Source organism: Lycium barbarum, chromosome 2 (genome assembly GCF_019175385.1).
Source record: "Lycium barbarum isolate Lr01 chromosome 2, ASM1917538v2, whole genome shotgun sequence".
Classification (NCBI taxonomy): Eukaryota; Viridiplantae; Streptophyta; class Magnoliopsida; order Solanales; family Solanaceae; genus Lycium; species Lycium barbarum.
The window spans coordinates 145,770,356-145,831,345 of NC_083338.1; the positions used below are offsets into that span (position 1 = coordinate 145,770,356).

Genomic DNA, 60,990 nt, shown 5'->3' on the forward strand with positions numbered 1-60,990 from the left:
ACAACATTAATGGCTGAACAATCTTTCAGGTATGGTGAAATTTTTAAGACAAAAATACTAGGCTATCCTTGTGTCATGTTGGCAAGTCCAGAAGCTGCCAGATTTGTACTAGGGAACCAAGCTAACTTGTTCAAGCCAACTTATCCTAAAAGCAAAGAGAATTTGATTGGTCAATCTGCACTTTTTTTTCACCAAGGAGATTACCATATTCACCTCAGAAAACTTGTTCAAGCTTCTTTAAATCCAGAATCCATTCGTAACCAAATCCCTCATGTTGAAGAATTAGCGATTTATGCGTTGAATTCATGGGCTGGTGGACATGTTGTCAACACTTATCATGAGATGAAAAAGGTTGGTTTTGATTTGAAAGGGTTTTGTAAAAGCCAAATTTCATAAATCTGCTTATTTTAAAAAGTTGTTTTTCAAAAAGGTATTTTTAGAGAATATCAATTTGAAAAGCGGTTTGGTCAATACTAGGAAAGAAGCTGGTCAAGATTCCAAAAATACTTACGGGGAAAAAGTATTGTTGAGAAAATTATTTCTGTAATTACCAAAATCACTTATTTTTATTCTAAACGTTGACCAAAGCTTTTAGAATTTGACCAAATAGGCTATTAATTAAGTACTTCCTATGCTGACCCGGTAAAAGATTTTTTCTGACTTTTTTTTTTTGTGTGTGTTAGTATTCGTTTGAAGTAGGTATACTTGCTATATTTGGACGATTGGAAGGTCATGTGAAGGATGAATTGAAGAAGAATTATAGCATAGTTGATAAAGGTTACAATTCTTTTCCAACAAATTTGCCAGGGAGTCCTTATAGAAAGGCCCTTCGGGTAAGTGTCATTTTAGAGCCCGTTTGGATTGACTTATAAGCTGTTTTTTAGCTTTTTTGAGTGTTTGACTAGCCAGCTTAAAGTCATTTTGTGCTTAAAATAAGCTCAAAAAAATAATTTCGCTCATTTAACTTAGCTTATCTAAAGCAGCAAAGAAAAAAAGTTAGACTACCCCAATTTTTTTTTTTTTAGCTTATAAGCTGTTTGCAGCTTATAGGCATAAGCCTATCAAACAGGCTCTTAGTCATATATCACTTAGTTATTTCAAGGTGCATGAAAACTGATCGATTGTCTTTTTATTATATTATGTGTGAAGGCAAGAAAGAGACTTGGGAAGATTCTAAGTGAAATTATAACTGAAAGGAAGGAGAAGAAGCTACTAGAAAGGAAGGAGAAGAAGCTACTAGAGAAAGGGCTATTGAGTTGTTTCTTGAATTCTAAAGATGAAAAAGGAATGGTAGTAAATGAAGATCAAATTGCTGATAATATCATAGGAGTTCTATTTGCAGCACAAGATACAACAGCAAGTGTTTTGACTTGGATTCTGAAGTACCTTCATGATAATCCAAAGCTTCTTGAGAGTGTCAAGGTAAAAGATCTAGAACATTCCGTTTTTAAACCTTGTCTTATCATTTCTTAAAAAAAAAACTATTGATTTGAAGACATTGTGGTTTTATTGGCATTTAATGTTTGGCAATAATTAATGATTTTGCAGGCTGAACAGAAAGTGATCTGCAAGTCAAATGAACAAGAAAATCATGGGTTGACATGGACACAAACAAGAAATATGCCTATCACTAACAAGGTAAGTTTTAGTAAATTCAGAAGCACGGAGCTAGAATTTTGAATTTTAGAAAATGTAATTTACTGACTTTTAAATAAATTATTTACACCTCTTAAGTCGATTTAAAAAAAAATATATAGAAATACAAGATATAAGTCAACACTATTGAGTTGAGAAAAGGATAAAAATGGTCCCTTAACTATGATAGTAGGTTCAAAATAGTCCCTTAACTATGCAGTTAACGGTTTTAATCCTTTAAGTTTGTTACAAGTTAACAAAAACGGTCCCTTAACTATGAGAGTGGGTTCAAAATAGTCCCTTAACTATGCACTTAACTGTTTTGGTCCTTTAAGTTTGCCATAAGTTGACAAAATGGTCCCTTAACTATGAGAGTTGGTTAAAAATAGTCCCTTAAGTATGCACTTAACGGTTTGATAATGTCAGAAAATAATGTCTCGAAACACAAAGACCGACGGACTCTATCGATTAAAACTGAGGGAATCCATCGACTAAATAAAATACACTAGATTTTAGAAATAAATTAGAAATAGCAGAAACTAAAAAAGTTGTCACTACCAAAAACAAGCGAAAAAAATGATGGACGGAAACCGATGGATAAAATCGAGGGACACTATTTTTTTTTTTTTTAATTTTTATTGTTTTTTACGAAATCAACGGAAGTCCATCGGTTATTTTTGAGGAAAAATGCGCAGAAGTCCATCCTATAACCGACTAACGTCCGTCGGTTTTGTCCCGAGTTATTTGACCGATCTAGAGTTCTCACTAATTTTTCCCTTTTTTTCATAGTTCTCGTCAAATCTAACAAACAGAGTTCGATGAATATTTTGTCGAGACTAAAACTGTCAACCTATGACAAACTTAAACGACCAAAACCGTTAAGTGCATAGTTAAGGGACTATTTTGAACCTACTCTCATAGTTAAGGGACCATTTTTGTCCTTTTCTCCTATGGAGTTCAAGCAGAGGAATTGTAGCTTCGACCCTGTTACTAATCCAGAGACAATTACAAAGTTTTTCTTAACAAATGTTCTAGGACTATGACAATCTAATATTAACCTCTTGACAATGTATCTTGTTTAGGTTGTTTTGGAGACACTGAGACTGGCTAGCATTATATCTTTCACATTTAGAGAGGCTGTGGCTGATGTAGAATACAAAGGTAAGCCCATTGAAAAAAGACTAAATTATATATAGTGACTGCGTAAATATGTTTTTTTATTATTATTGTAGTTAAACTTATTATAGCAAGTCTCTTACAATTATAATCAAATATATCTATTACTCCATGCTTATCATAGAGATCCTTGTTGCTTGGATCCTCAATAATTGCCGATGTTAGATTCTTCAAAAATAAATAACTTTTGGAGGATCAAACACATGGCCGACAACATTTTTGAAAGATCTAAATAACATATATAGTACTTGTAATTATTTTATAAATGACATAATTACGTACATCATCAATGGATAATGTTTAAACTCATTGAAAATGTGGGATGTAGGTTACCTTATTCCAAAAGGATGGAAGGTAATGCCTCTGTTCAGGAATATTCATCACAACCCAGAGATCTTTCCTGATCCACAAAAATTTGATCCTTCAAGATTTGAGGTACAACACGATTCTTAATACGTGTACTTCTTCTTAATGATTTTATTTACCTACCCCATACTTTACTTACTAGAAGTAAAAAAAAGAAATAACTCCAAATGAAAATTGTGCATTAATTATATATATACATATTTATATTTGCAGAATGCGCCGAAACCCAATACATTTATGCCATTTGGCAGTGGAGTACACGCTTGTCCAGGGAACGAACTTGCCAAGCTGGAAATACTAATTATGACACATCATCTAGTCACTAAGTTCAGGTAGTTGTTTTCATTTTAATATAATAATCCTTCCAATAATCATATGATCATGACATGTTAAATCATGTTTTTAATGAGTTAATAATGGATAACGTGTCATCTAATCTTGTAAAGCGTCGTTTAGGACACTTATTAGTGTTTCCTCTAAAGTAACTACTGTCATTATTTGTAACAAACTTCATTGAACAGTTAAAGGTAAATAAATGAGTTACGATTTTGGACTAAGCAATTTCAGATGAACTTCAAATCGGAAGTCGTTGTAACGATAACTATGCATCATTCTCAAATAAGTTAGAATCCATTAAACCGATAAGTCGTTATATTCAATAATTTCAAAAGAAGAGGTAAGGACCAATATGTGACCACTTCTTACTCAAGGCAAACATGTAAATGTGAAATGCATGCCGACATTGTGATCTAGACATTCGCTCCAAATTATTTATCTTATTTGTAAGCTTCTAATAGTTATCACGTTATTTCGTAAATTAATCATACTATCACTATTTTCCCACTGAAAATTTTCAATGAAAAATATCCAGTGGTTATTGCCAGTTTGCCACAGATAATTTGATGGAATCAATGAGAAAAGAAAAAATAGTAGTGTTTTCATACAGAAAAATTAGGAAGTTTCTCGGCGTTTCAATAGGAACATTTTTCTCACCATGTGTTTTTTCAGTGAGCTGGTTCGGTATGAATGAGGTGGGAAAATCATTTTTTATAACACGAACTTCCCACTAATTTTCGATGGGAAAAATCTCTGTTTCTAGTAGTGTATTGATGCTAAATATAATAGACTTTAACTCAGGAAAAAGTTCTTGTGTTTAGATTCTTGCTTGATTATCATAGTTGGTGAAAGATAATGGAATTGAGAGGTAGTTGATTGACTGATATAATTTATTTGTGTTTTTTTTTTTTTTTGGTTATTTACAGGTGGGAAGTGGTAGGATCTGGTAGTGGGATTCAATATGGACCATTTCCAGTGCCAGTGGGTGGACTAGCAGCAAGATTTTGGGCAGGATCTACCACCTCAACCTAGAGGCAGGCACTGAGCAGCAAAAACAAAAAATCGCTGTTCTGATTTGCATATCTCAAATGATTTCATCAATCTTATCCAAGATTATTTGCTCATCCCCAAAAAAAAAAAAATGAAAGAGATCCTCCACATTTCACCCTACAAATTAGTTTATATTCAAGAATTTACTAAATTTGAGTACCTTTACAGCTAGAATGTTGTACAATTTCAATTTGCAAGAATTGGAATTCACAAACTGTAAAATTTGATCACTCAATTCTTTTAGTTCCTTTATTTTGGCTTATGTTTGACAAAAAGCAAATAGACTTTGCCCATGTGTTGGGATGGCAAATGAGATTTTTCTTAAGTAGTACGCCTTTTGCTTTTTGCCATGTGTCTTCTGAGTACAGATCCTTGTGTAAGGTCCTCATCAGGGAGGCTATTGAGGAGCCAAGTGTCGTAGGTTATATTGGGTGAGTTAAAACGTGGTGGGTGATCTCTCAGCTGGAAAGCACAATACCTTAAAAAAAAAAGGGGGGGGGGGGGGGGGGGACAACTTATGATTGACCTTGTAAATTGCTAAAATGTGGCTAATAGTTTTTTGTGTCCTTTGAAGAATTTAACCCTTCTGGTTCCCTGCATGTACTCTTTTATCTATCAGGAGAGACATTCTCCTGAATGGGTATGGAGTCATTTTTTTTTTTTTTCCCAATGTAGTCTTTTCCAACACGAATTCATATTAAGTCAGACCTCAATAGGAATATCAAACACCGGATGAAAAATAAAATATTGCTATCAAATGGATTCTATTAGGTCTATAGCTTTAATGATACAGACGCTACATGTGAATTTGTAGTCTGCATCTCTCAAAATTCCCCACTTAATGAAAAGAGAAGATATAACTCATGGTAAAAACTCGAATTTGTGGTTTATAAGGAAGAATGTTTAATTTAATGCTAATCAGCAGCTGCTTGAATTCATTTTGCTAAGGTCCATTTTCCTCTATCATTCTGAGCTTCCTCACAGTTCACTACTCCGGAAATTTGGCCATTTGAACTTCAGAAGAGGATTGGCTTTGAAAACTGGGCACAATGTCCCACTCCCGAACCCGTGGGTGGACTACTCAAGCTGCTCCCGTAGCTAGAGCAGGTGATGGACCGAGAATGGTTCCTTCACTCCCATTGGAACCTAAAAACTTTGATTTCTCATAAGCAGTGGCGAAGTACACTAAGCCGAGGATGTTCATCCGAACCCCCTCGGCGAAAAAAAATACTGTTTTTATAAAATTAAAATTATTTCTTATGTATATATGGTAGATGTTGAACCCTCTTAGGCTTCTTCGTATGTTTACTTTTTTATATTTTGAACCCCCTAGGTGGAAATCCTGGCTCCGTCACTGCTCATAAGGTGCTGGCAGAGTCCTAAAGCACAGCCCCACTAGGTATACTGCTATTAATTTTGAGATTCAGGAATAGCGATGCATTTGGAAGATATTGGAAAGACGTAAACCAACAAAAGCACAGGAGTGGATCAGATACAAAATCCATATATAATATAAAGCTAGGCATAGACAGAGTGATGTGGCACCTCTCTATGGTCAGCATTTGCATTTATCTTTTTTCTCCTTTTTTTGACATTTTCTCTTTTTCTTTTATTGCATTTTTTGGTTCATTTATAGCACTAATCTATGGAATAATAATGGAATAAGCTAAGCCAAAATAAACCTAATGTAAAAATATAATGCTGGCAATTAAAGCTGCAACAAATAATTTTCCTACATCTTAGCTTATGAAACGGCTGCAGCAATAATAAGGTTAGCAATTGATGCATTCAATTTAATTCATTTAACTTTGTCAATATGCGGTGTGAATTTTAAAAGGCAAGACATGGATACAAAGTTTCCTAGATTTTAACTTATGAAACGGTTGCAGCAATAATAAGGTTAGCAATTGATGCAGTCAATTTAATTCATTTAACTTTTGCCAATATGCGGTGTGAATTTTAAAAGGCAAATATGAATACTTATATATTTTGGTAGTAAACATTGTGACTAAGGGGTAAGGGGTGTCATCCGACATTGCTTGGTTGAAATTATTTACGAAATACATATGTAAATAATATGCAAATACGAAAGCAAGTATAAATTATTAAAGGTGACACTGCTTGACATTGTTCGCCTCTACCACAGCGGTTTGGAGCTCATTTTTCACTAACCAGTCGCGAGTTCGAGCCTTGTGACTGCATATTTTTTGAAACTTTGACCTCAGTTTTTTAAAAGATGGAGAGGTCCGTAGGTATTGAGCACTTGACCTCTTCCAAATAACTACCAACAAAATCATTGGGACTAAATTGTGCTGATGCTTTATTCCAAAAACGGAAAAATATGTGCTATGTATAATGAACAGGTACGACAACAACGCAACGCCTATGTTAAAATGTCGACGCCGCTTATAAAATTTCCTGCATGAAGATGTATGTATGTTCCACCAGGAAGAAAAGAGAATAAGAACATGGTCTGGAAGTTAGCATTTGGATTTGGGTTTGGAAGTAAGTACCATTTTCCCTGTAAGTACCATTTTCCCATTATTTTTAATTGGTATACCGTGGTATCCACTATCCCAAATGGTGCTATATACGGTGTAAACATAAACAAGTAACATGCTTTGGCCTTTAGCTTCTTATCATTTTTTATTCGAATATTTACAATATCATATTATGATGTTAACTTTATAAAAAGGTCGTAATACTTATTTAGTAATTTAAATTATACTTGAGTATTTTTTTTTTTTCATATCGACGCTACAAACGTTAAAGTGTATTTGCCTTTTCTTTCTATTGTTATGCTCTCATATTAGTTATTGCTCATTTATTTATTATTTCAAATTATCTGTTCCTTATTAATGCGGGTTTTCAATTTTTTCTATTCTTAAATATTCTTACTTTGTGCTTAAAGGGTCCTAATTTTTGGTAGTTTGATCTCTTTATGTTTTTTTATTTCAGGTCAGTGCTCTCGGTGAGAGATTCGAGCCTATAACTACATGATATAATTTGTTTCTATTTCCCTCTAATTTTTCTTCTTCTTTTTTACTTCTTAATTTCTCTGTTTTCCTATAAATTTATGGCTTTGACTTATCAACAATAAAGGGAAGCCTTAAAACAACGATAAAGTTATCTTCGTGTGACTTATAGATCATGGGTCCAAGCCCTGAAAGCAACCAGTACTACTTGCATTAGGATAGTATGCGGGTTGTCTATATCACACCCTTTAGGGTCCGGCCCTTCCTAGACCCGGCTCATAAGAGATGCTTTGTGCATCGATCTGCCCCTCTTTTTTAAAAAAAAAATAAAAAATTACTTATCAATAATAAATATTATGCTTTTTCCATTTAATGTTTATATATGGTAAAAGTTATCATTTTTCGGTAGAAATAATTCCTTAAGCTAAATGTATGAATAACTTGATTATCTTAGGACCTCAAATAGGAGAAAAGTCCCGATACTAATGAATTGATGATTTATGAAAAGTAAATCTCGAAGCAAAAGCTTATACTACGTTACTAAAAATACAAAATGTACTACAATAGAAAATAAAACAATAAAATAACACCTGCTACTTTAACATAAAACTATTAGATAGGTTGCTAACAAACGTTCATACAACCTTTCTATTGATATAAAATGTTAGTAGTGCTATAGAAAATGAAATAATAAAAAAAATTACTACTGCAACATGAAAATATAGGTGATACTAAATGGTTTTAATAAGGAATCTTTGTTTTTTTAGATTTGAAAATTTAAAAGGATCTTTAAAAAAAAATTGTAGTTTTGAATATCAAACCTTTCATAATTGAATAAGATTTTAGGGATTGCGCGAAGCGCGAACAAATTTACTAGTAGATACCAGTATAGTTTAAGGACTATCAATAATTTCAATATACAAGAGTACAACAACAACAAAACAACATACCCAGTGTAATCTTCCCACAAGTGGAGTCTAGAAAGGGTAGAGTGTACGCAGATCTTACCCTACCTTAGATCTAAGTAGGGTCAATATACAAGAATATGCAGTATAAATTCTTATTATAAGTAGAACAACAAATACAAAGGTATTATAATACAGATGGGTAAGTTTAAGGAAAAAGGAAATTGTTTCAATGTGTGCTGAGCACCAAGAATGATTATACAGAAGCAAGTGAAAACCAGACCAGTTCAAGCATCTGCCGGAGCTGGAGCAGTGTATTTAGAAATAGCTGCAAGTATCTTTTCTTTGTCTCTGGTTGGAAAAGCTTCCATCAGGACTCCATTTTTATAAAAGTGAAAAAGGGGTACTGTCTGCACCAAGTCAATTAAATTTGAAATATCAATTTTTTGTAGCATAACCAATTCTACATAAAAATAATAAGGACATCAACCAGATTTGAGAAGTAACAATTCTAGTTGCATCAAAGACCTCTAAATTATTTCTAAGCCATCAAAAAAATGCACCTTGATTCGCAGTCGTTCAGCAATCTCAGATTGTTCATCATATTCATCGATCACCTGTAGAGATGGGAATCATTAGTCACACTATCTTCTGCTTCATCAAGTAGGAAAAAGTTAAGAGGATATGCTTTTACTCCTACCAAATCTAGACTAGAACAGAAACGCTCCCTGCTTCAACCAAAAAAATGCAATGAATAGGCTAATATCAGCTTAAATGCATCCAAAACCACCAAGTACAAATTTAGATAACCATTTGCTTGCCAAACATCCTCGTGATATTTGATATTTAGGTGGAAGAGATAAGGTGAAGTCACCAAGCCTTTTCCTTTTTTAATTATGTCTAATGTAGTATTCTCTTCGTACCAATTTATGTGAAGGTGTTTGACTGGGTACGGAATTTGAGAAAGAAATGATGACTTTTGAAACTTGTGGTCTAAAATAAGACATGGATACTTGTGTGGCTACAAATCATCTCATTAAGGCTAAAATGGGAAGTTTGAAGTTAAATTGTTACTAAATATAGAAAGATGTCATTCTTTTTTAAACTGACTAAAAAGGAAAGAGTGTCACATAAATTGAGACAGTGGGAGTACTTACATTGTGTTTTAAAAATATAACTGGTGCTTGTTCATCACCAGCTCTCCTGCATAATTTTACAAACCCTTGCTCTATGTACTTGCAGCTCCCACAGGCGGTGCGGTAGAAGTCTACCACAACCAAAGCACCAGTCTTTTTCGCTTTTTCCAGTACTGTGGAGAATTCCTCATCAGTCTTAAATTCTCTCACACATTCAACAGGACATACCTCGTCCTCTTCATCAAGTAGTTCATCAATGTTGTCATGAACCGCGCTCTGAAGTTCTGAGCATTGACGCATTAGACTTTGAAGTGTGATATTCAGATCAGCATGTCTAAGTTTTGAACGAAGTCTTGCCTTTGAATGAGATGATTCGATGTTACTTCTACAGGAAAATGAATTAAGCAATGTATGGGCTGATTCATCACGTAGTAGATTTATGCTTCTAAAACTCAAGTTACACTGCCAATCAAGAACGCTTAGTCTTTGCATGAGTCTATATTAAGAACTGACCGACTGAAACCTGTATTTCCTCCGGATGGAAAGCTCTTAGAGATTTTTTGACAAGCAAAATTTAACATCCACACATAATAAAGCAGCAATTCCTTGTGTTTTTTCAGATCAAATTCTCATGAATTGAGATTATACTGCAGAGCCCGCTGAAATCAAAAGGCCAAACTTTAAGGAATTGAAAAAGAAAAAGAATTATTGCTGTTTAGAATAGAGGCAGCCACATATATTTCATAAATTTGAAATCTAGGTAGGACATAAACAATCAAGCAGAAGCTATATCTACAACAACAAAACTAGAGAATGCAGCACTTAATTGTATCCATCTCAGCATGAACCTGCACTTTGATATATAATCTCTCTATATGCAGATTGATTATGCCGCTTACGCAAAAGCAGAATTGAAAATTCTTGCTCCAGTGAAAAGTAAAGGCTATTACAAAGTTTGAGGTCTGAAGGAGGCAGTATGCTATAAAGGTTCTACCAACAAGCACCTATAACGCTAAGTGTAGCTCTATCTTTCTTCAGTCTGTTCGCGTTGGTTATACAAGATAAGCATTTTATGAACCAAAAACTAGTCCCTTGGCTTCGTGACTTATAGACTCAAAATTTAGCAAGCGCAGTTGGCAGAGAGTAGATAAATCTCTAAAATGCAGAACTAGATTATCCCCATTAATGCATTAACCTAAGTATCACAATCCTGAAGGTCCATTCTATAAGCCTCTTTTAAACTGGAATGTTAGCTTCCTTTGCATTTGCAATATTAATACCCACTATTAAAATGTCTATTAAAGGCAACAAGAACAAATTCCACTAAGAAAATCTAAAGTTGGAGAGCCCATTTAGCCTATAAACTCATTAGTGTTTCTCTTTCTAATCAGGCTTAATACACAGACATCCACTCAAACTTGCTAGCAAATTTCATTTAGACACTCGATCTACAACTTGTTCCAATTGAGCATAAGATGTTCCTATTAGACACTTTCGGCTCATATTTTGTGTGTTCTCAATTGCACATTACTTAGATAAGTCAACCACTTAAAATATGTCATTTTTCTTTAATTATACACATCATACTCAATTGGAACATGCTTGAGGTTTTACAACTTACTGAAACTAATTCGTATAAGTAAATGTCGTAACATATTTTAAATGGTTAACTTATCTAGATAATGGGCAATTGAGAACACGCGCACACAAAAGATTCAAAATTTGAATCGAAAGTGTTTAATAGGAAGACTTGATCGTGGGTTTAGGTGCTCGATTGAAACAAGCCGTAATTCGAGTGTCTAAATGGAATTTGCTGACGAATTTGAGGGACTGTCTATATATTAAGCCTTTAATCAATGAGGAAAAATTAGCACATAACAAGTTCAAGTAGAGATAAAGACAAAGAAAACAAATGCTCACATTCAAGTATTAGATAATGGACCCTTAATTAGATATAAGTCTTGAAACAATGACATAAGGAACACCCAAAGAAGAGTTACTAAATTAGATCAACAAAATAAAGAAAAGGCAACAGAGTTAAATTGGGAAACTAACAAGCAGAGTAAAATTGAATCAATATGAAAAAGAAACAAAAGAAATAACAGGGAAGTGAAGTTCAGATAATAAAGTTTATAGAAGAGATCTATAGTTACCAGTTTGTAGCAATGGCGCGAGTCTGCAAAATCTGGAATAAAGAAGCAATTTTTATTTGGATGAGAACAATGACACGTTATCATTTTATCACTTCACAGTTTTAGACCAATCAATTTGGCCATTTACACACCTAGCGCAAAGTCAAATACTGTTACCGTACGGACTCGGAATATTGTATATCCATGTGATAGGTGCTAAATTATGTGAACTTTTCATATTTGAATTTTATATGTTATTTATTTTATATATGTACATAGACGGATTCAGAACTTAAAACTTAAAGTTAATGAGTTAAACCTTTGAGAGTCTTAAAATTAAATTCATTGTATTATTAAAACGAAAAAGAGCCAAAATTATTTCTGTACTTTACGTCGGCACTTTTACCCGCCGTTAATAGTTGGGCGATTTTTTGCCCATACCGTTATCGAAATGTGCCATTTTTGCCCTTTCAACTAACAAAATCTTTTAAAAAATCATAATAATAAAATCCAAAAATTCATACGAAAAAGGGCTAGAGTGTCCTATCCCTAGAGGCAATTTTGACCCTTTTCACTTCTCTCATCCTACTCTTTTTTTTTTTCTATTTTTTTCTCTTCTTTTCCTTCCTCTTTTTTCCTATGAAATCTTTCTTTCAGCATACAGTACTTGTGTTTTAAGATGGGAGAATGACGTGTGTATATATATATATATAGGGTATATTTACAATATATGACGATATTTTCAATTTACAAAACGTAACAATAGATTTCTTACAAAACATATAAAAAAAATTCACTCAAGGCTTAATATTTTGTGTATGAAATGTGTATATCTCTCTCAAGGCTTAAAATTTTCACTCAAAATTTTGCATATGAAATATGTATATCTCACACTTATTGATAAGATTTGGAGTGCAATCCGAGCTCAAGTTGAAGCTACAATGGTGAATTGCATTGATAAGTTGCAATGTTCAAGTTAAGAGAGAAGAAAGGAGCACAGATTGAAAATGGGAACTGAAAGCTCAGCTTTGTCTATTGCATACGTACAGGTTTGTATACACACTACAAATGAAAGCAAAATATCTAATCTAACTAATGGAGAGGTGACAGCTGGATCTAGTTGGATAACAACTGGATAAAATGGCTCCACTAACTAACTTGTCCCACTACTAACTAACTCATCCTACTCATTAACTATTTAATGGAAACTAAACTAACTAATGGAAAATAACTGAACTAATAATGTTTGTCCTTAATTCTCCATAGACTGCACTTTCCCTTGCACTAGAATGAGTGACTTGCGAGCCATACATATCAGCAGGTGAACCACATACACTACCAGCAACTCTTTTGCCTTTTCAATCAGGATTTCCCTTATTATATCTGAAATTGTTTTGATTCTGGTTTTGATAGTTCTGGAAATTATTATGACTCTGAAAATTATTGTGATTGTTAAAAGGATATACATGTAGCTTATAGCATTTGTCCTTTGTATGGCCAGGCCTCTTGCAATGTTCACACATGATCCTAGGCCTGCTTGTACTTGGAGAATAGTTGGTTCTAAAGTTATTTCCACTACTGCTTCCTCCAGAATTTGAAGAACTTGCATTCAATGATGTTGAACTTGATGCCTTTGCATTCAGAGATGTTGAACCAACATATATGTGACTGCTAGGTTTGATCTCTCTTTGCTTCTTATCTTGGACAAGTATAGAGAAAGCTTGTGCAAGTGAAGGTAATGGATTCATCATCAAAATGTTTCCTCTAACTGCAGTGTATACCTCATTTAGGCCCATTAGAATTTGGATTAGTCTCATATCTTGTTATATCTTCTGCACATTCTCTTTAGCACCACATGTGCAGTTGCAACTACACTGTGCTTTTGAATTCAAGTTGTCCAATTCTTCCCACAATTTCTTCATTTTGGTGTAGTAACCAGTAATATCTGAATTTCCTTGTGACAAGTTGTTGATTTCCCTCTGGATCTTATTTCGCTTTGCACCATTTGTTTGATCATAATGATCCTCCAATTCATTCCAAAGTTCAACAGCATCATTGACATAACTCTTTTCCCAAAGAATCCATGATCCATGAAGTATTCATATCATCACATCTCTCCCATAAACAAAACTGTGGAGAGTTAACATCTGGTCTTTTACAGTCTCCATTGATGAAGCCTAGTTTGTTCTTCACTGAGAAAGATCGTCTCCTCCAAGATCTATAACCAGTTCAATTGAAAAACGGTTGGAACTAGCATCACTCCTGGTTTATCAGATGGATGCATATACATTGGGCTACTAGAATCAATTGTTTACTCATCCTAATCAGTAACCGCCATGGATGAATCGAAATAGGAAGAAAACAATCAATTTGAATACAAAACAAGGAGAATCTAACTTGAGAACTGTGAACCAAGTCGATTTCAAAGCAAATTGCACTAAACTACACTTGCATGTGTAAATTGAACAAGACAAGAACAAGTTGATCATAGAAATCAATTGCAATTGAGTATAATCGAACTACAATCGAGTGTAATTGAAAAATTAATTGCGGAATTGAAAAATAGAGCTGCGCTCTGATACCATGATAAGATTTGAAGTGCAATCCGAGCTCAAGTTGAAGCTACAATGGTGAATTGCATTGATAAATTGCAATGTTCAAGTTAAGAGAGAAGAAAGGAGCAAAGATTGAAAATGGGAGCTGAAAGCTCAGCCTTGTCTATTGCATACGTACAGGTCTTTATACACATTACAAATTAAAGCAAAATATCTAATCTAACTAATGGAGATGTGACAGTTGGATCCAGTTGGATGACAACTGGATAAAATGGCTCCACTAACTGTCTGGTCCTACTACTAACTAACTCATCCTACTAATTAACTATTTAATGGAAACTAAACAAACTAATGGAAATTAACTGAACTAATAAATCAGATACAGAGATAATACAATATTAATACTTATTATACGCATATCCGTTTTTAATATTTTAAAGACTAATTTATATAGAATTGACACACATCATATACACTATGTGGCCACACATATCTCAAAACTGATACAGACCATATTCCATACAAATTCATACATGTATTAGCTTCTACAATATGATCACACATATGCAATGATACATACACATATTAGTTTTCATACACACTTAATACACATGTCAGTAGTCAAAAGTTTTCTATTACTAATGTATGCAGAATTTAAATACATTTTATACACAAATATCAACACACATCTCAGTGAGAAAATAAACAATTCGACTATTAATTTATCATAAACTATACACATTTCATACAACCAACTATGAAAGAAAAACATCTCAAAGTTAAAAAAGTTTTTAATGCCTTCAATTTAGGCGACAGTTTCTTCTTCTTTGATGTTTCAGCTTTGTCAATCTCAGTGCTCTTAACTTTAGGAATATCGATTTCATCTTCGAAATTGTCATTGTTTGTGTCTTATTTCTTCAAAGAAATCTTCGTTTTTTGTTGGACTACGTCGCAATCACACTTTTTCTATCATGTTTGAGTTTAATCCTAATCTCTCTGGATTATGGGTAGATTTTTCACCCACATTGCAGGGCTTGTTGCAAACGCAACTCTAGAGCTTTTACGAGAGGGAGAATTAAGATCAAGTTTTAATTATTTTTCCAATCCATAAGGGAAAGGAAAAATAATAATAAATTCGAACGATGTAAAAATATGAATTTTCAAATAAATTGAAAATGGCCAAAAATCCAATAGCAAATTGTGAAAATTGTGGGTTGATGAAGATAGTATCGTGCTTGAAATTGAGTGAAGAAGAAAATTTTTTATTGGATGAAATCTTGCCTAGAGTGTATAGAGAGGGAATATTTTGAAATTTTAAAGAAAAGTGAAGAAGACAGTAAGGTGAAGGAGTAGCCCAATAATTAAGCAACAAACAAGTAAGTTTCCCTGAAATTAAGGCCCAAATCGTGGCAACATCTAGGGCAGCGTAAAAGTCCACATATGATATAAAATGTAATATATTTATTATGTTTTGTAAATAAGAAAAACTATTCTTATGTGTTGTAGTTTAGGATCTTAACTAGTATTATTAAGTCATTTTCCCTTTTAAGATGGTAACGGAGCCACAAGTGCAATTACGCTCTTTGAGATTAGAAAGTGGAAACTAGATAGGCCCATGTCACTCATTGAGTTACTTCCCTCTCTATTCATCACCCAAGTTCATTGAACTAAGTTTTGGTTTTGGCCCACGAACCTAGCTATATGGATCTGAGTAAGCCTAAAATATTCACTTTAACTGATCTTACTCAATTCAAATCCGCTCTTACCATACAAAATCAAAAGAAACAAAATAGTAAATACAAGTTTTAACTCAAGTAATACTAATTGGTAGAGCTCCATCTAGAATTGTAAGTTTTGATTTTTAATGGAACAGCTTACAGTTTGCCGACAATTGAACTCGAAAGAAAATTTAATGTGAAACTTGGTTTGAGAATACTCACATCGAAACGGGAGAAAAAAGTTAGACATCATATAAGAAGAGAGTTGAAGTCAATTGTTTAGGTTCATTTTGGATTAAAGCGCAAGGGAACACAATCGTGAGGCCCAATACCGTTGAAGTAGCCCGGAAGGGCGGGCTGAGCATATCTTGACAGTTGGACCTGGATTGTGACACTTAGGAAGGGGAAGGGGAGAGCGAACAATAAGAACTAAAGTCACACTTATTATGTAGGAGACTGCAGTCGGTATCACCGATAATCAATTTTCTATTTCTCACGATAACCTCTGAACACATCGACTAAACAAGAACAAGTGCATTCAAGCAGGGAGACGTAATATGGTTGCAGGCCTAGAGAGTAAGGTCAGGTAGTTAAGCAACTTTAAAAATGTGTATATATACTTTAGTTCGTATCCACTACCACAAAAAAGTTATAGCTTATAGTAGCATTTTAGATCCATCTCTCCACACTTCTCATAGGATGGAAGTGATTGAACAACTTGACCTTCAATTGGACTGGTCTTCAATTTTTTCCCTTCAAATGGGCTAGTCTTTAATATTTGTTCTTTAAAATCGAACTTATGCCTATAAGGGGTATAAGTTCCTTAAGGACGCTGACATAATTTGTGTATATTACGATGCGTAACTTATGCCCCTATAGGCATAAGTTCAATTTTGAAGGACAAAAATTAAAAACCAGCCATTTGAAGGCCAAATATTAAAGACCGGCACAAATTAGGGACAGAAGTGCAAATGACCCCATAGGATGTTGCATCTCAAATGAAAATAAGGTACTAGCTGGGTTGGAAACAAATTGGGCTCAAAATAAAAGAGCAATGCCCAAATACCATTTTTTTGCACGGATTGCCCTTCTTTTGGGGTGGTTTTTAAATTTTGCCCCTCATATTTGTGTTCTTTAAGTTTTGCCCTTCGCTTGGATACCTGAGGTTCTGGGTTCGAACCCCCGCTCAGGCATAAAATAAAAAAATAATTTCGCAAGGCAGGGCTGGGGGGAGTGTATGTCGGATCCGGCATACAATCCTTAAGGAAAAACTAAAGTTATGCCGGAGGGGGCAGACTTTGCCTTGAGACATATATATATATATATATATATATTTTTTTTTTTTTTACTTTTCAAGGCAAACTTTTAATTATGCCTTAAGGAAAAGTTCCGCCTTATGGGGCATACTTTTAGTTATGCCTTAACTAAAAGTGTGCTCCATAAAATATAACTAAAAGTATGCCCCATAAGGCGGAACTTTTCCTTAAGGCATAACTAAAAGTTTGCCTTAAGGAAAAGTTCTGCCTTATGAGGCATACTTTTGGTTATGACTAAATTAAAAGTCTGCCCCATAAGGCATAGTTCCTTGAGGAAAAGTTTTGCCCTATAAGGCATAACTAAACTATGCCTTGAGGAAAAGTTATGCCCCTTCTAGCATAACTTTAGTTTTTCCTTAAGGACTTTATGCCGGATCTGGTATACAATCCTTAAGGAAAAACTAAAGTTATGCCGGAGGGGGCAAATTTTGCCTTGAAACATATATATATATATATTTTTTTTTACTTTTCAAGGAAAACTTTTAATTATGCCTTAAGGAAAGTTCCGCCTTATGGGGCATACTTTTAGTTATGCCTTAACTAAAAATGTGCCCCATAAAATATAACTAAAAGTATGCCGCATAAGGCGGAACCTTTCCTTAAGGCATAACTAAAAGTTTGCCTTAAGGAAAAGTTCTGCCTTATGAGGCATACTTTTGGTTATGCCTTAATTAAAAGTCTGCCCCATAAGGCATAGTTCCTTAAAGAAAAGTTTTGCCCCATAAGGCATAACTAAACTATGCCTTGAGAAAAAGCTATGTCCCCTCCGGCATAACTTTAGTTTTTCCTTAAGGACTTTGTGCTGGATCCGGTATACACTCCCTCCAGCCCTGCCTTGCAAAATTATTTTTTTATTTTATGCCTGAGCGGGGGTTCGAACCCAGAACCTCAGGTATCCAATTTAAGGGCAAAACTTAAAGACCACAAATATGAGGGGCAAAATTTAAAGACCACCCCAAAAGAAGTGAGAATTGCCCCCCAAATACAAAGAGAATATCGACCCAATCCTTTAGCTGATTCAATCTAGTAGGCGTTTGGACATGCGATTTCATATTATGAGATAAAATCAGCGTTTGAACATGCGACTTTATCTCATGAGATGAATTTCCAAATCAGGCATGATTTGGCATTGCAAATCATGATTTTAAAATTTTTAAACGTAAAACTTGACCCATAAATTTATATTTTGTAAAATAAAAAACCCATAAGTTGGTAGACATTTTTAACAATTACTCCACCAACCATTTACCAACCTCATTAACTTCTACCAACCGCTATTTATGTTCGTATCATGTGGGAGCATTATATTAAAGAGTAGTTACATTACTATTTATGTTAAAATTTTTCTTTTTATTGAACTAAAGTTTGATCAATTGATGTTGTATTTTTTAGAAAGGCCTTCTAGGGGCGAATTAATTTTGTTATGAACTATTATTTGCTCATTTGGTAAGATTGTATAAGAATTGAAAAAGTTTTGATAGTTTTCACAACTTGTGGAGTTTTTATGTTTATAAGAATAAGCACAATCTAGTGCAATTACAATTGCAGCAAATGAGTTTTTTTTTTTTTTTGAGTAATTAAAGATTTTATTTACCAAAGTGATATCTACAAACCAGTGTCAGAAAAAAAAAAAAAAAAAAACATGCGGGGCTGGACAAAGTGGTCTGGACAAAGTCCCAGCCTTGCATACAACTACTATTTCTTTCTAACAAAGCATATATCCTACCTTGTAAGTAAACATAAAGCTAGGGTAGTAGTTTAATTCCTGCAATCTCTTTGCTAACTTCGAATGCATATGCCCTCTACATATTACCTCTTGGATGATCAACCGTAATACTACTTCTGGACTCCTCTGTACTTGTTGAAATATTCTTCGATTTCTCTCCTGACATATGAAGTATACACCTGCAGCCAGTGTTACTCGATACATCTCAGCTTTGATGACCTTCTTTTGGCATGCTGTTCAGCCCATCCTCTCTCTTGATGCCATGCTAGTGAGGTTCTGTTGAATCCTTGCCATTGAAGTAGTTTATCCCACACTTTAGCAGCCCATGTACAAGCAAAAAATAGGCGATCCACACTTTCATTTTGTGCCCCACGCGGTGGACATTCCACTTCTTCCGCAGTACCCCAACTATGCAACCTATCTCTCGTATACAACCTTCCCGTTGGACGAGACGATGAGTTAAGGCACTGACCAACAATTTGTTACTCCCACTGTTTCAATTTATGTAATGTAGTTTGACTTCTGTCATTTTATTTTTTAACTGATTAAAAAGAAAAATGCATCATATAAATTAGAGTAAATATTTCAAAAGGTCACTCAACTTTGAGTAATTATGTGACAAAATCACTAAACTTTGCTACATATCAATAAAATCACTTAACTTTGACATTTACTCTCATAAAATCACTCAAATAAATATGTCATCAAAGAAATTTGACATGACAATATTAATTAATTTTTTTATGCCATATTGACATGGACCCCACAATTTGTTAAGGCTATGACCAATAATTTGCTACGTATCAATAAAAGCTTCAATTTTGTTTAGTTTCGTCGGATTAGACGATGAGTTAAGGCACTGACCAACAATTTGTTACTTCCTCCGTCACAATTTAGTTTGACTGTATATGAAATTTAAGAAATAAAATAAAAAAATTAAATTTTGTGGTATAAAACAATTCAAAAATATTGTGATAATAAATCATCTTATCAAGCGTAAAAGATAAAATTTAAATAAAATTATTATCAAATAAAGGAACATATCATTTTTTTTTAGATTAATTAAAATAAAAATTGTGTCATATAAATTCGGAGGGGGAAGTAGTATTTTCCTTGTTTGATTTTAGCCCTTTTCTGATTACGATTAGTTTTCTTCAACACAACAATTTGGAATCGCCCATTATGAATTTCCAGTCTCAGATACCTACTTCCCTAAAATAAATCACGGGACCTATCACACGTGGCTTCATTAAACAGCGAGTAAACAAACATTCAATCTGTAAGTGCGTAAGCGTAAGCGTAAACCCCCTAATTCTTTGCTAGTACGTCATCCTAATCTTGCACATTGAATTGCGTGTCAATTCACTAATCATACACCCCTTGCCACCTCTATTACTTGCAGTTATTAGTCATCTTCTTCGTTGGTAACCAAAACTTCAATCTTTATTTCTTTCACCAAATTCCAAATTTTCAGCTGCCATCTTAATCCCCATTAATACTCTACTGGCCACACACTATATATATTTCTCTTTCTTTAGTCCATACATTTCTTCATTGTGTATTCTTGTTTTCACCTATTATTTTTCACAAGTATCAGTATAGCCATGGCGGATAATTCAACTCAGCTTAAATCCGATGCAATTTTTGATCAATTGAAACTTCATCTTTCTACTGATGCTGGAAAGGAACTCATTAAGAAGATTGGTCTTGTTTACCAAATCAACATAGCCCCTAAGGTCCAAATTTTTCTATTTTTATACTCATGTATATATGTAGTTTTTTTTAATTATTATTATTAATTTATTTTTTTAAATTTCTCAATTGGCAGAAAATTGGATTCAATGAAAAGGTGTATGTTGTTGATCTAAAGAAAGGAGAAACAAAAGAAGGTTTGATCTTCTTTCTTTTCTTGATTTTGTTGATTTTTTTTTTCATGCTTGTTCGGGTCGGGTATTTGAATTGTATGGATCGCTAATTGAATTGGGTATTTGGGAATTTAGGGCCATACGAGGGAGGGAAGCCTGATGCAACATTTTCATTTAAAGATGATGATTTTGTGAAAATTGCTACTGGCAAAATGAACCCCCAAATTGCTTTTATGAGGTACTACTATTACTCTTCTTTTTCACTATTTCAAGTTTTGTGCTTTTTATATTGAGATAATGATCAAAAATGCACCTGAAATATCACTTTTTCTCTGGTTTCATACCCCAACTATCGCATGTTCTCTTTTCCTATCTGAACTATCACCAGCTATGTATTAAAGCACAACTCAACTATCAATTGTTCCCTTTTCCTACCTGAACGGTGATGACAATTCAGGTAGGAAAAGGGAACACTATTCATAGTTGAGGTGTGCTTTTAGTTTAGGTAAGAAAAGGGAGAACTGATAGCTGGGGTATGAAACTCGCGAAAAGCGATCTATTAGTTGTGCTTTTGATCCTTAACTCTTTTTATATTACTACAAAGTTTGTCTTTTTGATAATTTTCCATTTGTGAATGCAGGGGTGCGATGAAAATTAAGGGGAGCATAAGTGCAGCACAGAAGTTCACACCTGACATTTTCCCAAAGCCCTCTAAGCTGTGAACAAATCTACTGAAAAAATGTCAGTAGGGACCGACAGTTCTTCTAGATTTTTCTTATCTCGAGTCACCAAAATTCAACTTATATGATTAGAAATTATGGAGGACTTGAATTTATCTGTCTGTTCTAGGGTATTATTCAGTGTCACTTTACGATGTAACGGTTGTTCTGGGTTTTTCTTCAAGGAATTGAAATATAAATGTTCACATTTTAGGCAGTCAGGCAGTTTGAGCCTGATGATTATGTCTATTATGTTATATCGAGCTTATATTATAGAGGGTGATTCTATTTTATGATTATGTCTACTCCTATTAGTTTATGCAAAGCTGATATTGCTTTATTAGTCTGTTGTTTTGCAAGTCTTCTTATTGCTCTCTGTGACTGTAAGATCATTTGAATCAACCTTATGTTGCATCATTCAGATTCCTGTTATATTAGCGTAGTCTTGAAAGATGGGTATTATGCCATTCTGGAAATATTATTGTAGGCACTATTTGAATTATTTACCAACCGGCAACCTGCTTGACGCGTTTGCTTAAAGCTAATTCTGCTAATCACAGTTTAAATGACAATGTAGCTAAAAACTAGTAAAACCTATTTGCTGGTTGAGTTCTAGATGATTTATGTACTAGTAACAAGCAAAGAAAGTGGTTGTAACCCATTTTTGCTTTGATTAGATACCAAAACGCATTGTGTTCTTTTAGATTCATGGTTGTGAATCTTGGTTACCATGTATCTTTTTGTCTATGATGTTGGTTAAATTACATGTGCAATGACAATCTATTTACTGAATATTGCATCTACTTTAGCATTATGTTTCTTTTTCTCTATAATTTTAGATGCAGTTCACATACAGTCACGGTCGTTTGTGTTATGAATAGCTTGCAGTTGACAGTGGCATATGGGTCTCTGTGTGAAGGGCTATTGATTATATCAAAATGTGTGTACCTACATGCATGAGATGTAAATTACAGCTTTTATACCAATGTCTACTAACATAATAACCCACTGACGCAAAGAACATTTCTCCAGCAAGTCCCAGGCTTTGAGGTGGAGTTCCTAATTCTACTATACCTCTTAATCTCTAATTATAACATTTAATTAAGTTATCTTTGCACCTATAGCTCATCATACGGTATTTGTTATTCCATGTTTGAAGATGTGAAAAAAGGGTTCAGCCAATTAGTGACAGTTGAATGAAAACAAATGAGGAAAAACCAGTAATACATTCATATTGAATGAGGCAAACTTCCTTTGTTCTTATCTTTGCTTACACAAATGAATCTAACAAGTTTGGTGATAACGTTTCTCACGCTACAACCACTTCTTTAAAAAAAGATTTAAAGTTTATGTATTCATAATTCTAGTATTTTTAGTAACTGCCTTCTGAAATAATAATTTGTACAAAACAAATAAATTTTGTAAAGTGACTGGATTAGCCCGAACACGGATTTCTGGTGTTTTAATCACCTTTCAATGACTCCCTTAATTATGTGTGAGGAATTTCCCTATTGAGTAATCTTCTAGCTTGTCCTTATCTCATAATGTCCAAGTATTGTCACTGAATTATTTGCTTATTGTGTCCATTCAGACTTACTTGGAACAAAACTAGGAAATGTGAAAACTTCGCCATATGTGTACAAATATATGCATAGTTTATGTTAGCATTAAAGATAAGTGCAGTGTGAATTGGAAAGTTATGGGAAATGAAGTTCAAAAAATTTTAATTTTTGCAAAGGCACTTGTCCCAAGTTGGTTAGGAAAAATACTTCTTATGTGCTTATATATAGAATCACTTTTTTCTAGTTATTAAAGAGCTAAGAAGGGAGTCTCTATTGGCGCCGTCGTCTCTTAATTTTGCTTGGTTTCAGATTTGGTCAAATGATCTGATTGATAATTTTTTGGGGGGACCAAATTTATTTTAGAACAATTTTTAAAGTTTTTTTTTTTTTGGGTTCTTAAAATAAAAACGTGTTTTTTTAAATTACTGATTTGAACACAGGATAACAATTTAAACAAAGGTGCATCCATTCAGAATCCACTTTAAAATTGTTTATATATGTATATTTTATCTAAGTGCATTCACTCGAATATCCACTAATTATAAATCATGGATAATGTGAAAGCTTAATCTAAAATTTCAATTTACAAATTAAATATACTGCGTAAGATGTAAGTATCTAACTCTATTGGCGTATGATCTAGTACTATCTAGACTCCATGTCTTATCCGCTCAACATCTGAGTCAAGAAAAAAAAGTCCAAAATGACTGAAACTTGACACCTTTTTTTCGTCGAAAAATCATGTCCAAGACAAGAACTTTAATGAATAATTTGATTGGATTTCGCTGAAGGCAAGAACTTTAAAATGTATATTTGGACTGGATTTCGTGGAAGGTAAGAACTCTAATGCATAACTTGATTTGATTTTGCTAATACTCATAAGCAAGTGATTCTTAATTGAAGGCAGGAACTTTAATGCACAGTTTGATTGGATTTGGTTAATACTCATTATTGAATGCAAGAACTTAAAATGCATCAGTGTGAAAATTAGTTTTGAAAAGTCAACATTTCTGTGCCAAAACATTATAAATAAATAGAGGTTCTTGCCAGTCTTTTCTCCTCATCCTAAAATTAACACAACACAACAGAAGTAACAATGAATCTCTTTGTTCCTCTCTGTTTAGTTCTCTCTCTTTTTCCTTTATTTGCAGCTCCAACGTTGTTGTTTCAGGTACATGCCTTTCCTAAACCTTGTCCCATGTATATCTGTATATCTAATTTATTATACTTAATCACAATGTATATAACTGTTTTCTTGTTTAATGATTTGTTAGGGGTTTAACTGGGAATCCAGTAATAAGGAAGGTGGATGGTACAACTCTCTCATCAACTTAGTTCCAGATTTGGCTAAAGCTGGAATTACTCATGTCTGGTTACCCCCACCATCTAATTCTGTTTCACCTCAAGGTAAATTTAATTTATTTCATTTCCTCCCTGCAGTTCAATAAAGTTTCCCTTCTTGTGTTTCAATCCATTCACAAAAATTGGACTCAAGTTCGATTCTTAGGAATGAGGGTGTTCTCGAGCTGCATATGATTAATGGTGGAATATATAATGCGAAATCAAAAGAAGAAGTTTAAAATTGTCCAGGGTCGTTTTGTTTAAAATCTATTTATGTTGGAAGTACAAAGATTGCTTATGTGGTGAAGAAATTTTACGAGATGAAAAATACTACCTCGTAGGCATTGCCAAATTAAGAGCACTTTTGTCTTTAGATACTCTTATGCATGTATGCTAATACAAATTTCTTATCCCCTATCCTATTTTGTATAAAATAATTCATAGATTCATGTTTATGTTATAACGGAATCAACAATACCACGTTTGGTCTCCAGAAAATAATTTCGCAGAGATTACATTAGTTATGCATGATCTTATGCTGGAAACTAGATGATGTATAACAGTATAAGTAATAGGGAATCTGACCGAAACTAAATTTTCTTATACTTCAAACCAAACAATTCATTCAGTGTAATAACTTCCAGGACAAATGTTATGTAAGTCCTATGTTAATAAACTCAAGGATCAACGTTTGTTTCAATTTTGATTGCTAATGGATCGGCCCTACGTACTAATGACCAGCTAAATGTCCTTGAAATGAATTGCTTAATTATAGCGATTTTGTTATGGCAGGATATATGCCAGGAAGATTATATGACTTGGATTCGTCCAAGTATGGGAATGAGCAACAACTGAAAGATCTTATTAAGGCTTTAAACGGGCAGGGAATCAAAGCTGTTGCTGATATAGTAATAAACCACAGATGTGCTGATAAACAAGATAGCAGGGGAATATACTGCATCTTTGAAGGCGGAACGGATGATGACCGTCTTGATTGGGGCCCACATGAGATTTGCAAGGGCGACACACAATATTCTGATGGCACTGGAAATGATGACACAGGTGAGGACTTTGGAGGTGCCCCTGATATTGATCACCTTAGCGACAGAGTCCAAAAAGAGTTATCAGATTGGATGAATTGGCTCAAATCTGAAATTGGATTTGAAGGTTGGCGATTCGATTTTGTTAAAGGCTATGCCCCTAGTATCACCAAGATTTATATGCAAAACACGTCCCCCGACTTTGCAGTTGGTGAATACTGGGATACTAATAGAGATGCGGTAGCTAATTGGGTTCAAAATGCCGGTGGTTCAACAGCTTTTGATTTCCCAACTAAGGGCATTCTACAAGATGCTGTTCAAGGGAATTTGCAGAAATTGAAAGATGAAAGTGGAAAACCTCCTGGTTTGATTGGTATTTTGCCTCAAAATGCTGTCACTTTTATCGATAATCACGATACTGGTTCCACACAACATATGTGGCCATTCCCTCAAGACAAAGTTATGCAAGGATACGCGTATATTCTTACTCATCCAGGGATTCCCTCAGTGGTACGTAATTTTTTCATTCGATTCTCATCAAATTCTTACTGTGCTAAGTTCATTTTACAACAAACTTTTATATTGTTGTTCTTGCAGTTTTATGACCATTTCTTTGATTGGGGACTGAAAGACGGAATTTCGACGTTGTCCTCTATTAGGAAGAGGAATGGGATTTCTGAAACAAGTAGTTTGCAGATTTTGGCTGCTGATTCTGATCTTTATGTAGCAATGATTGACGAGAAGGTTGTTGTCAAGCTTGGCCCAAAAACTGATCTTGGAAGTCTTATCCCACCTAATTATCAGGTGGCAACTACTGGACAAGACTATTCTGTATGGGAGAAGAAGGCATAATAACTTTGAAATTTTTACTTACAATGTACAATTGATTGGAGCTAATGTATTCATAGAATTCAATGTAAGGCACAATTTCCTTTGAGATCAGTGATGATTGCTTATGTTTCCTTCCAACTCTTTTACTTGAAGTTACTCAGAGAGTTGCAGAATAATCTTTGTGGAGGAAAGTCGAACAAATTAACAAGTTCGATATATACAACATTATTTTTTAACTATTATACAGACTTGATGCGTGTAGTTAATCAATATACATTTTCAAATTAATTTATTACTTAATCTCGGTAAATTAGAATGATTTGATGTAAACACAAATAATGAATATTACTGTCTAAAAGAAGTTCTCTACTTTTCTCTTTCTTCATGGTATGTTAGACTAGATATCGAGTCCTGATATTGGCTGGAATGAACCGTAATTGCGAATTGAGCAGGTCATGTCCATTGAATTGCAAATAATATCCTGTCTTATGTGCCTCCATTATTTGTTCCCAATATAAATGCATGATACTTTGTGCACCGGACTGCCCTTTTTCTTCTTTTTCCTATGTAAATTACATTTTCACATTCATCAAATGGGATATGACATTAGCACTGAGAACCATTTTGTCCATAGTCTACTTCTTGTATGAATTAGTGGTGAAAGTTTCTAACCCCTTGTTTGGATGGTGGTTTCCCGTGATTCATTAATGTATGGTTTTCTAAGAAACCATGTTTGTTTCCATTGTTCTTCAAATTATGTGGTATGGTGTTGTAAACCGTGGTTCATTCCATGGTTTTATCAGTGTTTTAAAAGGCGTTTTCGGGGCGAGCCCTGGGGCGGGGCGTACCAAAAATGCCCCGGAGCGATGGGTCGGGGCGAAAGTCTCCAAAGGCGTACGCCCAGCAATTCGGGGCGTACGCCCGGGCGTTTGGGGCGAGTTTTTTTTGTTGGGGCGTGTCGGGGCATAAGCCCAGAAAACTTCTTCAAACTAAAATGAAATTTGTTAAATAAGTCCTTAATATAATGCCCAAATTCTCAAAAGTTAACATGTAATTATTCAAATGTTTTAAAAAAGAACTGAAATATTAAATTTAAAAGTCAAGACCTTTTTTTATTGCTAGAATGCCTAATATATATTCTTTTTCAATTATTTATCTTGTCTTCTACTATCTCAAAAAAGTAACAAGCAGTCACTTGTACTTGTAAGTAGCGTATAACAGATTGTTCTAATTAGTTTTTTTGTGGGGGTGGAGCATATATATATATATATATATATATATATATATATATATATATATATATATATATATCACTTATTTATAGTTTTCTTCAATTTTTTACGCTATTTCACATATTTAAAAGTATTTATTATAATTATATCATTTTATAAAATACTAAAAATTAAAACCCCATGAGGCTTATGCCCCGTGCCTCGGGGCTTACGCCTCACTGAGGCAGACGTAAAACGCCCCGCCTTATGCCCTCGCCTTTTAAAACACTGGGTTATATAACCATGAAAAGTCCTAATTTTTGTAACTACGAATTTGGTGATTTTTCCGTGGTTACATATTTCATTTCTCCATTATACCCCACCCTACCACTGACCCCCACCCCACCCCTGCCCCACCCTCCACCATCCATCCCACCCCATCCCTGCCCCACCCTCCACCATCCATCCCACACTACCCCCACCTTACCACTCACCCCCACCCCACCCCCGCCCTACCACCCACTCCCACCCCCAACTACCTCACTCCTCTGCCACCCACCCCAACCACCACCTACTACCCCTCACCACCGCCCAACCCCACCCCACAACAACTCACCCCCACCCTACCACTCACTACGCCCACCCTTATCCTACAACCACCCACCTCACAACCATCCACCCCTCCACCACTCCCACCCACTACCCCTCACCACCACCCAATCCCACCCCCACCCTCATACCACAATCACCCACCTCACACCATCCACCCCTCCACCACCCCCACTCACTGCTTACTTATTTTTTAAAGTTCCTATTTTATTCTTTACCTGAGTTTTATTAATATATATAAACTAATTTCTAATTAAGAGTTAAGGATATTTTAGTAAACTTACAAGTTATTATACAGTACCATACAGTCAAACCAAACAATACAAATGTTATTAAACCACAACAAACGATACAGTCTATCCAAACATGGTGTTCATTAATACAGTACAATACAATACAACATCATATTGTACCATACCATATTGTACATTAATGAACCACGAGAAACAACCATCCAAACAGAGGGTAAGAGCAACTGCAATATGTTTATTATTTTTTCTCCCATACAGCATAGTCTTTTCCAGAAGTTGCCACCTGATAATTACGTGGGATAAGATTTCCAAGATCAAGTTTTGGCCCAATCTTGACAATAATTTTCTGCTCAATAATTGCTACATAAAGATCAGAATCAGAAGCCATTATCTGAACATTACTTGTCACAGAAATCCCATTCCTCTTCCTAATAGAAATCAAGGATGAAATTCCATCTTTCAAGCCCCAATCAAAGAAATGGTCATAAAACTGCAACGACAAAAAAAGTACTTTAACTCCTCAACTACTCAGAAATAGCAACAAAAATAACTTGCTTCAATCTCAAACAAGTTAGGACTGGCTATAAGAATCATAATTTGTATTATGAGAATACATCATAAATTGACTAACTTTACGCTGGCTATTAGCCTATCGCAACCCTCCTCCTTTATTAGGTCTTGGGACCGGCAATGTGAGTAAGCTCACACAGGCAGAGTTCTAAGCTACTTAGAATAAAGAATAAAAATTTCTCGTAAAATAAACTCTATAAGAAATGTATAGTAAGAATTTAGTGAGGAAGGATGAAGTTACCACTGAAGGAATCCCTGGATGAGTGAGAATATATGCATATCCTTGCATAACTTTTTCTGAAGGGAATGGCCACATCTTTTGTGTCGAACCAGTATCATGATTATCGATAAAAGTCACAGAATTCTGAGGCAAGACACCTATCATCCCTGGAGGTTTTCCATTAGAATCTTTCAATCTCCATAACTCTCCTTGAACAGCAGCTTGTAGAATTCCCTTAGTTGTGAAATCAAAGGTTGTTACAGCCCCACCCCCGTTTTGAACCCAACCAACTAGCTCATTCCTATGATTGTCCTGGTTATATTTCGATTTTCCGTCCTGGCCATAAGCAAGAGAGTTCCAGAACTCACCAACCGCGAAATCCGGTGAAGTGTTTTGCATATAAATCTTGGTGATGCTAGGTGCATATCCTCTGACAAAATCGAAACGCCAACCATCAAATCCAATTTCAGATTTTAGCCAATTCATCCAGTCTGATAACTCCTTTTGCACTCTGGTATTAAGATGATCGATATCAGGGGCAGGTTCAAAGTCCAAACCCGTGTCTGGATTTCCCGTGCCATCAGAATATTTTGTGTCGCCCTTGCAAATCATATGCGGGCCCCAATCAAGACGGTCATCAGGCGTTCCTCCTTCAAAGATGTTGTATATTCCCCTGCTATCTTTCTTATCGGCGCATCTGTGGTTTATCACTATATCAGCAACAGATTTGATCCCATGGTCATGTAAAGCCTTAATAAGAGTTTTCAGTTCTTGTTGATTCCCAAACTTGGATGCATCCAAGTCATACAACCTTCCTGGCATATATCCTGACATAAAAGATGGCATTAGCCTTCAAGTAATCCTTTTTTTGTAACAACTACATCAATTTTAATGTGTGCAATTTTTCAAACATGTAAAATGCATGTCATTTATAGGACAATTTGCTCAAACTCTAGTCTTTAGCTTGTGCATTTCATCCACTAGTCCACCAAAGTTAAACGCCAAATCTTCGAGTTTTGAGTAAACTGGTACTTCATATAATTTTGACGCTAGGAGATTCTACGTGCTCAAGAGCAGATTTGATTGAACTCATTACTTTTGATTTGAAGAAGAGTTAGACATTAATGACTTATCTAACTACGTCTCAATCTAAACGCAAACTATTCTATGAAGTTTAAAATTTATAAATATATATTGTAGTTCACCATGCATAATCACAAAAAATGACTAAGAGGTTCACCATACTATGAACCTGATGAAAAATGTTATATCTCAAAAAGACTAAGAATCATTTCATTAATCTCTTTAATGTCTACAATCAATTTGGTCAAATAATTCTGTTTCTCAACGTCTCTTTCCTTAAATTTTATCATATGAATGGTCTTTATTACGAATGACCTTTACGTTATGAGCTCAAATTGTAATATTGTAATTCCATTTTAATTTTAAGTGATTAGTTGAATAATGTGATAGATTAGCTTAGCTTGATAATTAGCAGTTAATTGATTAGGTCTAGAAATTAGTTAGAAGTCCAGAAATTAGTTAGAGGTAATTAAGGCAGGCACGTGGGAGAGTTAGTTACAGGCGCGTGGGCCACACGTGCCTAGTCCAAAAATCAGTTAACTTGGCTGTAACTACATTTGCCGCCTAACTCAACTATATAGATCTACTTCTTCATTGTGTAAGGCATGTTTTGGAACATCACTGAAATAAGAACTCATTTCTATCTCTATTCTTATTCTCACTCTATTTTTCTCAATTGTTCTAGAGTGAATCTGTTCAAGAAGGGTTAATTCCCATCTTTAGGATCATTCAACTCATTACATAGCTGTGTAAATTTCCAGTCCACATCATTGGTATCAGAGCCTCGATCTTCTGATCTGTAAAATGGGAGACCATAACACTCGTATGCAAGAGCTAAGAAGGGAAGTTGACTCCTTAAAAGGATCAATGGAGGGAGTTGTTAGTTCTGTTGCAGAAATGCAGCAAACTGTGGATGCTAAGTGTTGACACCCAATTTTGTCCCGCCTCTCTTCCAAAATACCTATTTACGCTTCTAATATTTTTACAAAAAATTAAAAATATATATATAGTTATTTTTTACTAAATTATTAGCCTCTTATCAATACCGACACTTCATTATTCTATTACAGTTACTATTATTATTGTTATTATTATTATTATTATTATTATTATTATTATTTATTATTATTATTATTATTATTATTCACAATTTTTATCATTTCGGCATTTTACCAACTTACGCACACGCATCGCATTTATCTTTGCATAATTAAATAATAGTATTTATTTTACTGTGAATTTTCAAAAAATATTATTGCACGGCTATTATAACACCATATAATTTTATTACCCGAGTCCTAATAATCACACATTTTGTATTAAACAATATTTTGTCACCCTCGGTATATCGTTAATTAAAATGGATCTTTTATTAAAATTTTTTTTTAAAAAAAAAAAGCTAAAACTATTTCTTGCACTCAGTCCGTATTTTTGATTTATCGGATTCCAAATCAAAGTCCAATCAGCTCATAAATATTTTTTGACCAGCCTATATTTTTTACCCTAATTTTTAGACCAGTCCATGTTTTAATTCGCTAGCCCATTCTTCTAATACCCGGTCTAAAAATTGACCCAGTCCACAAATGGACCGGGTCTGACCCATTTCATTCAAAATAAGGGAAACCCTTTTAGGGTTTCCCCTCATTTTTCTTCCTCCTTCTCCGCCGCACACCACCCCATCCTTTCTCTCCTCATTTCCGCCTCTTTCCCTCCTCTCATCGCCCCCCCTCTTCCGCCGCACCTCTCTTCCCTCTCTTCTTCATCATCGTTCTCTTCCTCCCCTTTACCCTAAACCCTAGCCGCCGCACACACCCTCCACTGATTTTCCCCACCACGTTACACCGCACGCCTCCACTACTCTGACACCTCCACTACCTCCATCACACCCCCACTCGACTCTGTTCCCCCCACGCGTTTGACACCCTCCACGTTGCTCACTGCCATCCACCGTGCCCTGTTCCCCACGCCTTTGTCCCCTCTCCTCTCAAACTCAAACCCTAAATCAGTCTATAAGTATTCATTTTTATCATCCAGGAAAGGGAGGATTTTTTTTTGATTCAGCAAATTCCCAAATAGCCGATTTTCTTTCAGTTCAAGAAATCCCCTGCGAAATATTTTGTTTAGTTGTCACAATATCGCAAAAATATCGAATCAAAATACTCAAACGATTTTTCGTCTGTTCTGTGTTTGTTGCGAATCCGAGTTTCGCAACCTCGAATTTGAAGTGTTTCGAGTGTGAATCGAAGACCCGCACCCACTTCGCTGCACCCGAAGAAGGTAATCCTATTCTCTTTAAGTTATTTTTAGTATTGCTTGCTTATTTTCTGCCTATACATTAAATTTTTAGTATAGTCATGTTAATCATTAAGTTAAGATTGTTTTTTTTTTTTTTGGTAATTGATATTCGTGGCTTAGTTACGCCATCTGTTAGTTAAGCACGTTTACATGAGTTCGATTCCTGTCTAAACATTTTTTGCACCGTGGGAAGTGGACGTGATTTAGGCACCCACCTTAGAATGCGGGTATTTTAATTTTTTTTAATTTAGGCGCCCACCTTAGAATGCGGGTATTTCAATTTTTAATTTAGGCGCCCACCTTAGAATGCGGGTATTTCAATTTTTAATTTAGGCACCCACCTTAAAATGCGGATATTTCAAAATTTAATTTAGGCACCCACCTCCGAATGCGGGTATTTTATATTCAAGTCCAGGCACCCACCTCCGAATGCGGGTATGTTATATTTTATTTCAGGCACCCACCTCCGAATGCGGGTATCTTATATTTCATTTCAGGCACCCGCCTCCGAATGCGGGTATCGTATATTTATTTCAGGCACCCACCTCCGAATGCGGGTATTTTATATTCAAGTCCAGGCACCCACCTCCGAATGCGGGTATCTTATATTTTATTTCAGGCACCCACCTCCGAATGCGGGTATTTTATATTCAAGTCCAGGCACCCACCTCCGAATGCGGGTATCTTATATTTTATTTCAGGCACCCACCTCCGAATGCGGGTATTTTATATTCAAGTCCAGGCATCCACCTCCGAATGCGGGTATCTTATATTTTATTTCAGGCACCCACCTCCGAATGCGGGTATTTTATATTCAAGTTCAGGCATCCACCTCCAAATGCGGGTATTTTATATTCAAGTTCAGGCACCCACCTCCGAATGCGGGTATCTTATATTTATTTCAGGCACCCACCTCCGAATGCGGGTATTTTATATTCAAGTCCAGGCACCCACCTCCGAATGCGGGTATCTTATATTTTATTTCAGGCACCCACCTCCGACTGCGGGTATTTTATATTCAAGTCCAGGCACCCACCTCCGAATGCGGGTATTTTATATTCAAGTCCAGGCACCCACCTATGAATGCGGGTATCTTATATTTTATTTCAGGCACCCACCTCCGAATGCGGGTATTTTATATTCAAGTCCAGGCACCCACCTCCGAATGCGGGTATTTTATATTTCAGTGCAGGCACCCACCTCCGAATGCGGGTATTTTATATTTCAGTGCAGGCACCCACCTCCGAATGCGGGTATTTTATATTTCAGTGCAGGCACCCACCTCCGAATGCGGGTATTTTATATTTCAGTGCAGGCACCCACCTCCGAATGCGGGTATTTTATATTTCAGTTCAGGCACCCACCTCCGAATGCGGGTATTTTATATTTCAGTTCAGGCGCCCACCTCCGAATGCGGGTATCTTATATTTCAGTTCAGACGCCCACCTCCGAATGCGGGTATTTTATATTTCAGTTCAGGCACCCACCTCCGAATGTGGATTCAACTTTCGAAACAGGGGTTGCAAGTGTAACTTCTCCAACCCTGTCTCATTTACATATATTTCTTTATTGCTAACAATTGTTTTAGCTTGTGGCTTTTGACAATATTAAAGTTGGCATCACACATCAATTCGTGGAACTATTTCTTCGGCAGCGAACTGGGGCAATTTGTCGGGAAGGATAATCAGACTTCCCGACACGGGTCAAAGATCTGCCTCGAACACTCGTCTCTAATTACAAGTATTCTCTTGCATTTCGGCAATTCAATTTTCAGAATTCTCAAGTTTCTATCATAATAACCAGTGTTATCATAATTCAACACTGGGACCATATTTTGCAAGTTTCGCGCTAATTGAGGTTCAAGTGGCGTAATTGTCCCAGAACTACACTCGACCTGATTCTCGTGAAGCCCGAGATATGTAGGCAACTCAGAGACCGGAGTTCGGTCATAATCCTCTCAAGTTTCCTTTAGCCGGGACAAAATAGGCTACTGAGTCAACGTCTTTGCCCGACAACTCTTTCATCATTACCGGCCAAAGAGGGACAAGTTGTTGACACCCAATTTTGTCCCGCCTCTCTTCCAAAATACCTATTTACGCTTCTAATAATTTTACAAAAAATTAAAAATATATATATAGTTATTTTTTACTAAATTATTAGCCTCTTATCAATACCGACACTTCATTATTCTATTACAGTTACTATTATTATTGTTATTATTATTATTATTATTATTATTATTATTATTATTATTATTATTATTATTATTTATTATTATTATTATTATTATTATTATTCACAATTTTTATCATTTCGGCATTTTACCAACTTACGCACACGCATCGCATTTATCTTTGCATAATTAAATAATAGTATTTATTTTACTGTGAATTTTCAAAAAATATTATTGCACGGCTATTATAACACCATATAATTTTATTACCCGAGTCCTAATAATCACACATTTTGTATTAAACAATATTTTGTCACCCTCGGTATATCGTTAATTAAAATGGGTCTTTTATTCAAATTTTTTTTTTTAAAAAAGCCAAAACTATTTCTTGCACTCAGTCCATATTTTTGATTTATCGGATTCCAAATCAAAGTCCAATCAGCTCATAAATATTTTTTGACCAGCCTATATTTTTTACCCTAATTTTTAGACCAGCCTGTGTTTTAATTCGCTAGCCCATTCTTCTAATACCCGGTCTAAAAATTGACCCAGTCCATAAATGGACCGGGTCTGACCCATTTCATTCAAAATAAGGGAAACCCTTTTAGGGTTTCCCCTCATTTTTCTTCCTCCTTCTCCGCCGCACACCACCCCATCCTTTCTCTCCTCATTTCCGCCTCTTTCCCTCCTCTCATCGCCACCCCTCTTCCGCCGCGCCTCTCTTCCCTCTCTCTCTTCATCATCGTTCCCTTCCTCCCCTTTACCCTAAACCCTAGCAGCCGCACACACCCTCCACTGATTTTCCCCACCACGTTACACCGCACGCCTCCACTACTCTGACACCTCCACTACCTCCATCACAACCCCACTCGACTCTGTTCCCCCCACGCGTCTGACACCCTCCACGTTGCTCACTGCCATCCACCGTGCCCTGTTCCCCACGCCTTTGTCCCCTCTCCTCTCAAACTCAAACCCTAAATCAGTCTATAAGTATTCATTTTTATCATCCAGGAAAGGGAGGATTTTTTTTGGATTCAGCAAATTCCCAAATAGCCGATTTTCTTTCAGTTCAAGAAATCCCCTGCGAAATATTTTGTTTAGTTGTCACAATATCGCAAAAATATCGAATCAAAATACTCAAACGATTTTTCATCTGTTCTGTGTTTGTTGCGAATCCGAGTTTCGCAACCTCGAATTTGAAGTGTTTCGAGTGTGAATCGAAGACCCGCACCCACTTCGCTGCACCCGAAGAAGGTAATCCTATTCTCTTTAAGTTATTTTTAGTATTGCTTGCTTATTTTCTGCCTATACATTAAATTGTTAGTATAGTCATGTTAATCATTAAGTTAAGATTGTTTTTTTTTTTTGGTAATTGATATTCGTGGCTTAGTTACGCCATCTGTTAGTTAAGCACGTTTACATGAGTTCGATTCCTGTCTAAACATGTTCATATGAGTTAGTTCTTAATTTGGTCCCGATTAGTTAGGTTCAGGGATCAGTATGCAAGAGTTAGATAAGTAGATGCCTATTTTAAATCATGCCCAGTTTGTATGGGTTAATTACTGATCCTGAAATCCCGCTTAGTTACTTTTACTGGTAATCCAGTCCCTGTTGTGTTTGTTGTGACTAGCTGAAGATATTCTTGGTATTCGAAAATGTTGAAGGAGGTTCAAAATGCAATCTATACTTTCGATATTGGCTTAATGCTGTTTGGTAAAATGGAACAAAATATATGACTATGTTTCAGTTAGCCTTAATCTTGATATTTGTTCATGTTTGTATTATCTGAAGATTACCTTAGTATAAATCTACATCTGTATATTGGCTTGTTTAATCAAATAGTATGATTGATAATCCTTAATTAACATACAGTAATCTCTGCCTTAAAACTTTAACAAATATGTCCCCTGTTTGGTTCAATTTCTTTTTTAGTAGTTACTTTCATGATTTGGTTCAGTTTAATATCTTTGGTTTGGTTGCATTTTGTTGTTCAGCAGATTTAAGACATTTAGTCTGTTTAGCATGACTAGTTGTTAGCCTGGTCCATTTCAAGTATGTCTTTGGGAATTATATGAATATGATTTGTCTAGTTTAATGCGTGTCCTGTGTTAAGCCAGGGTAGAAGTAGTTAGTCGATTGTTACGTAATAGGGCCTAAGCATGATTGGATTCAGGTTGGCTATGCATAATAGCGTAATCAGCCTGCCTTTATTTCGCTGCTTATTTGAATAAATGGACTGAAGGACATAAAAAATAAATCTTTTTCCAGCTTGGATGTGGAGTCTGCTAATGTGAGAATTTGGTGTATGTGTATGAGTTATCCTAAATATAGTAAAATGAGCTGGTCCTCTGTATTTGAACTTCTGTGGGAGAAATGCTGTTTTCATTTTTTTGTTTGAGTTTTAGTAGAATAAAGAAGCAGAATTGGTGGATGCATCTTCTCCATTCAAAGGTTGTTATTACTGTTGATAAGCCATGCATGAAACTAGACATTGTGAATGTACAATAGTTGAAAATCACTACTAGTAGTGTAAATTAACCCAACCTTGTATTCATTTTCATTTTTTTTGCATACTCGGATGTGTTAATGAATCAGGAAGATTCATTCAGTCTTGGTATTCGAAAATGTGACAACTGCTTCCCTTCCTCAGTTCAGTTTCATTTCAATTTAATTATGTTCATCTCCGAATTCATATGGATTAGTTCTGTTGCAAGGTTATTTCTGCTCCCGCGTATGATCCTTTTATCCTTGCTATTTATTTTCTTCATTCTCTTCACCCCTGAGTCAAACAAAGTTCAATGGGTTGAGGACGTATTGGTCTGGTTGAGTGGTCTGTTCCTTCAGGTTTAGATAGGAAATAGGAGTATAATCAGTATGTTTGTTATATGCAGTAGTTGTTTCTTATATAAGAAGTATACACATGAGATATGCTCAAATATACCTATTATATACATTTTTTTTACTAGTTCATTTATTTATATTTCATGTATTTAGCCTTATTTATCGATTATGCACTAACTCCTTTCTTCCGTTTTATGCATGAACACCGCATACGAATCCGAGGGACTCGTTCTTCTTCCATATTCGGTGTTGGACTAAAAGCCCAACGTAATCTCTCTCCCGCGTCAATTCATCCATAGCAAAAAATAAAAAGGGAATTTCTGGGCTAAGCCCAATAGCAACAGCAACAACAGTCCGATTGCAGTAGCTCTCTTTAAAATGGGCTGAGCCCATTTAAATTATCTACTCCTCTATTTATTTTGTGCATTTAATTTGTATTATGTAACTAACTCTTTGTTTGTTTTGTTTTTGTTAGTTTCGATAAATCATAATTAATCAGTAGGTTTAGTTCTAGTAATGGGTAGTTAGTTTAAGGAAGACTAACATTTAATCACATAAGATAAGATTATTCTCCTCTTTCTGATTTCATTTCTTTGATTTGCAAAAATGGCATGATTTTATATTTCAAGTTAAGAGAAGCGTATTTTATTCTTACTATTCGAGAAATTTCAAAACATCATTAATATGCAAACATAAATTCAAACACATTTTTATAACTCTTCAAGTTTTTGAGTCAATCACGCATATTCTTCATTAAGCATAGTTGATAAAGATAATATAAAAATGGATAAAGGAAATCTATTAGCTATTTCATATTTTTATTCACACTTCTAAAGCTCAAAGTCAATTAATATCTCTTTGCTTAGTTTTGTTAAATATTTATTGAAACATTGCATAAATTCGCATCTTCTTCTATTTATATGTAAGTTATCATACTTTGTAAACTTCATTTTTATTATGCTACTTCCTTTAAATCTATTAGCAACTATTATAAATTTTATTCAAATAGTATTTTAAAGTTTTTCTTTTATACAAAGTATTAGTCTTATTTTAATAACCTTCTTATTTAAAGCCTTAGCAATATGTATAAGTCTTATTTTAAGCAGTTCATATTTTTCTTTGAAACATTAGCAGCATTACAAGCCCACTTCTTGAAATTTAAATGCTACATCTTTAATTTCAATTAATTAACCTAAGTTTGGTCGGATAACCGTGAGTTAATGGATTCTAAAGGATGCCTAACCCCTTCCCTTTAGGATAATATAGAGCCCTTACCTAGAATCATACTGGTTAAGCAGATTATTAATTGAGGTTTAGTTTTAACTTTACTTTAGTTAACATTTAGGTGTCCTAATTCACCGTTAAATTAATTAGGTGGCGACTCCTTAAATAAAATAAACAGGAATCACCAATATGTCATACTCCTAAATCAACCCGGTTAAAATGGGGTGTGACACTAAGATGGCACAAGCAATGGAGAAAATCAAGAGGTTGTTAGTGGAAAATAGAAATGCTCCAGTTCAAGTCGAAGTAGAGAGGAATGAGGTACAGGAGGAAGACAACCATAGAGCAAACAAAAGACCTCATGTAGAAATCAATGAAGCTGAGTATAGAGGACAAGCTGGACTTAGAGATCAGTTCACAAATCACAGATACCAGATGAAATTCCCAAGTTTTGAGGGCACTAAGTTGAAGGAATGGCTATACAAGTGTGAGAAGTTCTTTGAAGTAAGTGAGATCCCTGATGATGCAAAGGTGAAGATTGCCTCATGTAAGTTGGAAGGCAAGGCATTACAATGGCACCAAGCCTGTATGAAACAAAGGTTAACAAGGGATTGGCCAAGATGGGGGGAATACATCAGATGCTTGTACTCCAAATTTGGTACTGAGCTTTTTGATGACCCCATGCGAGACTTCAAAGATTTAAGGCAAGTAGGTTCTGTTCAAGAGTATGTTGATATCTTTGATAAATTACTTACTAGAGTTAATCATTCAGAAGAGTATATACTTAGTTGTTTTGTGAGAGGGTTGAAACCTGAAATTGGGATGACAGTTAAGATGCTAGGCCCAAGAAGTTTGGCTAAGTCCATTAGCTTGGCAAGGATCCAAGAACAGACATTAGACATTCAACAACAAGTTTTCTTCCAAAATTTCAATATGTCAACCTCCAGAAATACCACTAGATTTACACCATATTTTCAACCTCATAACCAACCTTACTCCAAGCTATATAACCCTCCTAAATCAACCCATGTTCCTAGACCAATAAGCACTACTACCCAAAGCACTAATAGTGCCAACAGTTCCAAACCAGTTTTTAGAAATCCAAAACTACTCACTCCTGCTGAGATGGAAAAAAGGAGGAGTAAAGGTCTGTGTTACAACTGTGATGAGAAATACTCATTTGGCCATATATGCAAGAAGAAAAGACAATTATTCTCAATGGAAGTGAAGGACTATGAAGAACCAACTGAAGGAGGAGATCAGGTGATGATGGATCCAGGTGACTTATTGGCTGTAATGGCTCAGGGATTAGAAATAAATTCTGAGGGTGCTATCTTACCTCATGTGTCCGTGCATGCCATGACTGGCACTCATGATTGACACTGGAAGTACTCATAACTTCCTAGACTACAATACTGCTAAAAAGCTAGGGTGCAGTTTGACAGCTATAATCCCTTTTAATGTGTCCATAGCTGATGGTAGTAAAGCCCCAAGTTCATATGTGTGCCAAAGGGTAGAATGAAAATGCAAGGTGTCTATTTTGAGTCTGATATGCTAATACTACCCATTGGTAGGTGCAATATGGTCCTTAGAATTCAGTGGCTGATCACACTAGGGGATATCATGTAGAACTTCAAGAAACTCAAAATGGAATTCTGCATGAATGAAAGGAAAGTTTCACTAAGAGAAGCACAATCACCTGCAACCAAAATGATCCCAGTAGGACAAATGCACAAGCTGCTTGCTCAACCTGCTGAACTTTGCATGATCTCAGTAGGACTGCTTATTGAAGAAGGACAAGGAGATGGAATCGATCTATGTGCCATGGAAGGTGAGAATGTTGCAGAAGCACAACAACAGGATTTGACAAATGTTTTGGACAAGTATTCAGACTTGTTTGAAACTCCAACTGAACTGCCCCCCCCCCCCCCCCCAGAGGGCATGACCATAAGATCATCCTCAAGGAAGGTACTTCTCCAATCAATATAAGGCCTTATAGATATCCTGCCGTCCAAAAGAATGAAATTGAAAAAATGATTGATGAAATGATAAGCTCTGGGGTAATAAGAAACAGTACTAGTCCTTATTCTTCACCTATTGTCATGGTGAAGAAAAAAGATGGATCATGGAGGATGTGTGTAGATTATAGGGATTTAACAATTTCACAGTAAAGGACAAATTTCTAATACCAGTTATTGAAGAATTATTAGATGAGCTACATGCATCTAGATTCTTTTCAAAACTTGACCTCAGATCTGGTTATCACCAGATCAGGATGTTTGAGCCTGATATCCCTAAAACAACCTTTAGAACACACCATGGTCACTATGAATTCCTAGTCATGCCTTTTGGCCACCTTTCAAAGCCTGATGAACCAAATTTTCCATTCCTACCTCAGAAAATTCATTCTTGTGTTTTTTGATGATATACTTATCTATAGCTCTACTTGGTCTGATCACTTGTTGCATCTAGAAGAGACTTTCAAAATACTAAGAAGTAATGTTTTGTTTGTGAAGAAGAGCAAATGTGACTTTGGAGTTCTTAAAATTGACTACTTAGGTCATGTGATCTCTGAGGGAGTAGTGGCAATGGATCAACATAAACTAGATGTTGTGTCCCAGTGGCCTGAACCAAAAACACTAAAGGGACTTAGGGGATTCTTGGGATTGACTGGTTATTATAAGAGGTTCATCCAAGGATATGAAGTCATTGCTAGGCCCTTACAAGATTTGCTTAAGAAGGGCAGTTTTCACTGGAATCAGGAGGCTACTACTGCCTTTGAGAAGCTTAAAAGGGCACTCACATCTGTACCTGTGCTTACCCTTCCTGATTTCTCTAAGGAATTCACAGTTGAAACTGATGCATCAGGTCATGGCATTGGTGCTGTACTTGCACAAGACCATAAACCAATTGCTTACTTTAGCAAGGGGTTGTCTAACAAGAACATGGCACTTTCTGTCTATGAAAGAGAGTTGTTGGCATTGGTTACTGCTGTTCAAAGGTGGAGGCCCTATTTGCTTGGTAGGCACTTTACTATCAGGACTGACCATCATAGTCTCAAGTACTTACTTGAGAAGAGAATATCCACACCAAGCCAGCAAAAATGGTTGATCAAACTACTTGGTTATGACTACTCTATCATGTATAAGAGAGGCAAGGAGAATGTGGCTGCAGATGCCTTATCAACGCAACCTGAAGAGGTTCAATTATTCAGCATCTCAGGTGTGCAATTTCCTTTAATAGATGAGGTTAAGCAATCCTGGTATCAGGATCCCAAACTTCAGAAGCTGATTCAAGATATACAATCTAATGCACCCCACAAACCTTACTACCAGTTGACTGCTGGTGTGTTAAGCAGGAAGAGCAAGATGATGGTTGGGTTGGATACTACCTTGAGGAAGAAATTGTTACTGCATTTTCATGCAAGTGCTTCTGGTGGTCATTTTGGCATTTCTGCTACTTTGCATAGACTCAAACAAGAGTTCTGCTAGAGAAAGGTGAAGCGGGATGTGTGTGACACTTGCCAAAGGTACAAGGGGGAAAATGTTCCATATCCTGGCTTGCTACAGCCCTTGACAATTCTTGAAAGAGTGTGGCAAGATATTTTCATGGACTTCATAGAAGGTTTACCTAAAGCTGTTGGTAAAGAGGTTATCTATGTGGTGGTAGACAGACTCAGCAAAGCAGCACACTTCTTGGCTCTTAAACATCCATATACTGCATTGGATGTTGCACAACTTTTCATGGATGGTGTATTCAAACTTCATGGTATGCTTAAGACTATTGTCTCAGATAGAGATCCTGTTTTTGTCAGCAAATTTTGGAAGGAGTTATTCAAATTACAGAAGGTTTCCTTGCTCATATCTAGTGCCTACCACCCTCAAACTGATGGGCAAACTGAGGTTGTGAACAGGTGCTTGGAGAGTTATTTGAGGTGCATGACTTTTGATAAACCCAAAGAGTGGCCTAGCTGGTTAGGCCTTGCTGAGTACTGGTATAACACTTCCCATCACTCAGCTATTAACATGTCCCCTTATGAAGCTGTTTATGGTCAAAAACCACCCCCTTGCTACCCTACCTCCATTTGGACTCTCAGCTGAACATGGTTAATAGAAGTCTACAGGGAAGGGAAGCTACTCTCAGGAAACTCAAATTTCAATTGGCTCAGGCTCAGAACAGGATGAAAATGCAAGCTGACAAGCACAGGACTGAGAGATCTTTTGAGATTCGTGATTGAGTTTTCATAAAGTTGTAGCCTTACAGGAAACTCTCCCTCAAAGATCACTCCTTTCAGAAGCTATCATCTAAGTTCTTTGGGCCTTTCCAAGTTACTGCTACAGTAGGACCTGTTGCCTATACTTTGGCTCTGCCTAGGGGGTCAAAAATTCATCCAACTTTCCATGTCTCTCAGCTAAAGAAGAAGATAGGCTCCCACATTGAATCTACCACACTACCAGAGGTTCACTCAGACTCTAGTCATGTTTTACTGACCCTTGCAGCTATTCTTGACAGGAGATTGGCATAAAAGAGGGGAAGGGAAATCACTCAAGTCTTGGTTAAATGGTTGAACTGTGTTGAGGAGGACAGTACATGGGAGGAACTACATGATTTCACCAAGAGGTTCCCTCATTTTAATCCTTGAGGACAAGGATGCTTGAAGGGGAGGGTATTCTTATAAGCTCAAATTGTAATATTGTAATTCCCTTTTAATTGTAAGTGATTAGTTGAATAATGTGATGGATTAGCTTAGCTGGATAATTAGCAGTTAATTGATTAGGTCCAGAAATTAGTTCGAAGTCCAGAAATTAGTTAGAGGTAGTTAAGGCAGGCGCGTGGGAGAGTTAGTTACAGGCGCGTGGGCCACATGCGCCTAGTCCAAAAATCAGTTAACTTGGCTGTAACTGCATTTGCCGCCTAACTCAGCTATATAGATCTACTTCTTCATTGTGTAAGGCATGTTTTGGAACATCACTAAACTAAGAACTCATTTCTATCTCTATTCTCATTCTCATTCTATTTTTCTCAATTGTTCTAGAGTGAATCTGTTCAAGAAGAGTTAATTCCCATCTTTAGGATCATTCAACTCATTACATAGCTGTGTAAATTTTTAGTCCACATCACTTTATGGCTTTTTACTCTTAAATATTTGAACGTTGCAGATTACAAAATGATATCATTTCTTCTTTGGTTATATATATGATCTAGTGTGGTCATATTAGAGATAGCTAAAACACAAATTTCCTCTTCTTCTTATTTTCTTTTGCTGGGCTATCTACATTTGTGAAATCTTTGTTAGATTCTGGCTCCTAGTTTTGTACTAGAAAAGCTTGTTGAATCCTGGGGGATACACCTATACCGGGTAAAATATCCTTAAGGACAGTGTCTTAATTGACATGCCTCAAGCTTTGAAGAATTCCCTACAAGTGTTCGTGATCAAGTATTTTCCATAAGATTTCCAACAGAACCTACTTAAAATCCTAGATCCACCTTGGTGTGTAATCCGTGATACTATCATTTCCAACAATTGAAGGGGAGTCCTAATCTTTTTCTGTCCTTATTTCTAATAACAGCGAGTGTTTTGGTTAGCTTGCTTGCTGCACTCCGACTAATCCGCTGAATAATTGCAACATTCTACCAACATTACAGCTTCATTGACCAATAGGTCACAATCACACCCTTGAGTGCAAAGTTAGTCCTATTCTTATCCACATATACAATAAAATTTTACTACTCCTGATCCATTTTACTTGTCATGTTTGCCTTTTGCACACTTTTAAATGAACATTCATTTAAAGGGTAATTTGACTAATTTACCTTATTTATTCTCTGATCTCAATTAAAATCAGTATCTCTCTCCACATTTATTAGAATAAGGATAAAAGTGGAAAAACTGTTGATTTTCTAAAATGACAAGTATTTTGGACCAATTATTTATAGTAACCATGACAACTAAAATGAACAGGAGGGAGTACAACTTAATTGTATTGAAAAAGGAGATAAATTACCTTGAGGAGAAACAGAGTGAGATGGTGGTGGTAACCAAACATGAGTAACTCCAGCTTTAGCCAAATCTGGAATTAAGTTGATGAAAGACTTGTACCATCCACCTTGTTTATTACTTGATTCCCAATTGAACCCCTAAAAATCATTTTTTTAAATAACTACACTTATATAAATATGCAAGTATACAAACGTGGAGATAAATATATTTGCGAGAAGTTTAAGGAAAGGTTATTGGTGATACCTGAAACAACAACGTTGGAGATGCAAACGTAGGAAGATTAAAAGAGAGAATTAAACAAAGATGGAAAAGGGAATTCATTTTGTTTGTGTTTGTGTTAGACTCCAGGATCATGAGAAGCAAACATGGGCAAGGAGCTCTATTTAATGTATTTCAGTAGACAGAAAAGTTGACTTTATAATTGCTTTACAAAACGAATTTTCACACTGATGGCCTGATCGATCAGGATGAATTTATTTACAGCCTGGTTGGATGGGCTTATAGCTATAAGTTAAGCTAAAAAAAAATAAGTTAGGATAGTCTAACTTATGTTTTTTGGTTTATAAGTTGTTTTCAGCTTATAAGCTGCTTTAGATAAGTTAAGTCAAATGAGCCCAATTATTTTTTTAGCTTATTTTAAGCACAAAATGACTTTAAGTTGGCCAGTCAAACACTCAAAAAGCTGAAAACAGCTTATAAGCAATTTATAAGTCAATCCAAACGGACTCTTAATTGGGCTTATGTGTAATTATATTAACAAAATCTCATAAAATTATGCCCGGAAATTATTGTTTCGGATCAGAAGAGAAGTTATCCACTTTCAGATAGTGTGGTCTTTTCTCTTTACTGACGGTAGACGTTTTATGCTTCATATTTTGGGGAATAAAAATTTGAGATAAGCTTACACGTGTGCGGAGCACATGGAGTGGAAAATAACACATTATTTATGGGGTCCTTTTTTTTTTTTTTTGTAAATAATAAACCCCTTCTGATAATCATGCCTCCACCATACCAACTGGTTTGGATGTACGTAGTAGCTTTTGCTTAAATTTTATATTTGAAAAACTCATTAAATATGCATAAATATGTAATAGCGAACCCAATAACTACTAACTCTAAGATAGGGGTAAGGTCTCCGTACATTTATCTTTGCCAGACCCACTTTGTGCGATCTCACTGGATATGTTATTGTTGTTGTTGAACTAAGTAACTAAGACGAGTTATGAATTCAGCTGCAAATTCAATACCCATAAACCTCAGATCCTAAAACAAATTATATATCTCAAGTTTAAAATTAAGATAATTACTAAATATAATAAACGGAAAAGGGCCAAAATTACCCCTGAACTTTGAAAAATAGTTCATTCATGCCCTTCGTTATACTTTAGGGCCAATTATACCCTTACCGTTATATTTTGGGCCAAATATGCCCTTGAGTATAACAGAGTGCCACGTGTCGGTCTCTCAGTGGCCAACTTGTTTCCCCTCTTATTTTTTCATCCGGATCAAACAAATACAGATCCGACCCAATCAATTTAGTACCCGACCCGTCAATAACATATCATACCCAAATAAACCTAAACCTAACCCATCAATAACACATCTAAGGCTGCTCTCTCTCTCTCTCTCTAAAAAAAATGCATACCACATCTCTATCGTCTTCAACCTCCATTTCATCATCAAATATTGTACATATATGTGTTTATTTGCTGCTGTTGTTATTCATAAGAATCTTCATAAACTCCATAATCTTCGTTTATCTGCTACTGCTACTGTTGTATTTTCAGTTTTTTAAAGGCTTGTTGTGGATTGTTAAGTCTGAACATTAATGGATGTTGATTTTTTTTTATTTTTTTTTTAAATCTGGGGTTTTGCTCAACAGTTACTCTAACCCCACCTTCAACCTTTTCGCGATTTTCAGTGAATTTAAGTCTTACAATGTCCGGCATCTGTTGGATTTTTGTATCTTTAATTTTTTGTTTGATTTAAAGTTTGAGTTTTTACGGTTCTTTTTTTTTTTTATGGTCTTGTGGGTTTTGATGGTTTTGCTTTTCTTTTATGTGGGTTGGTTTTGATTCTTGATTTAACTGATTGAAAAAGAGCATCCAACCAAAAAAAAAATGGAAAAGGAGCGATCTATTGTTTCTTCTTTTACTTTTGTGGGTTTTGAGTATTATTGAATTGGAAAAAGAGCATTCTAAGGTAAGTGCTATTATTGAATTGGAAAAAGAGCATCCTAAGGTAAGTGCTATTATTGAATGATTTGTCTAGAGTCTTATTTTTGTTGTTTCATTAAAGTGTTGATCATTTTTTCGTATTTTATTGGTTTAGACAGGCTGAAAATTGTGATTTTTAGGAGTGGAAAGATAATTTTCTAGACAATGCTTTATTGGAAATAAGTGATTTGAAGGATAAATTGGAAGTGGCTACGGTAGTTGAATGCGGTTAAGCTCGAAAGAGACAACTTGAAGAAAAAGGTGCATAACTTGAATGCTACAAATAACTCTCAAGTGAACAAATCAAGGGAATTGGAAGAGAAGATGTTGAAGTTGAAGATGTTGTTTATGATTTCATTGGCCGTATTAGTTGAATTTTTTTGTCGCTAATTTAGGATGAATTATGCTTGGTCTAGTAACAGAAGTGCACTAAGCCTTAGAGGTGACCACAATGGTGTTAGTGAGGCAACCAATCTTCCAGTCTCATTAACAAGCTTAACTTGGCAAGGGAATGATGCAGTTACTACCAGCCAGTCGGAGGCTAAAGCTCAAGAGAGGATTGGGAAATTGAGTCCAAGAAGGGGACCTAACAATTGATTTAGCTTTATGAAATGTTTTTTTTTTTTTTTTTGTGAATTATGGTGATGTATTTACTGCTTAAGACAGTACTCTTAATTTGTTAATTATGTAATGGTCAAACTAAATGGATGCCACATTATGACTTGGGGTGTATTAGTTTTGGGGGTTATAGTGTGGCAAAACTGTGATGAAATGTGGCAAAAGTGTGTTGAAATGTGCAAAACTGTGATGGTTATGTGCAGAAACTGTGTTAGTTATGTGCAGAAACTGTGTTGAAATGTGCAGAAACTGTGTTGGTTATGTGCAGAAACTGTGTTGAAATGTGCAGAAACTGTGTTGGTTATGTGCAGAAACTGTCATTGTTAGCAAAATAAGCAAAATAAGTTCAATGAGGCAATGATGATTTTTCATTCTTTACTCATCAGCTGGTTGAGAATCAGCTTTGTATTAAATGAAAGATATATAATGAAAATCTATCTTGTAGGCCGTGTAGTTCCATTATATTTGACAGACTAATACCTATGCATCTAACACCTAGTTATGAACATGGCCAAGTTTTAATTATGCCATTAAGAGAAATGGCAACAGAGCACTTAATGTCTGGAACTATGCAGTTAGAATTTCTTGTGCACCATGCTAAGGAGGTTGCAAGGTTTTAGTTATGCCATTCAGAGAAATGGCAACAGAGCACGTAATACATTAATGTTTTCTTAGGACTTTGAATTTCAATCATATACAAGGAAAAGTTTTGCTAAGTGGAATAATTACATGGAATTCAACCATAATCGGGCAGGTATGCAGCAGCAAACAATGATGACATTCCAATCACACAAAATAGCCATGACCATATTGTAGGTCCATCCAAACTCCTCCTTTTTCTTTCTTGCCAATACGGGATGGTTGCAGCAAAACAAAAAGACACCATTTAGCTCCCATATGATATCATTTATAGGAGCAGTTACAGGCACTTCATTCAAGTATTGGAAACAAAAGATCATAGCTTTAGAGAATCATAGACACAAAAAGCTCCCAAAAAGAAAATTTACCCATAATATTAGCAACACTAAATTAGCAAGTTTACACATACAATAACAACAACAAACTAGCTTACATACCAAGACTTCAACTCCTAAACAAACACTTCTACTCCTAAACACCGTCATCTACCAAAACAAGCCTTTCACTTCTATTACTAGACCAAGCATAATTCATCCCAAATTAGGGTAAAAAAAATCCAACTAATACGGCCAATGAAATCATAAACAACATCTTCAACTTCAACATCTTCTCTTCCAATTCCCTTGATTTGTTCACTTGAGAGTTATTTATAGCCTCCAAGTTATGCACCTTTTTCTTCAGGTTGTCTCTTTCGAGCTTAACCGCATTCAACGACTCTCTTAAATTGTCCATCTTCACCGTAGCCACTTTCAATTTACCCTTCAAATCACTTATTTCCAATAAAGCATTGTCTAGAAAATTATCTTGCCACTCCCAAAAACCACAATTTTCAGTCTGTCCAAACCAATAAAATACGAAAAAATGATCAACACTTTAATAAAACAACAAAAATAAGACTCTGGACAAATAATTCAATAATAACACTTACCTTAGGATGCTCTTTTTCCAATTCAATAATAGCACTTACCTTAGAATGCTCTTTTTCCAATTCAATAATACTCAAAACCCACAAAAGTAAAAAAAGAAACAATAGATCGCTCCTTTTCCATTTTTTTTTTGGTTGGATGCTCTTTTTCAATCAGTTAAATCAAGAATCAAAACCAACCCACATAAAAGAAAAGCAAAACCATCAAAACCCACAAGACCATAAAAAAAAAAAGAACCGTAAAAACTCAAACTTTAAATCAAACAAAAAATTAAAGATACAAAAATCCAACAGATACCGGACATTGTAAGACTTAAATTTACTGAAAATCGCGAAAAGGTTGAAGGTGGGGTTAGAGTAACTGTTGGGCAAAACCCCAGATTTCAACAAACATTAACGTTGGGCAAAACCCAGATAAAAAAAAAAAATCAACATCCATTAATGTTTAGACTTAACAATCCGCAACAAGCCTTTAAAAAACTGAAAATACAACAGTAGCAGTAGCAGATAAACGAAGATTATAGAGTTTATGAAGAACCTTCTTCCAATAAGAACCTTATGAATAACAACAGCAGCAGATAAACGCATATATGTACAATATTTGATGATGAAATGGAGGTTGAAAACGATAGAGAGAGGTAATATGCATTTTTTTTAGAGAGAGAGCAGCCTTAGATGTGTTATTGATGGGTTAGGTTTAGGTTTATTTGGATATGATATGTTATTGACGGGTCGGGTACTAAATTGATTGGGTCGGATCTGTATTTGTTTGATTCGGATGAAAAAATAAGAGAGGAAATAAGTTGGCCACTGAGAGACCGACACGTGGCACTCCGTTATACTCAAGGGCATATTTGGCCCAAAATATAACGGTAAGGTATAATTGGCCCTAAAGTATAACGAAGGGTATGAATGAACTATTTTTCAAAGTTCAGGGGTAATTTTGACCCTTTTCCGTATAATAAATGAACAAACACTTCTCTAAAATAATCTCCAGATTTAATTTCAAAATTTTTGAACCTAAATCTATAGCCAACGGCTCCTTAAAAGTTGTAAAATGTCATATTCCAAAGTCCAACTGTACCAGTTGAAACCCTAATAATTCAATAAAATCCAAAACCCAACCGTCAAAAATTCAAAATTCAAAATCGCGCTCCTCAACCAATCTCCATTATTCCCAACCTTCTCATTTTCCTTTCATCAAACACTTTCAAAATTCAAATGGGTGCTAATCACAGCCGTGAAGATCTAGATCTATCCGACTCCGAATCCGAATCTGAATCCGAATACGGGTCGGATTCTCGAACCCGCAAAGAAGAAGAAGATGACTACTACTCAGACGCAAAAACGACACCGTCTTCCATTGACAAACAAAACCCCAAAACCCCATCTTCTTTAGATGATGTTGAAGCTAAGCTCAAAGCCCTAAAACTCAAATACAACACAAATGCAAACAACCCCACAGTTAAAAATGCCGTTAAACTTTACCTACATGTTGGCGGTAACACCGCGAATTCAAAATGGGTCGTATCCGACAAGATTACGGGTTATTCCTTTGTCAAATCGGATAGTGACGGGTCGGGTGATGAAAGTGATGAAAATGAGGAGAATGGGTCGGGTTGGTGGGTTTTGAAAATTGGGTCGAAGGTTAAAGCTAAGATTGATGAGAATTTGCAATTGAAAGCGTTTAAGGAACAAAAAAGAGTTGATTTTGTAGCAAATGGGGTTTGGGCTGTGAAGTTTTTTGGTGAGGAAGAGTATAAGACGTTTATCGATACGTATCAGAACTGTTTATTTGAGAATACGTATGGGTTTGAAGCCAATGATGAGAATAGAGTTAAGGTTTATGGTAAGGATTTTATGGGTTGGGCGAAACCTGAAAATGCGGATGATTCAATGTGGGAAGATGCACGGGATAGCCCCGTGCCTGAAAATAAGACGCCGTTAAGGGTTAATCATGATTTGAGGGAAGAGTTTGAGGAAGCAGCTAAAGGGGGAGCTATACAGAGTTTAGCATTAGGTGCATTGGATAATAGTTTTCTTATAAGCGATTCGGGGATTCAGGTTGTGAGGAATTATACTCATGGGATAAGTGGAAAAGGGGTTTGTGTCAATTTTGATAAAGAAAGGTCTAGTGTAGCTCAGTCTACCCCGAGGAAAGCGTTACTTTTAAGAGCTGAGACTAATATGCTTCTTATGAGTCCGGTGACTGATAAGAAGGCGCATTCTCGGGGTTTACATCAGTTTGATATTGAGACTGGGAAGGTTGTTACCGAGTGGAAGTTTGAGAAAGATGGAACTGATATCTCGATGAGGGATATTACGAATGATAGCAAAGGAGCTCAGATGGATCCGTCAGGGTCGACTTTCTTAGGGCTAGATGATAACAGGTTGTGTAGGTGGGATATGCGTGATCGACATGGGATGGTTCAGAATTTAGTCGATGAAAGTACACCTGTGTTGAATTGGACTCAAGGACATCAGTTTTCGAGGGGGACTAATTTTCAGTGCTTTGCTACTACTGGTGATGGATCAATCGCTGTTGGTTCACTTGATGGAAAGATTAGATTGTACTCGAGCAGTTCGATGAGACAGGCTAAAACTGCTTTTCCAGGGCTTGGTTCTCCTATTACTCATGTGGATGTTACCTATGATGGGAAGTGGATATTAGGGACAACTGATACTTATTTGGTATTGATATGCACCTTGTTTATTGACAAGAACGGAACTACTAAGACTGGTTTTGCTGGTCGCATGGGGAATAAGATTTCAGCTCCAAGATTGCTGAAGCTAAACCCTCTTGATTCACATATGGCTGGGGCTAACAAGTTCCGTGGTGCTCAATTTTCATGGGTATGAGTTCTCTCTTCTTCTGCCCTTTTCATGTTTATTCATGTAGCATACACTTTTGACTATCATGCCTATTTCTCTTCATTCGTACATAATATTTTTGCTTAGTCAATGCCTTATGATGTGTGTTAAAAGCAAAGGACTTGACATTGAGGTGTTTGCGAAATAAGTGTCAATGTCTTCATTTTCTCTCAAATAGTAATATAACTACCATATTTTCTAGGAGGCGTCACTATAACTGAATTTGATACGGTTTGTAGCTCTAGAGGGAGGACTTCTTTGATGATTTGTATCTTTCTTCACTAATGTAAATTGCAATTGTAGATGCACTACCTTTGACTTGGTATGACTTTCCTTAGTTTGCTAAAGCTTCATTCTGTTTTCTTAATTTATCAAACAACTCTGTAAACAGGTTTCAGAAATCAGCTTATTTACCTATCTTATCGCTACCATAATAATAGGGTATTCTAGGTCCAAGCTCAGAATCGTAATGCTTAAAGTGTCAAACTATATCACAAGAAGTGAGTGGGAGTATAACTATTCGGTTCACCAGTTTTCGGCTGAGTATTTTTTTTATTTTGTTCTGAAATTGATGACTAGTCAGATTAGACTATAACAGGGATGACCAGTTCTGGTTGTTTCTTTTCCGTAGTTAAAATGTTTAACTATGAAAAGTTCATGCTACTTGAGCCAATCAAAAGCTAATAAGCCTAGGAAATTTACAACGTAGTAATATTCATATCTTACGCTAAAGCTATTAGTTGTCTTAGGTTGCCTAATCCTCATCCTTGATTCTATTCAGTCCCTTCTTCACATGCATCTTGTATCTTCCGAATTTGGAATGAAACAATTCGCACGCTTACTGAAACAAGAAAAGCAAAATTGAAAAGGAGTATCTTTTATCATACGAAAGTTTACAGCCATGCAGGAGACCTCACTTACAGTGCTGTAAGCACATGCGGTGTCTTTTGCTGTGCTGCTGGAGCTCCTTCAGTATTTTGTCAGCTCATATATATTGCTTCATTTGTCTTACCCTATGATCGGGTTTGAAGTAAATCCTGCAGGTTTAACTGCTACTATTTGTTGATAAAAATTGCGAATTATTTTGTAAATTCTGTAATTCTCCGACGCTTGTTTCTTAAGTCTGAGAAAATTTTCAGGTCACTGAGAATGGGAAGCAGGAACGCCACCTCGTTGCTACTGTTGGGAAGTTTAGCGTGATATGGAATTTTCAACAGGTGAAGGATGGTTCTCATGGGTGTTACCAGAATCAGGTGGGGTTGAAGAGTTGCTACTGTTACAAGATAGTTCCAAGAGACGACTCAATTGTAGAAAGTCGCTTCATGCATGACAAATATGCTGTTTCTGACTCTCCTGAAGCACCGCTGGTGGTAGCAACTCCCATGAAAGTTAGCTCATTCAGCATATCTAGCAGGCGTTTACAAATTTGAAAAAGTTCATAGATGCGACTTATTAGATATATCTGTGGCAGAATTAGTGTCTCTCGCACTAACTAGCTTGAAAAATTGCACATCTGCAACCCATTTCTGGTTCAATGTATTACTCTTATCTGAAGACCTAAAAGACAGTCTTCCAACTTACTTCTAGGTATTCCTGGCGACTTTATTGTTGTTGTAATAACTAATAACTGCTCGTTTGGATCCATTTTCAATGATTTCAGTTGATTTGCATTTTCCTATATTTCTGTTTTTCTTGGACACATCCCTATAGATATAAAACTGTTAACCTATTTTGCTGTTTAACACCACTTAGCAAGGTATTCCTCGGCTTTGTTACAATTTGACTGCATAGAACCGGTGACTGAGAAGCGAGACAGTTGAACTCCTATCTTAGTTAACGCTAAGTAGCCAACATTTGGATATCATTTGCATTATGAACCTTTGTTTATTGCCTCATGACCAGTGCCCACCAGTTTGTTTTGAGAAGATAGAATATTCCAATTTTTTGCAGTTTATTCAAAGTACTGATTCATTTTCATAACCTCTTTAGGGTGATGAAAGAAAATATAACGCAATCAAGACTAGATGGAAAAAACTAGAGAAAATGGATGATAGCAGGTAATAAGAGGCTGACTGAATTAAAAAAAGAACTTTTGATGATGGTATATTATACATTGAATGCCTACCAAATAACGAAGCACTCACCCAATCTCATTATTCTTTACAAAACCAGTCAAAAATAGGAGCCCCCAAATGACGATTAGGCCAAACTTATTCTCCTCCTATAGTGCTATCTATCGAGTGACTGAAGTAACTTAATATTGTACACTTAAAAGAATACTCAGTATGTACATATCGTGAAAGATTACCCTTCTGCTTTATCAACCGAGACAAACAGCCAAAATTTTTGGAGAAATAAAAGTTTTAACAATGACAAGATGTTGTATATGCAGCAATCATTGAGCAGCAGACTTGGCCTGTGCTGCTTTTCTTCTGCCTAGAAACATGAAGATCCTTGGGAAGAAGGACCTCTTCTTTTTCTTTGGAACTTTCACATCTGGTGATGAATCAGCTTCAGTGCTGCTCGCTAGCACTTGTGCTTTTGGACTTGTGCTGTCATGAGATGCAGCTGCCTCTGGTGCACTTCCAGGGATCTTTGATTCTTTACTCTCCTCAACGCTCATTCTAGGTGGAATAGCTCCACCAGCTTTCCGTCTTTGCTCGTGCTCCTCTCTCCATTTCCTCAGCTCTTGCTCTACAGCCAATTTCCCTCCCTTGGCTTTCTCGGCTTTTCCCAATGCAACTTGTAGAGCTTCTTTTCTTTCTGTTATCTCGCGATAAACCTCCTCCAGTCTGTTTAGGCTTCTCAGCTCTGACTCCTTGGCTACATCTATTTGGGTATGAGCATCAGCGATCTTCTTGTTAGCTTGCTCCTCTGCCTCATGCGCTTGCTTGCTGAGCTCATAATACTCCTCCAATGAAAGTGTTACTCCAGGTGGGGTCTCCTCGTCTTTTTCTCTTTGAGCTGATTCACTTTCCTCCAGAGCAGTGATAGCTGCTAATGCCAACTTCTCTGCAGCTTTCGCAGCTTCGATCTCCTTCTTAGCTGCAAGTAGTCTACTTTCCACGGTACTTGCTCCAGCCTTTGCTAAATCAGCTTCTTCCTTTGCCTTCTTCAGATCTTCATGTGCAATTTCAGCAAGTGATTTTGCACGATCAGCTTCTTGGGATGCCTCTTGGAGTTGCTTGGGAAGCTCTACCATCTTCTCTCTTGCTTCTTTTTCCTTCTTCTGTGCAAGATCAATCTCTGACTTTGTCCTGCTCAACTCAGCTTCAAGAGATGCAGCAGCAATAGATACCGTTTCTTCTCTCTGTTGGATCACGGCTAGTTCTGACTTTTCCTTTTCCAATTCTGCCTTCAATGAAGCTGCTGCCACCTTCAAGAAATTTACTTCAGTTGTAGCCTTCTCGATGTTGAGTTTCACTTCTTCTAGTTCTTTCTTAGCTGTGGCCACTGCTGATTGTATCTCATCGTGAGTTCTTTTCTCCGGCTCTGTCAGGTTTCCTTCTTCATTCAACTTTGATTCCATGTAAGCAGCCAACTCAGCTTTGAGATCCTGCAGCAAGGCTGAAGCAGTATCGAGTTTCCCTCTGAGATCCTTTGCAGAGAGAATTTGCTGGTTTAGTCTGTCGAGTTCCTCTTCTGCTTGCTTCAGTTCTTTCTCCCAGTTTAAAGCATCTTCCTCTCCTGCCATAGCAGCGGCGATTCTGTGTTCCTCGGCCTCCAAATGTACAGCATGAGCAGCCTCTAAAGATTCCTTTGCAGTGATGAGCTCAATAGTTAAATTCTCCAAGGTTTTCTCAACTTCTTTTGATGCGGAGACTGCTTCCTCTGCTCTTTGCACCGCACCATCTTTATCAGACACCAATAAAGCGTAATCTTTTCGAAGATCTTCTAACTCAGATTTTACGGTTTTTAGCTCAGAAACTGCAGCTGCATGCCTAGCCCTAGCAACTTCAAGCTGTGCTTTCGCTGCAATACTTAGATCATTACCGATCCCTTGCTCCATCTCCTCCACCCGGAGCTTGGCAAGCTCTGAATCCTGTTTTGCTTGTTGCTCTTCTTTTTGTGCTCTTTCCAGGTTCAGCTTCAATTCTTCTATAAGTCTCTTAGTGCTATCTAGTTCCTTTAAAACTAGCACTTTTGCATCTTCAGCAGCCTGCGACTGTTTTTTATAAAATGGAATCTCCTCCTGCACTTTTGCTAGTTCTTGTTCAACAAGTTGCCGTCTCTGCATTAGCCAGGAGAACAAAATTTTTAATAGTCAGGGATTAGAACATAAAATTGTGAGATTAATGTGGGATTTAGACCCACTCAAACACCTAAAAGAAACAGGGTACATGCCCAAAGACTAATGTTCTTTGCAGATGCAGCAATAAAGTGGTTATGAAATCTCTGACAGGAAAGCGGCTATCAGGAAAAAAACAAAAAATCAAGAAGTGTATATTACCTCTACAGTCTGTACGCGATGAGCCTTCCAGTCAACGATCCCTCCAAACTTGGAAACTGCCTGCTTCACAGATTCAATTGGCGCAGCTGTGTCAATGTGGCCTTTGTTTATGTCAGATTTTTTAGGATGCTTCAGACTAGCAGTGGGTACTGAGGTCCTTGCTGTGAAAGTGGAAGACTTAGCTAGCGGGCGACCAATGTTATCTGGTGTCAGTATGTGATTGTTATTTTCTGGTTTCCTCGTCACTTGAGGGGATAAAGGAGAAGACTCGTCCGCATCAATAGGAGAATTATTTGGCTGATGAAGCGGTGAAGCATTTTTTGGTTCTACTTCCGGATGATTAGATTGAACATGTTCAGAAGGTTCCTTTTCTACTTCTGATTGATTAGATTGAACATGTTGAGAAGATTCCTTTTTGTTTTCCTCTTTTAAGGGCGAAGTGTCTGAATTCCCGGTTAATATTGTTGGTCCATCAGAGGAATCATTTCGCTGGTTGTTAACCTTACCAGTAGCACCGATGTCCAATGCTGGCTCAAAGATTTCACTTGGTTTTGCATCCAATATGGATTCTGAGAGAGCTGTCGCACTACTATCTGCAGAAGAGTCCGGTTTCAGATCATGTACTAATTGAGGTGAGGCTTCCAGCTCAACCATAGGTGTAACAGAAGCCATTTGAGAAGTTCCAGTTGCAGAAATGTCACTCACTCCATCAGATTTAATAGGAGCGGCCGAAGTTAAATTTCCTCCTGAAGGAGCCTGACTTTCTTGCAGAGATAAGCTCTGAGGAGCCTCTTTTAAATGTTCTGAAGCCTTTTCCTGAATTTTGGAGTTCTCTTTTTCACTGGTATTTTGGCCAGTTTGAGCTGCACTATGTGATTGATCATCATTTTGAGAGGAAACCGTTGGTTCATGGGACGATACTGTAGGAGCATTTTCCTTCATATCTTTAGCATCTCCCATTTCTTAATTAAGAACTGAAGTTAACAAAGTCGGGACCTAGATATCAATCACAGAATAAGTTAGGAGACGTAGACCTGCCATAATTTAACAGACATGCGAAATATAACATCTGTGGTAAATGTGACCATTTTCTCAATTGAGGAATATGGTAAAATCAGTATTTTTAAGAATGAAAAGCGCAACAAAAGAAACAAACTGAACAGGGCTTCACGTAAAAGCGAGAAGCAAGGCACATGTCTCTTTGAAGTAAAGCGCACAATTTACACAATACAAAACGAAAAAAGTTTCAGCATTTAATTTCATATTTTGTTTAAACTGGTAATGTCATTTAATTTCATACTAAATGCTTTAGTAATTGTACAAAGAGAATAGAAGAGACTCGAGAAAGCAAAAGAGAAGCTCAGCATTAGGAGTGGTAAAAGAAGAGGACCCATGTATCGAAAGAATCATAGTTTGAAGAAATAAGTAAATCAAAGATGCAGAAAAATAGAACTAGTTGAAGAAGAGGCGTTACAAACTGAGAAATAGAAAAATAAGACGATTACAAAGAATATGCTGAAGCATATGTGGAGAGAAGTCTAGAACACAAATATCTGAAGGCCCTATTAAGTTCCTCCTCTTCTTTTTCATTTCATATTTTAGAGTCAGATACAAAGTATTGACGCTTCTTGTTAGATCATTTAGCATCTTATTATTTGAAGTTCATCACTACACCCATGAGACAAGAATCCTTCTATTGGCACTGCTCTGTTGCTTTAAGCAGCAAATCAATGACTTTATAATAAAACTGATAGCAAGAAGGTAAGATAAGTCTACCTAATTAAAAATATAAAAGCAGCTCGAACTGTTCCCTTTTTACGTGCAGAAATCATAAGGAAGCTTCATCCTCCAACTAGCTTAGGCAAGTGCATACCATGAAAGTTTAGAAAGTGCAACAAATTGTGTCAAATTTGAAGTTGAAACAAGTCGTTTGAGCCCTGAACTAAAATCACATTGATCATGTGTAGATTCTACAGCATGTTATCAGTTGATAGTCAGATATCTATTTTGTTTTAGAAAAATTTGATAGTCAGATATCAGGTTAATGAGAACAATTGTTTAGAACATATGCATTGTGTTAGGATAAGAACCGTGCTTTAAAACTTAGGACTTACAAATTAATCATAGAATCTGAAATATCTTCAATTAAACCATCACGTTGGGCCATGATTGACCAAGCTAAATAAACTTCCATCTTAAAAACAGTAGTGTGGGTGGAATTAGACATTTAACCTGAAGCTTAAATACCACAGATTTCATAAACGAAGCAACAATATATAGCCAAATATTTAAACATAAAATTCATGTTTGGCTATTATCGGGCTGATTAAGCATCCTATGACGTGTTGCTATATGGCAGACTTACCCAATGTCTATCAAATAGGCCAAAACCAGCAAACTCTTGAAACTAAATCTATCAATCAATTGAGCAGCTATTCCTCAATCTCAACTAGTTAGAGTCAGCTATATGACCCTCTAGAGCCAGGCCAAAGCGTGTCTAGGTGGGCGTATCCTAACAATCCAATATCTAGAGGAATCACGTAAGATAGATTATCTTTACGACTACCTCCACCGTCCTCCTATAACCAAACTTGCTATGCTTTCAAATTAAATACATTAATTCTTAAAAGAAAAGGACTATCCAATTTTCAAATAGCTTCAAATTTGATTAACCTTTATAGGAAAAGTACAACTTTTATTGGGATAAAATGACAACTTGCAAGTTTTATAACTTCAAAACTCAAGAGCAGAATAAAGAATCACCAAACAGAAATATTAATAAATGCCCATAAACATAAACCTCCCAAATCCATTAAACAAGAAAACAATCTGAAACTCAAATTTATAAATAATCCCAGCTAAACACATTGTTCATAAAATAGGAGCTTAAAAACCAAACTACAGAATCTCATCTTAGGCATCATTTACATCTAATCCTTTTTGGGGTATCCAAAGATTGCTCCTTTATTACAAAATACATCATATGAGAAAACAAATGCCCTTAATATAACAATTAAATCCCATCTTAGGCTTCATTTACATCTAATCGTTTCTGGGGTATCCAAAGATTGTTCCTTTATTACCAAATACATCATATGACAAAACAAAAATGCCCATAATCTAACAATTAATCACAAAACATAATCACATCTTAATGACATATTAGCAGATAAAACTCATCAATGTTAGCAAATTAAAAACCATCCAAAAGAATGAAAAAAAAAACTCAAAAAAAAGAAGAAAAAAAGAGAGGAGCATTACCAAGAATCACCAAGAGATTAGTCAAAAATCAAAGGACACTACAAAATGATGATAAAATCTATTTCTCTTGTTATTTCTTTCTCAATGTATCTTTCTGTAGGTATTCTCTTGAAAAGAGAAATTAAACAAAAAGATACACAAAAATATAGGGGTCACAAAATTCACTGAAAAACAAAAAGGAAAAAAAAGGGAGAAGTGTTCCTTAGAAAGGAATAATATAAAAATAGATAGAGTTAGAAGAGGAGCTTACTGTAACACGTGGGTGGAGCCTGTCCCTCTTGTGTTTTTTTTCCCCGTTAAGAAAAAAAAATATTTTTCCTAAAAAAAAGAATTTTCTCAAATTTATATTCAAATTCAAATTTCTTTCCTCTTTTATTTTTTTTGGTTGGTAGTTTCACATTTTTAGAGATAAGAATTAAATGAGAGAAGAAGACGGTGTACGAAACCTTGCACCTAATGATGTAATGTTTTTTCTTTTCCACCTAATGATGTAATGTGAAATTACCGCCATTAAGTTACAACTACTAAATTAGATATTGGTAATAAATAAGCTAACAATGGAGTAGTAACTATTTTAGGAAAAGAAAAATTATGGTATAGAAATTAAAGGAGGAAAAAGAGATTGGTGTAAAGTACAATTAGGACCAACTAAATCATACCTTTAACCTTATATCATCTGTAAAGAATCTGGAGATGAATTTACTATAAATAAGTTAACAATTAATTATTGCCAAAAACATATGTGGTTTGAAAAAGGGAAGAGAGTTGGTGTCAGGTAAAATTAAAACTACTAAGTAGGTTACAACTTTAATCTTATGTGGTTGTATAAAACAAAGTTGATTTCTAAAAGATCAATTAACTATACTTGTTATTGTTAAAAAAAAAAGAATAACTTTATATGAGATAATAAGTATTGGTTGAGTGATCATATGAAAAATTAACCCTAAAATTTCGCTATATTAACTTATTATAACTAAAGTAATAATTAATTACTGAATAATTTATGTAAAGAGAGATTGTGATTTATAATGGAGGAAAAGGTGCAAGTGTTTATTGACAATTAATGAAATCTGCGAAGTAGAAGAATCTCTCTACCAACCTTCTAAACTCAGCTTCCGCTCCTCTTTCCATTCATTATTTCTCTCTTT

At 35.8% G+C, this 60,990-nt stretch overlaps 7 protein-coding genes across 10 annotated transcripts in view; 4 read left to right on the forward strand and 3 right to left on the reverse strand.

Annotated features, from left to right (window-relative positions):
- The window catches only part of LOC132627860 (abscisic acid 8'-hydroxylase CYP707A1), a 5,397-nt gene extending 524 nt beyond the window's left edge, over positions 1–4,873 (forward strand). Inside the window, exons 2-9 of the mRNA XM_060343460.1 lie at positions 30–351; positions 684–833; positions 1,150–1,422; positions 1,549–1,638; positions 2,718–2,796; positions 3,140–3,246; positions 3,391–3,509; positions 4,440–4,873. Of these exons, the coding sequence (XP_060199443.1) occupies positions 30–351; positions 684–833; positions 1,150–1,422; positions 1,549–1,638; positions 2,718–2,796; positions 3,140–3,246; positions 3,391–3,509; positions 4,440–4,545 (1,246 nt within the window). The 3' untranslated portion in view covers positions 4,546–4,873. The remainder of the gene's footprint in view (positions 1–29; positions 352–683; positions 834–1,149; positions 1,423–1,548; positions 1,639–2,717; positions 2,797–3,139; positions 3,247–3,390; positions 3,510–4,439) is intronic.
- A 3,554-nt stretch (positions 4,874–8,427) lies between these two features.
- LOC132627862 (thioredoxin-like 4, chloroplastic) lies at positions 8,428–11,891 on the reverse strand. Of its 3 annotated transcripts, none has more exons than XM_060343461.1 (4): positions 11,733–11,891; positions 9,601–10,238; positions 9,007–9,060; positions 8,428–8,853 (listed from the first exon to the last, which is right to left on the reverse strand). In XM_060343461.1, exons 2-4 carry the CDS (start codon positions 10,069–10,071, stop codon positions 8,731–8,733), a joined length of 648 nt encoding a protein of 215 aa, XP_060199444.1. In that variant the 5' UTR covers positions 10,072–10,238; positions 11,733–11,891; the 3' UTR covers positions 8,428–8,730. The 3 variants fall into 3 exon arrangements, with proteins under 3 accessions (XP_060199444.1, XP_060199446.1, XP_060199445.1); XM_060343463.1 differs by lacking the exon at positions 11,733–11,891 and adding an exon at positions 11,635–11,659; XM_060343462.1 differs by lacking the exon at positions 11,733–11,891 and adding an exon at positions 11,500–11,616.
- An 8,522-nt stretch (positions 11,892–20,413) lies between these two features.
- Positions 20,414–21,909, forward strand: LOC132627864 (sterol carrier protein 2). The gene is made up of 4 exons (XM_060343466.1): positions 20,414–20,762; positions 20,855–20,915; positions 21,027–21,129; positions 21,532–21,909. The coding sequence occupies exons 1-4, from the start codon at positions 20,631–20,633 to the stop codon at positions 21,611–21,613; spliced, it is 378 nt and encodes a 125-aa protein (XP_060199449.1). The 5' UTR covers positions 20,414–20,630; the 3' UTR covers positions 21,614–21,909.
- Positions 21,910–24,032: 2,123 nt separating this feature from the next.
- LOC132627863 (alpha-amylase-like) lies at positions 24,033–26,560 on the forward strand. Its single transcript, XM_060343464.1, has 4 exons — positions 24,033–24,343; positions 24,447–24,579; positions 25,306–26,063; positions 26,151–26,560. The coding sequence occupies exons 1-4, from the start codon at positions 24,269–24,271 to the stop codon at positions 26,403–26,405; spliced, it is 1,221 nt and encodes a 406-aa protein (XP_060199447.1). The 5' UTR covers positions 24,033–24,268; the 3' UTR covers positions 26,406–26,560.
- A 2,110-nt stretch (positions 26,561–28,670) lies between these two features.
- Positions 28,671–45,309, reverse strand: LOC132627865 (alpha-amylase-like). Its single transcript, XM_060343467.1, has 4 exons — positions 45,106–45,309; positions 44,867–44,999; positions 29,267–30,072; positions 28,671–28,945 (listed from the first exon to the last, which is right to left on the reverse strand). The coding sequence occupies exons 1-4, from the start codon at positions 45,214–45,216 to the stop codon at positions 28,694–28,696; spliced, it is 1,302 nt and encodes a 433-aa protein (XP_060199450.1). The 5' UTR covers positions 45,217–45,309; the 3' UTR covers positions 28,671–28,693.
- A 5,025-nt stretch (positions 45,310–50,334) lies between these two features.
- LOC132627866 (protein CYPRO4-like) lies at positions 50,335–53,809 on the forward strand. Its single transcript, XM_060343468.1, has 2 exons — positions 50,335–52,113; positions 53,271–53,809. Exons 1-2 carry the CDS (start codon positions 50,482–50,484, stop codon positions 53,559–53,561), a joined length of 1,923 nt encoding a protein of 640 aa, XP_060199451.1. The 5' UTR covers positions 50,335–50,481; the 3' UTR covers positions 53,562–53,809.
- Positions 53,810–54,204: 395 nt separating this feature from the next.
- LOC132627867 (protein WEAK CHLOROPLAST MOVEMENT UNDER BLUE LIGHT 1-like) lies at positions 54,205–60,032 on the reverse strand. Of its 2 annotated transcripts, XM_060343470.1 has the most exons (4): positions 59,843–60,032; positions 58,358–58,433; positions 56,582–57,577; positions 54,205–56,362 (listed from the first exon to the last, which is right to left on the reverse strand). In XM_060343470.1, the coding sequence occupies exons 3-4, from the start codon at positions 57,539–57,541 to the stop codon at positions 54,527–54,529; spliced, it is 2,796 nt and encodes a 931-aa protein (XP_060199453.1). In that variant the 5' UTR covers positions 57,542–57,577; positions 58,358–58,433; positions 59,843–60,032; the 3' UTR covers positions 54,205–54,526. The 2 variants fall into 2 exon arrangements, with proteins under 2 accessions (XP_060199453.1, XP_060199452.1); XM_060343469.1 differs by lacking the exon at positions 58,358–58,433.
- Positions 60,033–60,990: the final 958 nt, after the last annotated feature.

Bases quoted from the DNA above. Each gene is read 5' to 3' on its own strand.
- LOC132627863 (XM_060343464.1), top strand. From the start codon at position 24,269: ATGAATCTCTTTGTTCCTCTCTGTTTAGTTCTCTCTCTTTTTCCTTTA. The intron at 24,344-24,446 runs GTACATGCCTTT...ATGATTTGTTAG, and splicing joins CTCCAACGTTGTTGTTTCAG to GGGTTTAACTGGGAATCCAG. The intron at 24,580-25,305 runs GTAAATTTAATT...TTGTTATGGCAG, and splicing joins TAATTCTGTTTCACCTCAAG to GATATATGCCAGGAAGATTA.
- LOC132627866 (XM_060343468.1), top strand. From the start codon at position 50,482: ATGGGTGCTAATCACAGCCGTGAAGATCTAGATCTATCCGACTCCGAA. The intron at 52,114-53,270 runs GTATGAGTTCTC...GAAAATTTTCAG, and splicing joins GTGGTGCTCAATTTTCATGG to GTCACTGAGAATGGGAAGCA.
- LOC132627862 (XM_060343461.1), bottom strand. From the start codon at position 10,071: ATGCAAAGACTAAGCGTTCTTGATTGGCAGTGTAACTTGAGTTTTAGA. The intron at 9,061-9,600 runs GTAAGTACTCCC...CCATCTCTACAG, and splicing joins TTATATTTTTAAAACACAAT to GTGATCGATGAATATGATGA. The intron at 8,854-9,006 runs GTGCATTTTTTT...GACTTGGTGCAG, and splicing joins CTGAACGACTGCGAATCAAG to ACAGTACCCCTTTTTCACTT.
- LOC132627865 (XM_060343467.1), bottom strand. From the start codon at position 45,216: ATGATCCTGGAGTCTAACACAAACACAAACAAAATGAATTCCCTTTTC. The intron at 45,000-45,105 runs GTATCACCAATA...AATGATTTTTAG, and splicing joins CTCCAACGTTGTTGTTTCAG to GGGTTCAATTGGGAATCAAG. The intron at 28,946-29,266 runs GTAACTTCATCC...TTGTCGTTGCAG, and splicing joins ATCCAGGGATTCCTTCAGTG to TTTTATGACCATTTCTTTGA.
- LOC132627864 (XM_060343466.1), top strand. From the start codon at position 20,631: ATGGCGGATAATTCAACTCAGCTTAAATCCGATGCAATTTTTGATCAA. The intron at 20,916-21,026 runs GTTTGATCTTCT...TTGGGAATTTAG, and splicing joins GAAAGGAGAAACAAAAGAAG to GGCCATACGAGGGAGGGAAG. The intron at 21,130-21,531 runs GTACTACTATTA...TTGTGAATGCAG, and splicing joins CCCCAAATTGCTTTTATGAG to GGGTGCGATGAAAATTAAGG.
- LOC132627867 (XM_060343469.1), bottom strand. From the start codon at position 57,541: ATGGGAGATGCTAAAGATATGAAGGAAAATGCTCCTACAGTATCGTCC. The intron at 56,363-56,581 runs GTAATATACACT...TGGCTAATGCAG, and splicing joins ATCGCGTACAGACTGTAGAG to AGACGGCAACTTGTTGAACA.